Genomic DNA, 56,637 nt, shown 5'->3' with positions numbered 1-56,637 from the left:
ATCTACGGGAGAATGATAGCTGATGTAGATGCATCAACATATTCGTCAACAAAACCATGTCAAGTTATACTGTGGAAAAAATTGAATGCAAGAACCACATACCTACTACGTAATTTTTGCAGAAAAATGCGTGGAATTACCACTGGAACAAAATTTCAACTCGCGCATAGAAAAACGCTGAATAATGAAAAAATTTTGTCAATGAGGAGGTACATACTCGTAGATAAATCTATACCACACCATGAACAACCATAGACAAACATGATAATAAAATCTTCCTACTCTTTCCTTTCTGAGGCCCTCAAGTTATAATTTCAGATGCTTGCATGGCACTATATATTTTTTTACACGTACAACGTCAGTCAGTAATTTAAAAGTGTAAAATTTCTTGAAAAGTTGAAAGCCCTAAGTAGTAAGTACATACTACATACATATAAGGTCTATTGTTTTAAACAATATCTGTAAAGTTGAACTTGGTACCTACTGTAGTTGATGAGTACGCAATGTTGAGGTGAATAAAACTATTTTTGTACCTCTTTATGACTTTTATAACAACCTAACTTCAACATAAATAAATAAACTCAGTTCAACGAATCACTTGATATAACGAATATTCACTTGTTCCCTTCCGATTTGTTGTATCGAGGTTTCACTGTATTTGATAAAAATCAAATGGAAAATACTTAAATATAAGTTTTAGAGAATACGTAAAAAAGAGAAAAACAAAATATTTTTTTCACGTGTACAGGATATAATCCATAATGTTTAACAAAATAAAAGTCACATAAATAACCTTAAAATTGACAGTTAAACATTGGTATATGTATCAGCAGCAGCAGATTGTCCACAACATAAAAATGATTTGACTGAGTTTATTTTTGATTTTTCGTGCAGATATCTTATTTTTGTCTACGAGCACTAACATGCCAACGTAATTTTCTCGACTTTTGACATTTAAAATAGGCATAATTGTCGTTGTCGTTTCTAGCGGACGAGATAATTTGTCTTCAATAGATTAACGGAATTGCGATGGCCGTTAATTTTTATAATTATTTAATTTCATTATATGAAGAGCGAGAGGCGCGCAAAATCCAGCGCAGACGAATTAGGGATGTGTGTGATCCATTTGATTTAGGCGATAGAGAGTTTCAATTGCTTTGGCGGATTGGCGGATCTCCAAACCGATGGCACTCTATATTGTTGAAAAACTTTCAGAGGATTTGAACCCTCAAACCAGTGACGGCCTGCCTGTTCATCTCAAGGTAAGTGAAGATGCCTACCTACCGCTCGGAATTGTGTCTAAGAAGTACTTACTGAAAAAATACTAATTTTTTTCAATAAACATTGGAGCCTCTTTGACTCGATGTCCAAGGAAAATGTTACTTATCGAGGTAATTAATGTTTGACTTATCGAAGACTTTGGGACAAGGGGTTTTTAATTATCCTATTTAAACAAAAAAAGCAAATCGATGTTTTATGTAGACAACACGAGATAAGTCTAAATATATAAAAGTCAAGACTGATCTATCAATGCACAGCTCAAACTACTGGACGGATCAGACTGAAATTTGGCATGCAGGTAGCTATTATGACATAGGCATCTGCTAAGAAAGGATTTTTGAAAATTCAACCCCTAAGGGGGGGGTGAAATAGGGGTTTGAAATTTGTTTAGTCCACGCGGACGAAGTCCCGAGCAAGATAAGATAATTTTGTACCTAAGCAGATGTAAACAAAAATGTATATAATAGTAGTTGTTGTTATTGAGAACTTCTGCAAAAAAAACGCCCTGTGAGCTAAATGATTTCTTGGACATTGTTATTGATATTCAAATTTCATTACTTCCTGTTTATAAATTAATAACTGTGTCTTAGAGAGGATTTCGAGTTAAAGAGGTCTCACTGTACTGATACTAATGAATAATGCAGGCAGAGAAGCCATAAAACAATATTGTTGTAACTGCATTGTGGGTCGACGGACAGTAGGTTGCTGTGCCCATGTCATGACAATAATTTGGTTTATGAGCTGGGCAAGGTATCAAGAGTCAATAAATCCACCTGCCCAGTTCCTAGATAATATTCTATTAACATACGAATCAGAATAAATAAAATAAAATAAATGGATTTTTAATTTGAAACCCCTTCTCATAAACCTCCGTAAAAAAAATTAGGAACACCTGAACACAAAACTTTATTATTTTTCTAATTTCTACTTGTTAGTGCTTTTATCTTACAATGTAATTATTATTCTCAATGACTGTCCACTTCAAGCCAAAACCCCCATACAAAGTGGACAGTCGCCTTTAAATGCATATCATCCATTGTCGAAATGTATGAGAAGATTTTAAAAATGGCATTTGAATCAAAAGTGAGTGGAAGCAGTCGAATGGACACAGATAAACAAAACACTGATTTATTGTCTGAAGCCCAAAACAGCATAACAGTAGGCAATCACATAGCCTCGGCTGCACTTACCAAGGCCTCAGAGGAACTGCTGGCGCCTCGGTCACGCTTACGGCCTCAGCCGGAATAGACGCTGCCTCGCCCGCGCTTTCCAAGGGCTCAGTCGGAACTGCCGTCCGTCGGCCACCAATGCCGCTGCTTCAGCCTTGCTTGCTGCCAGCTCAGGTATCGTCGCTGTGACTGCCCCTACCGACAAACCAAGTCATCAGAAAAAACTGCCGCCGTCACGGTCATGCCTGTCATCGCCTCGACCAGTGCCGCGCTGCTGTGGCTGCCCGTGCCGCCTCACCTCAGCCGAAACTGCAGCCGCTTTAGCCATGCCCAACCAGTGTTGCCGCTGTGGTTGCCCGTGTCACCACTTTGGCCACTCATGATGCCTCTTTGACCGCACCTGCCACCAACTGAGCCACCTTTGCGAAAACCGTGGCGCCGGTTCTGCCGAAACTGCCGCCGTCGCGGCCATGCCTGTCTCTGCCTCGACCACCAGTAATGCTGACGGCTGCCCGTGCCGCCACATCAGCTGAAACTGCCACCGTCACGGCTCTGCGTGTCCACGTGAACCCCACAAGAAAAGGTACATTCGAGTGAATAGCTAAAATGGAACAAGACCTTCTGAATTTCAAGAAGAAATATTTCTGAATGGGAGTATGGTGTCCAATACGGTAAGGGAAAATCCGGGTCAGTCTACTCGCCAACAAGTGAACCCCACAAGGAAAGGGCCATAACAAAGTTGTATTTGTTAACACTTAAAGTGAGTATAAACTATTACACCAATTAAGTACCAATGAAGAGTATAAGAAAAAAATTACACAGTATTTACATATTAAGATGTAAATGCCAGCCTTATCATATGGTGATCGCTTCAAGGCAACCTATAGTTTTAAGTTTATTTTTAATTTTATAGTTTCTTACATTTTTATATTTTTGGTGTTGCGTTACCCTTTATTTATTTCCTTAATTGATTGGGATAATTACAATTATTTTTGAGAAAGACCACCTACTCAAAAGACAACAAAAATTGGACATTCACAAAGCATGGTGACTCCATCCATAGTGTTTTTTATTTCCAAACTGCATTGCATTGCATTGCTATGCAACCAATGCATCCATTATGAGTACATTTTGTCCTATAAATAACAGAAAATTAAACCAAATCTTCATTTACACTTTTTTAGAGGTTTTTGTTGTGTGTGTTTTGTGTGTGTGTTTGTTTAAATTTTAATGTACTTATTTTATCATTAAAGTAATCTTAGGAACTGATCTTGATCCAAAAGGAACCCTCTATTTATCTAGAATTTATATTGTTTAAGACCTGGAGCTGGGATCGATGATATTAAAGCTGTAGCAGGTGCCACCTGCTACTGCTACTGCATGGACAAGAGTAGCTGCTGATAGAGAGAAATGGCATCAGTTGGAGGAGGCCTGTGTCAAATAGTGACATACAGACAGGGAGTTGATCACACTAATATTATAAAAGCGAAAGTTTGTATGTGTGTGTGTGTGTTGTATGTTTGTTACTCCTTCACGCTAAAACCACTGGACGGATTTGGCTGAAATTCGGAATGGAGATAGATAGTATCCTGGATTAGCACATAGGCTACTTTTTATCCCGGAAAATCAAAGAGTTCCCACGGGATTTCGAAAAACCTAAATCCACGCAGACGAAGTCGCGGGCGTCAGCTAGCGCATAATGAATGAACAATGAATAAGTTAGGAACAGTGTAATTTTTTATGTTAAATTAGAAAAAAAAATCACATGACATAAAGGGGTGTCTAAACGGGCTATATTTTACGACAATTTGTGGTTGCAATTATTGGCAAACATTGCCCAGCCATCAAAAAAACATTTTAGTGCATTTTATGGCTGAGCAATCAATTGCAGGTAACATGTTGCAATATGGCTACAATAAAAAAAATAGATGGCCTTTGATTCAGAACCCTTTAATGAGCCACACAATCCAGCAACAATGGCCGACGAAATGACGCTCATCGCAGCCGCTTACATTGTTTTGGCAGAAAAACGAAAAAAAAGGACACGAATGTGGATTCGACCCTACCTAAGTAGGCGTGACACTTTGGATTCCGTAGACAAGGAATTAATGCTGGATAAATACTTATTTAAAAATTTTACAAGAATGTCTAAGAGCGACTTGGAATTTCTTGTGAACAGAATTGGACCAAACATACAAAAGCAAGATACAAACATGAGGAATGCAATACCTGTGACTACAAGATTAGCAATAACTCTACGGTATTTAGCGACTGAAGACTCTTTCAAGAGTACAACATACCTTTTCAGAGTGTCCGCTTATTCAATTTCAACTATTGTCTCAGAGAAAGTGATACGCAAAGTACTTCACGTCGCAGGGAGAAAGGGACGCGCATATACAGTAAAACAGAACAACAATACAGATGGCCCAGATATATTGCAGTATTTTCGATTGCGAGGCGATCGTTCGGCCACACGCCGGCTACACATAAAAACATTTTGACATACCAATAAATATGTGGCTATAATGCCGGGCCATCCTTAAAATATTGCATAGTGTGGCTGGTATTGCTAGCAATGTTGCCGGCCACAGTATTGCAGCCACAAATTGTCGTAAAATATATCCCGTTTAGACGCCCCTTAACTGAAATAATGTCTGAATAAAGGCTATTATTAGAGTAATCACTGGAGAGTGATTTTAATTAAGTACCTACTTTTATCTTGGGAAACCTCTCAGGATTTTTAAAACCTAAATCAATACAAAGAGGTGGGCATCACCTATGTAGTTCAACGATATATATTATAAGTAAAGGTGTTTTTAATTTAAAAAAATGCTCACACTCATCTGATATCTCGGTAGAAGGTGACCAAAATTCCATCATCATAATTATAACAATATAAAAGATATTACCATTATTAAGATATAGATAATTGTTTTAGTAAGTTTATAATATTCATTAAATTAGGCCTGAGGTGTTTCCAAAATGCGTTGAATTGCTTCGTTGTCTAGAAAAACGAGCACAGAGTTGGGCCTTTTTCGATAGAAAAATACAAATATTTGAGGCTAAGTAATTTGAAAACTACATATTTTCGGAGAAATCTAGAACACCACAGAGGCACAGGTATTATTAGTATCTAGAATATGTCTGTTAAATTTCATAGTCTCCATTTTTCATTTCACAATGTTGAATGTTTGGTACATTTTTATACTTCTTACTAACTCTATACTCTTGTTCAACATGCTAACAAGCCAAAAAACCATGACTTTGTTCAACAGATATGACAAAGATGGCAAACAAGACTAGCGAATGCAACACTTTCTGTCACTCCACTTTATTAACCCCCGACCAAAAAAGAGGGGTGTTATAAGTTTGACGTGTGTATGTGTGTATCTGTCTGTGGCATCGTAGCTCCTAAACTAATGAACCGATTTTAATTTAGTTTTTTTTGTTTGAAAGGTGGCTTAATCAAGAGTGTTCTTAGCTATCATCCAAGGAAATCGGTTCAGCCGTTTGAAAGTTATCAGCTCTTTTCTAGTTATTACTGTAACCTTCACTTGTCGGGGGTGTTATAAATTTTTAATTTACACTTGTGCATTATATGAATAAATGTGACATCAGATCATACAGCCTTACAAAAACTAGTACAATATTTTTCCTGTACATGACAGAAAATTGTACCAAACCTTCAACTTTTTCTTAGATTTTTGACAAGGTTGAACGTTTGGTACATTTTGGACTTCATTATGAATGTCATACTAACTCTATGTTCTTCACTCAGCTGTTAAACCATGAAGGCAGAACTTCATTCAACAGATATGATATGACAAAGGTGACTTCAACTCTTGACCATGGGTAATGTAGATAACAGGGTACATCCCATCAATTATTTAACAGGGCTCTCTCCGTCACTCGCTTCATACAATCGTAGTTCCAATTTCATTTGAATATTAAGCAACCAAAGTCAATGAAATTTTGCAGACATTCTAGAAACTAATATCTGTATCTGTGGTTTTTTAGATTTTTCTAAAAATATGTAGTTTCAAAATTACAGTGGCTCAAAGATCTGTATGTGAATTTTAAAGACCGCGTAACTTTGAAACCGAATATTTTAACAGAAATCTGGAAAACCACAGACATAGATATTAGTTTCTATAATGTCTGCAAAATTTCATGGACTTTGGTTGCTTAATATTCAAATGAAATTGGAACTACGTTTGTTATGAGCCGAGTGACGGAGAGACCACTCTAAATGATTTTGACTTGTGATATTTCATGCAACCCAGTCCTGTCATTACCACAATTTATGCAACTGAACCGAAATATTGACAATGAACATGTTTGAAAACACAAAAATTGTACCAAGGTTTTCTAACATTCAACTCGAATGTTGAACCTTGGTACATTTTTGGACATCATTAGGAATTTCATACTCTTTACCTTCACTCAGAGCTGGCAAGCCATGAAAGCATGAGTTCATTCGACCAATATGATAAAGATAGCAAACAAGACAAGAGATTTCAAACACGACCATGGTTTTTCTTTTCTCCACTTTATTTATTTTCTTGAATAGGTAAATGTGTCATTGGATCAGATGATTTGTCCAGCCTATTTAAAAAAAAAAGAATACTAGTCAAGTTTATCATGATGACTAATATTCTCCATTCCCTCCAACTGAGCCTATGTAAGCTAGGAGCAGACGGACGGACAGACGGATTTCAGTCCACTCCTTTAACCGTTGAGCTACAGAGGCATTTGACCTGGCTTGCTGTACTGACTCAGGGCTTAAGAGCATGATCATACAAAACTCATTTTGAAATCATCTCATACCCAACACTAGCATAATAACAGAGAAAGGCAATGACATTAATAGAACTTGAACAAAAAACAGAATGAAACAAACCACCACAACCAAAATGGTGTAAACCAAAAACATAATTTGCAATAATTCACTGAAACAGACAAATCTCATCATTACATCGATTTCGGGGACGTAATGCCTGCTTCAAAAAAAAAGTTTTCAAGTGTTAATGAGCTTGATCAAGGGAAAATTTCTTTTTATACATCAAAAATCCTGATGTATGCTAATATCAGCCAAAAAAAAATGCTGTTATGAAAAATTGTAATTTTATATGCCAATTATGGAACAGGCCGATTCAGCATATCCTTCCTTTACTTCCTCACCACCAGAAGGCAACCCTGACAAAATATAAACGACAAGATAATAGTCAGGCTAGAAATAGGAGCAATGCATGCCGCCATAGTGACTGTATGAGATGATAATATTTCTTAATTACTCTAAAGACGAGAATGACGAGTTTTAACTTAAAAATAATCAATAAAAAATCAGCACCAAGACGAAATTAATCCATCACAAACCCTGCCAGAAGTTTCTGTTTCGGTCTGAACCACTATTTTAGTGCTACAATATTAGCACATTGGGTTTATTACACATATTCATTAAAAACAGAAGTCGGCACAACTTACAAGGTTATAAAAATTTGACATTGGTATTCAGCCATTTTATTTTTGGTTCCATCTCGTCGCTACGCAATTCACTCACAGGAATCATTTATCACACAAACAGGAATGTAAAATGTGAGGATTGTGATACGATTGAAAATATTCAACCCACCACTCCCAACATGCCTTACAAATGGAATTTTTTCGTTGAACTCCATTGCGTGCGTCGTGTACAAGTTTGACTAAATACTAAAACCTCTAAAAAAGAAAATAAATCCAGGACTTATAAAGAAATAAGAACGTTGAAAATTGAAATTAATACCGCGGGTCGATCGCGTAAAACATATATCAATCATTAAAGAACAGCATCAATGTCAAAACATGGTTTTGGCTCCACGTATCATTGAGACTGTCCGTAAAGGACCGTCGAGGACTAAAAAATTTCTGACATTGATGCAGTACACTATCGATAAAATTTTTGTATGAACACGACTGAAAATTGGTTCCACGTAAGACTTTTGAAGTAAGATATCCGTAAAGGACTGCGACAAATGTTACGTCAAACTAGGCTTTCATTGATACAAGGCATGAGGTGTTATTTACGGTGACATATGTGGTATCCAAAGTCGTTTTACTACTCATATTTTTGTTAAAATATTTTAAAAAGCTTTTTTAAAATAATTTATCAAATTAACAAAGCAATTAGGATTATTATATGAAGTAAGATGATGTTAAAATCATTAAAGAATAATTTTTAGATTTAAAGTTACCTTTTGACACTTTCGTATGTTTGCACTTTGCCGCCAAAGGTTTGGTGTATTCAAGTTCAACTGCGAATTTTGTAGTAAAAACTTGGTAAAAACACCAAACTATTGTAGTTTTTGGATTAATTAGCTGCATAGGGTATATGTATTACATAAGATTTGTGTACCTACCTACTCAATAATAATTTGCGACTGGGTAAATTCTGTTTATGATAATGGTGATAAGCATGTGGGAATATAGTACATATCTACTATTTTAGGTAGTTTAGTTTTCATAACTAAGTATTGTGTGTTTATGTGTAAGAAGTACCTACATACATAAATATTGCCTATACCAATTATTTGCAGATATTATAATAAAATTATGGCATCAAGGGCAATTATGTACGCTGAACTCAAGAGAAAAAAGCGTGCCCTTATACAGATCAGAAGATAAAATAGAGAAAACTTGTATAGAGGATGCCCGCGACTTGGTCCGCGTGGATTTGGGTATTTAAATATCCCGTAGGAACTATACCGGGATAAAAAGTTGCCTGTGTCAATTTTATAGGGACGCAAGCTACCTCAGTACCAAATTTCATACAAATCGGTTAAGCGGATGGGTCTTTAGGAATTCCGTGGGAACGCTTTGATTTTCCGGGTCAAAAAGTAGCCTATGTCCATCATCCATCCCCCAGATATAAGCTAACTGTACCAAATTTCGTCAAAATCGGTTAAACTTTTGGGTCGTGAAAAGGTAGCAGACGGACAGTCTGACCCTTTCGCATTTATAATATTATAGTATGTAAGTATGGATTATTATTCTGTATTACTAAATAAGTTTTTTTTAGATCCTAGCAGAAAAAAGGAAAACAAATAAAACACCAGTCAAAAACTAAAATATTATTTATTTATTTGAAATATATTATGTACATAGCATTAATGTAATTCAATTCAGTTAATAAAGGCTTATCTTAATATCTTGTTATTAATGGAATTTAAAAAAAATGTTAGTTGTTAGGTGAACAATGGCTATGAAAAGGTTTCAAATATATTTGGATAAGTTTATTACTTCTTAAAGGCTGACGGTGTTGTGTGCTGGTTGGTGTGCTAACTTCTGGTATCTCAGTATCAACATGATAGACAGACTGAGAAACTTCTAATGCTAGTGAAATATGTAGCGGTTATGTGTAGCTTCTATTTGTGAAGGCTCCTCTGTTTGTTGTATAGTTGTCACTAAGCTGCTCATCAATAATGATTTCTCATATTGGTGATGTACAGTAGATGTACTTGGTTGAGTAGGCAGGTCAGGAATCTACAAATAAAATAAAAGTATTTTATACATAAATTCATAATACCTACTATTAAATATTTCTTTGAAAATTTAATATGCCTTTGTGTAACAGTAACCATTTAAAATTCACAGCTCTTGCAGTATAATTATAAAACTTACAGTGGAATTTTAAAATAACTGTGATATACAGACTCAGACTGAACAAAAGTAAGTGTAATTGCCATAATACCTATGATTCATTTATTGGAATCTGGATTTTGGGTTCTCCCTCTACTGCCACGTTCCCAATTATACTTATATTGTTCTTCGATAGGGGTCAAAAAAGTGTTGAAATTTGGTTCACCTCCAGTGCCAGTGGCTGCTCGTCGCAAGTCTCCAGCCTTGCCTTTTGTGGGGCTCTTAAGCAGTATCCGATACTTCAAAAAGTAATAAACATACTTATTTTCTTAATGGTTATAATACAATATATGACAATAGAATAGAACCTACTGCTATTATTCATAGTTTTATAGTGGCAGTTTATACTATAAATTATTATCATAATTGCAACATACTAGAGTCCCGGTAAAGTAAACTATGAGATTGAATCAAAATTTCTTCAAGAGTTCTTTGAATCAAAATTAGACGGTCAACATGCAGCTAAAACTAAAAAATCTGCCACAAAGCGCAATAGAGCTTGTGGCCGATATGTTTTGAATACTTACTCGCTTCCACTCCACGAAGGTTTAATACACCCTGCCCCCACAGAATTGAGCTTTCTGGAAAGCTCTTCCCATTATTAAGAGCTACCTGGCGGCCGAGAGGTCCTCCACCGAGCCCACCGAGTGCAATATTTGAGTTGCTTTCAGCAACTTCTAACAGAATCTCAAGCTGCCTCACAGAGGCGGCCGTAGGGTGCCAGTTTCCTTTTTAGTTTCGACTTTTAAATTACTTTATTAGGTTTCGTCACAAAGTCAACTCAACGTAAAAGTGTAAATAAACAATACTCTATGAACCTAGAAGAACCACAAATTCACATATTCCGCGGCACGGGGCACAGACTCGTAATACTTTATTTCAATAGCTACAACGTAGTCAAGTTTGGAAGACTACTATGGCCGTATAAATTGCTAGGTTACCATAGATATTCAAATTAGTCGGGTTATAAGTATGACCCACCACTAAAGTATCGATAGTCACGTGATTGCGACCTATTGCTACCAGCGTTGCCAGAATGTTACTTTTGTAACATTTTACGTTACTTTTGACCCCCTCATGTTTCCTCCATGTTACACGACTCAAAATGTTACTTTATGTTACTTTTAGGACTTCATAAAAATATTCAAATTTTTCCCAGCAAACCAAAAATAATCGTGAAACGGAACGCATCCAAGAAGATGCTGACGCAAAGCTGAGCGCAGAGGGCGCTAGAAGCGCGATGGCCGCTGTCATTTTGTAATTGCTTTGTTTACATCAGTTTGCAAATCGATTTTTTGCTGTTTTTTGTGGTTAAAACCTATCGATCAACGCAATACTTGATATGTATTCTACCTGGAAGCTCAAAGAATTGAAAGACGAATTAAAAAAACGAGGAGGGAGGATAACTGGAAAGAAATCGGAACTTGTAGAAAGGTAGTCCTAATATATATTATTAATTTTTTTTAGTGGTCTTTTATATAATTAGCACCTTTTTTTTGGATTTGAATGTTTTTATTCTTAAATAATTCATGTTAAAAAATTAAGTATAGTCCTGAGATCGTTACTTTAGTACATAATATATGTTTTTAATTTTTAGGTTAGAAGCCTACGATCGAAATTTTAATTTTGGTCACCAAACCCTGCAAGCTTCTCAAAGCCAAGCAATTGACGTACCTGCTGTAGAACTTTACAAAGACGTTAATAGCTCCACCATATTGCCGAAGATTACCAAACATCATATTCAAAGTTACTTTGATAGGTAGGTACCTAGTGCTTATAATAACAAATAATATAATATAATTCTTTCAAAAGACATTTAATATAATAATACTGTTCCTTTATTTATCATGTAATACCCTAAGCCTCATTCAGTCCTCATGCATTGGTATTTATTTCAGATTCAATAAAAATATCTGCGATGCTGTTAAATTGTATGAATCGAGATACCTTCTTGTTTTACGATCAGCAACATCTGGCCAAGATACTTACCTAAAAGGTAGGCTTATTTCCACTTATACTAGACTAGCTATTTAATTTTAACTAGCTGATGCCTTGGAAATTGTGTGGAATAAGTTTTTTGATTAAGTACTACTGAAACTCCTCACACAATATTCCAGGATAAAAAGTAGCCACTCTTCAGGTTCTTAACTATACCCATACAAAAAATCACATTCCATTGCTCTGTTGTGGCGTGATTGAAGGACAAATGAATAAACCAACAAACAAACATACTTTTGCATTTTTAATATTAGTAGGATATAAGAAAATAAAAGGCGATGACTGAAATAATATGCAACTACTATTGATTGTGGTATGACAGTGTGGTTTTAGATTTTGTTTGTGTACTTGCCTTAATTTGATAATTAAAATTTATTATACCTATACTTCCAGGTTATTGCAAGGCATCCATGAAACAACTTCAATACGAGATTAACATCAAATTAAATAACGATGGAATGCCTGAAGAGGCAAACTGTGAATGTGCAGCAGGTGAAGGCAATGAAGCCCACTGTAAACACATTGCTGTGGTGCTTCTTGCAGCAGAAAACATTGTCCAGCAAAAAATAATAATACTTCATGAAGTTTCTACGTCACAACTACAGACATTCCATAAGCCATCAAGGAAATATTATGCTACTCCATTACGAGCTTCCAGATTCCCATCAAAAAGGGATATAAATAATACTGTCTTCTCGCCATACTTGAAGCAAAACCCTGATTTTGACAAGAAGGCATTTCAATGCAGATTCCAGTCCATGATTCTAAATTATCCACAGTCATCAATGCCTATAAAACAGATATATCCTGTAGCCAGCCAACGAAGCATATGTTTGGACCATGAGTACTTGGAAAAAAGTGCTATAGATTGTTTTTTAGAATCTATGGTATTGCAAAATGTATCAGAACAAAAGATTCTGGAAATAGAAAGGGAGACTCGAGGACAAAGCAATAACCCAAAATGGCATAGTTACAGAAAAACCCATATAACAGCCAGCATTTTTCATACTGTGTGCCATTTAAAAACTGAAAGTTTATTGAAATATTCCAGTCAAATCTTACATAAAACTACAATAAAAACCAAAGCAATGGCACATGGTAATATAAATGAAAAAATTGCAATGAAAAAATATATGGACACTTTTAATCTTGAAATTACAGAATGTGGGTTATTTTTGAGTAAGGAACGTCCTTACCTAGGAGCATCCCCTGATGGCTTACTGGGATCAGAAACAATAATAGAAGTAAAATGTCCATATAGTTCGCGGAACAAAGAAGTTTGTCCACTAAATGTGCCATATCTACAATATGAAAATGGGAAACTCTCTTTGAAAAAGAACAACATATATTACTATCAAATACAAGGGCAATTGTATGTCACAAAAAGGAAATTTTGCAACTTATTGGTTTATACCTTCAAAAGTTTAGAAGTCATATTCATTGATTATGATGAAGAATTCATTAAGTACATGTTAGAAAAACTTGATTATTTTTATCACAACTTCTTTAAAGCTGCTGTGATTAAAAAACTCCTATATAAAGAATAATAATGTCTAATAAAAAATTTATATAAGATTAAACAGCTTTTATTTCATAATATTTTCTCTAAAATTACATACAAAAGCACAAATGAATAAAATTCTTGATGATAAGGCTACGTGGTATGGGCTTAATTCACTTTTTAAAATCTTGTAAGTTTTGGCTAGCCCAATAATACGTTCTATGTGCACTCGTTTGCTTGCTAGTTTTCGATCCTGGACTATTCTAATACCAGGTATTTGTGTCTTTCCTTTCAAATATGTTGGAATATTAATAGTAACGTCTTTTGTAGCAAATATATCCTGCACATTGAAACCTCTATCAGCCATAATAGAGTCGCCACTGTCACAACGATTAACCAGCTCAGATCTTTCTATGATCTGTCTATCACTGACAGAACCACCATAACATTCTGAGATATATGATATTAGACCACCAGGTGTTGCCCCAATCATAGCCTTCACAGTATTTTTGTGGTTATAATTGCTGAATGTCACTTGCTGTGCTATAGGATTACCAGGCTTTGTAATGGGTATTTCCGTTGTGTCCACAATAATTCTTGTACTCGGAAAACCTCTTTTAAATGCCTCCGGCATAAAGTATTCAACTAATTCTTTAGTGGGCCAAATATCAATTAAATTCCATATTTCATACATAAAATTGATCCATGTTATAAAAATGTTTGCAACATTAGTTTCTGAAATACCAAACAAAAATGCCAACTCAAAATCTGGTAAATACCTTCTAAGTTTCATCATTGTTATTAACATTTGGTCACGAACACAAACATTCATAACTGTACTTCTCAAATAGTTTAAATTATAGCACATAGGAGTTAATGTGTCTAAGAGCAGCATGAATTTGTCATAGTTTTCAAGACCGGTATAAAAATGAATAGTTTTATTATTGCCTCTCATAGCTTCTAGTGATAATATTCCTAAAGTACTACCACACTGAGTGCTAACAGATATTGCTTTTGGAGTAATGTCTTCTGTTGAGGACTCTATTATTGTAGATATTTCTATTTCAGTACTCGTAGAGGGTTCTGGAATACTTTCATCCACAGTTGGTTGACCGAAGTCAATTTGGCGTCTGCTTCTTGCCAAATATCGACGGGCTCTTGATGTAGGCGTTGTTGACACATGGGTGGACCAAGGAAATATGCTTGGTATGGTCCCCTTTTTTAAATACCTGCATATTTGAGGATATCCTGAAAAATAAAAATAAATTGAACAAGTCAGCAATATTATTTGTCTAAACTAGTATTGTAACATAACTAGTAAGATAAAAAATAAGAGCTTTTTAGACCAGGCCTAAAACTATAGGTGGATAAAGGGTGACAGGATACATAGTGATACATTAGTGATGCATGGTTTGTTTATTCTTTAAAAGAAACTAGGGAAATATTCAAACCAAATTATGTGTGTTGGAAATCAGCTTTCAAACACAGTAAAATATTTATAGTTCCATGAACACACTGGTACAAATGATAACTGCGATTCTGTTACACTAATGACTGAAATTAGATACTTTTTAACTCACCTGTGTAAGCTGACTCTCCTACATAATCAGACTCTTGGAAATGATTCCGACATAACCTGCTATGCAAAGTCGCCACAAAATTTTTGCGACGTATAACCTTCTCCCACTGTTTTTTTAACTTTGGATCTTTCGGAAATAAATGGACACCGGAGTTAGTACATCCTGGCACAGCACAAAGAGGCATATTTTGAGAAAATTAAAAAATTACTTTGTGAAAGGTTATTAAACGTATGAATATGACAGTTTTCAATGGCCATGGCGACGATGCGCCATCTGGCGTGATAAAATGGCAGTCAGCATCCCCATTGGCCCATTTGTTAGTTTATTTCACTTTCTCTAAGTTATTGGTCTAAGTTCACTTTGTTTTGTAATTACTCTGTGATTAAAAAAGTGTTTTGTTTGTTTTTCTCTGTGACTCAACTTTGTTTTGGCCAAGTTTTGGCTAATAAAGTTATTCGTGGACTTCGTCTGTGGTGGCGTTTGCTGGCGCGCGTGTTGTGACTTTTTGGAGTGTTTTTTTGTTAGAAGTGGCCGGTTTTTGTGTTCTGCTAGTGTTTATTGGTGGTGGAACTGACCAAGGAACTGACTGGGAAGCACTCTAAAGGGGCGCCGCGTGTATGTCGGCGGGCGCCGGTACAGACGAAGTCCATTCTTATACATATAGTTTTCCTAACTTGTAAATAACTACAAACTTGACATTGGCTAATCAGTATAAAGCCAGTCGAGAGGAAAAAAAAAAGTTATTCGTTGCGGGGTAGTGATATTGTAGGTAGTTAGGTATCTAAGTACAAAAAAAAATTGTATCTTTATTTCGTCAAAATTCGAAAGTGATTGGTTTGTTCGTTATCCTTATCGACTGTGTATATGTGTTGCTAACACTACTTGCTTGGTAAGTAAATGTTGTATACAATGTAGTTTTAAGTAAATAAGTAAGTAGTTAACTAATTAGGGAATCAGTAATGCAAAAACAAAGTCATAGTATTTGCAACTGAAAGCAGTTCGTTTTTGTATTGACTGTCATCTTATTATTAAGTCACATTAGTTTCCAGAAGTTCATTTAGCTATTTACTACTTAGTTAGTTATTGTTGTAGGTAACTTCGGTTTTCTTTACAGGAATGAGAGCGAGCTGAGTAGATACCGGCCGGCGTAACCTAAAATGTGAGTTTTGCTATCGAATCTATCGATCTCTTTGCTGAGACCAAGGTAAGTAGTTAGGTACCTGCCTAGTATTGTTCAGTTAACAAAACGAATTTGAAATTCCCGCGTAATTTTCTTCACTGCGTACCTACCTAGTGCGTTTTTTTTTTATTCTCTCGTCTGGCTTTACAAAGATTAGCCAATGTCAAGTTTGTAGATATTTTTAAGTAAGGGAAACTATATAAGTAAGGACATCGTCTGTGCCGGCGCTCGCCGACATACGCATGGCGCCCCTTTAGAGCGCTTCCCAGTTAGTTCCAGCATGGTTATAGCACCAAAAACGCCAGTGAAACACAAAAACCAGCCACTTTTAACAAAAAAAAAACGCTCCAAAAAGGCACCACACGCGCGCCATCAAACGCTACACAGACAAAGTCCACCTAGTGCGTAGCCTCTCAAACTCAAACAGTCCTGTGTTGCCAGATCGCCCGATATAAGACGATTTTAATCTTTTTAACCCCCGATCCAAAAAGAGGGGTGTTATAAGTTTGACGTGTGTATCTGTGTATGGCATCGTAGCTCTCAAACTAATGAACCGATTTTAATTTAGTTTTTTTGTTTGAAAGGTGGCTTGATGGAGAGTGTTCTTAGCTATTTTCAAAGAAAATAGGTTCAGCCGTTTGAAAGTTATCAGCTCTTTTCTAGTTAATGTAACCTTCACTTGTTGGGGTGATATAAATTTTTAATTTACACTTGTATTATAAATTGATTAACAAAATAAGTTATAGCTATTCAAAGACATTTCTAAATCCGTTGGTATATTATTATTTTACATATTGATTTGTTTTTCTTTTTCAGGATCAGCAGTCAATTTATTCAATCAACAATTATTATTACGATTCTTTTTAAGCTTAACTAATGGGACAAGAAAACTGTTTAAATTTTTGTATAATAAAGTGCCATATTAACCTGTGTACCTTATTACTTTTATTTTCCACGAAAAATAAGGAAATGTTACTTTTCTCGTGAAAATGTTACATTTTGAGATGTCTCGTGTTACAATTGACTATCTGCCACTGGCAACACTGATTGCTACATGATTGCGACCGATTGATACAATCCTGAAAAAGCTTACGCGGTACCGGTTATAAGGACTGTAACGATAACGATCCTTAAGGATATTTTTGGATGTGAGATTGAGACAATTTTTACGCGATCGACCTACCGATTCACAATCACATTCTGCTTTGGATTCATTTGCTTTCAAAGCAACATGAAAGTTCGAAGCACAGATTGTAATTTATGCAACGGACAACCATAGATACATATTATATACATAGAGTATAGAATCACAGAGTAACTCTACTGTGCCCACGTCGGTAGCATGTCGGTGACAAGTTGGCTGTTGGATTGGGTCGTCTAGATGATACACTTTTTATTATGGATGCGCCCCATGCTTGTGGCAAACTACAAACACAGGTAAAATGGGCAAGCATGTGGATGAGTGATGGTTTGCATAGGGTTGAAATGTTCCATTGGCAGGCAAGCCATCAGCGGTGCAGTGTTTGCCGATGCTCGCTGTGTTTTGCCCAGACAAGCGAGAATCTGACTCGCAATGGACTCGCACTTGTTCGGTTTTCATTCTATATTATTTACGACTAGAACCCAGAGCCGTGAAGAAAGTAGACTATCCCGCGGAGGCCGACGTCCATGGTTGAAACTTGAAAGGCTCAAAGAGCTAGAACCCAGAGCCTTAAAACCAGTTAAAATTAAAAATCGGCCAAGTGCGAACTTCAGACTCACGCACTGAGGGTTCTGTACTTGGGTATTTTTTCCGACATTTTGCACGATAAATCAAACACTATTATGCTTAAAAATACATGAAAATCTGTTTTAGAATGTACAAGTAAAGCCCATCCATATGATACTCCACTCGGTATAGGTTTTCTTGACAGACACGACAGACGGACAGATAGACAGACAGACAACAAAGTGATCCTATAAGGGTTCTGTTTTCCTTTACATATACGGAACCCTATAAAAGCCCGTGCTGGCCGTGACACAACTTCCACAAGCGGCGCCACGACCTCGTCTGTGTTGGTGTTAGCTGGCGGGCGCGCTCTGCCTTTTTGGAGTGTTTTTTTTTTGTTAAAACTGACTGGAAAGCACTCTAAGGGGGTGCCGTGCGTATTTCGGCGAGCGCCGGCACAAACGGGGTCCATACTTGTATAGTTAACTAATTTGTTACAAATAACTACAAACTTGACATTGGCTAATCTTTGTACAGCCAGACGAGAGAGAAAAAAAAAGCGGCGCCACTATCCATTGGTATTTTGGTCTGTACTCTGTGTCCTGTGGTGGTCCTGTGGGCGCCATCTTGCACGATATCGAAAAGAAAAGAAACGGTATTGAACAATTGAACTTGAAGAATTGATCTTCCATCCATTTTAAATTACAAAAATTTTGGTATGGTTGAACTGTTGCTTTCTTTGTATTTTGTGTTAATCTTACTTGTGACTTGTGGTTCTTGTTTTGTCCGCTCGCTTGATAAGTCGATTTTGGATAGGATCAAAAGTAAATCATAAATGGCGTCCCGCCTCAAGCGAAGAAGCCTTTGGCGGTTTTGCCGGTGTACATGTTGATTTCACTTTGAAAGAATTTTCCATATCTCTTGAGAAGTCTTGTGTCGAGATTCAATTTGTTAAGTTTGTTATTTCTCAGTGAATCAGGGAAATTCTCTAACTATATCTAAAACCAGGGCATGAAATGGTGACGTGAAAAATAACACGCAGATTTACCTTGTTGAGTTTTTTAATGAAGGCAAAAGATTATGGTCTAGGGTTGTTTGCTTCAGCCCATGTAAGTTGTTTTAATTTTGCAAAACTAAAGCCATGTGGCTGCCTAAAGAAAAGTGAAATATTTTTAACTTTTAAATCTTAAAATTCTGCAGTATAATAAGCAAGTTGCTTGTTTTTAGTGTTGGATGAAATGACAAGTCTTGGTAGGGAAAGGATTCCAAACCAGTGGTAGTTTGATGGTCCAAAAGTCTTGCAAAAGTTTATTTGATTAAAAAGAAGCCTATTATATTCTATTCTAATGCAAGTGCAATAGAATAGAAAAGGCTTTCATGACGCAACTTCAAAATGAGTTTTTAGAAAAAACTATGAATAAACATGATAAAGCATTAAAAATAAACAATTGTACAACAATACATTTACACTCAATTACCATAGAAAAATAGGTTTCCCTCCTCAACAACAAAGTCGCACTTCTCCCACCCTCCATTGGGCCTTTTCACCTCCCATTTGCTGGTTCCTGCAATTGTCAACTTCTCCTTTTCATTAAGAAGTTCGTCTTTTAATTTCTTCAATGCATATTGGAGTTGAGTAGGCTCGCTAGTGAAGTTTAAGGCGCTCTTCCCTGTCGTAATATAGGTTAGGAATTCTTGTGTAAAAGTCCTTTTTCGGAAGCCTGTAAAAGATGGTCTGCCTATGGACATAGAATCGACGTTCCCTAATGATTTAGTCATCAGAGCCTTGATGATGATTTTGAATGATTTTGTTGAGTCTTGGTAGGAAAGACATTCTGGAGTGGTGGTAGATGTATTTGACGATTCAAAAGTCTTTTAAAAGTTTATTTGATTAAAAAGAAGCCTATTCTATTCTATTCTAATGCAAGTGCAATAGAATTAGGCTTTTATGACACAACTTCAAAATGAGTTTTGTTGAGTCTTGGTAGGAAAGGCATTCCGGACTGATGGTAGATGTATTTGACGATTAAAAAGTCTTTTAAAAGTTTATTTGATTAAAAAAAAGCCTATTCTATTCTATTCTAATGCAAGTGCAATAGAATTAGGCTTTAATGACACAACTTCAAAATGAGTTTTGTTGAGTCTTGGTAGGAAAGGCATCCCGGACTGATGGTAGATGTATTTGACGATTAAAAAGTCTTTTAAAAGTTTATTTGATTAAAAAGAAGCCTATTCTATTATATTCTAATGCAATAGAATAGAATAGGCTTTTATGACACAACTTCAAAATGAGTTTTGTTGGGTCTTGGTAGGAAAGTCATTCTGGACTGGTGGTAGATGTATTTGATGATTCAAAAGTCTTTTAAAAGTTTATTCGTTTAAAAATAAGCCTATTCTATTCTATTCTAATGCAAGTGCAATAGAATAGGCTTTTATGACACAACTTCAAAATGAGTTTTGTTGGGTCTTGGTAGGAAGGGCATTCTGGACTGGTGGTAGATGTATTTGATGATTCAAAAGTCTTTTAAAAGTTTATTTGATCAAAAAGAAGCCTATTCTATTCTGTTCTAATTCAAGTGCAATAGAATAGGCTTTTATGACACAACTTCAAAATGAGTTTTGTTGAGTCTTGGTAGGAAAGGCATTCCGGACTGGTGGTAGATGTATTTGACGATTCAAAAGTCTTTTAAAAGTGTATTTGATTAAAAATAAGCCTATTCTATTCTAATGCAAGTGCAATAGAATAGGCTTTTATGACACGACTTCAAATGTGTTTTGTTGAGGTATTTGATGATTCAAAAGTCTTGTAGAATAGAATAGATTTTAGTTCAGGGATAAGAGAAGAGTGAGGATGTAGAATATAGAGTGAAAGAAAGGAGACATCAAGGGCTCTCACCGCAACAGCATTGAGCTGATGAGAGTGAGGTGGAAGGGAAATAGAAGAGTATGCAAGGGAGCACCTAACAAGGATAGCACTACCTGCATATCCGTCATCCCTGTCATCCCTCAGGCAGGCAAAGCCTGACAGCCTGAGAGTCCGGCAGGAGCCATGTCTCAGAGATGGCAGCGATAGCGGGCTTATGTTCATTAAGAAGATGAGTGAGTTCATGTTTTTTGCGTCGTATACTTTGGCTATTCCATTGGAGTATCTCCAGAGAGGCCATTGTTTAAGAAAGAAGCGATTTTGATAATAATTTTAGCAACGTTGGACGGTGGAGGGTTTTGATTTAAGGGATTTGGTGAGGAGAGATATATTATTATTGTTGGGTGATAAAGCATAGGAGTGATCATGTTCTGTATTCAGAGCACAACCATTGGGTGTGGTATATCATATCTCTCTATATATGTATATAAGTGGGTTTCCTCTTGATGTTTTGTGAGCCACGGACCTCCAAGTGCCTGGAGTTAAATGGTCTGGACATTCTCGGGGTGATTTCCCCAAGTACAAAAGAGGCAGAGCTTGGTGAAAATTCGCGCGGCTTGGCTATTGGCATATGTTGTACTTGTCTGTTGAATAATAGTTTGTTATTGATGACGATCCCCAGGAATTTGAACTCTCTGACGAAAGGGGAGGTTTGACCCATCCATCACGTTCCGGCCGGCTTCTGTGTGTTAGCGATTTAACCTTTGCATAGAGTTGAATTTAAAAAAAAAAAAAGAAAGACATTAGAGGGAGATGGGAAAATGGCGGCAAGAAAAGCAGTTGATATTGATCCGAAGCAGAAAAGATTGGAATTTATTAATATGTTTTCAAGAAGTTAGTAGTTTAGAATAAGTTATAGTTTATCATGCATTGTATAGCGATGGAATAAAGTCAGTTCTTATGAGTTGAGGATATTTTTATTATGTGTTTTTGTTGAACGCCACGAGTTTTGTTTCCGAGGGTCCAGAGAAAGCTTAACTGTCCTCTCCCAGTCCAGGATACTCTTTGTGTTTTTATTTTGTAGCATCAATACTTTTTTTAAATACATTGTCAAAACAAGTGTAAATTAAAAATTTTCAACACCCCCGACAAATCATTTTCAAATAAATAATTATGTATATCTAGGCAACGTCCATCTTAACAGCTTGACATTTGTCAATTGACACTTGAATATTATGAACCTAAGTGTTATCTAACCTTCTTTTCAACAAGAAAACTAGAAAAGAGCTGATAACTTTTAAACGGCTGAGCCAATTTTTTTGGATTATAGCTAAGAACACTCTCGATCACGCCACCTTTCAAAGAAAAAAAAGCAAATTAAAATCGGTTCATTCGTTTAGGCGCTACGATGCCACAGACAGATACACAGATACACAGATACACACGTCAAACTTATAACACCCTTCTTTTTGGGTCGGGGGTTAATGAAGACTTATTTATTAATGTACAGCCAAATTGGTCATTATAATTAAATTCTAGAAGTTTCAAAGTACAAGAAGTTGCAAATAACATTTGGATTTGTATCATATACTTTTTCGAAACCTCGTCCCTTATACATATATTGGGTATTTGCTAAAGTTTTTAATATTTTTATTGGTCCATAAATCACTAAGTAGATCTACTTGGTAGTTTTTGATCAAAATATTTTTTTCCTTTATTTTCAACCATCTTTGCCCATCTTTCGGGCAACAAAGAAATACCGCGATGAGGAAGTTCTCTTCTTTGGAAGCAATGAATTTGTCCACTGCTTTTCTCACTTCTTCAACATTTTTAGATAACAATTCCATTGAGGTTCATCACATCGATTAATTCTCGTCCCGCAGCCCCCGATGAAAGAAAAAACAATATAATTCTTCACAGAGTTATGGAACTTGAAAGAAGTCCTGTCGAACTTCTGGACCTGGTTTTAAATGTGTTTAATGAAGCTAGCAAAATGGGTGGCATAGACAATTAAGCTTATCGTTATGACTATTTTAGTTTATGACCTTAAAACGGAAACAAAGATCCAGTTTTTATATAAATTTGCCCTTGTACCCTATAAGTGAAAAATCCTGGAGAGAGTGTACTCAAGTTTGAATTTATGGATGCCCATTGCAAATACTGAATTATACTGTCGTATATTATTGGATAGAATCAGGCGTTACTTTGCGGAAGTTCATGTTTAGCAAGAAACAGTTAAAAATTATTTAGCTATAATCCGCCAACAGAAAAATCTGTATGGTCAAACATGCAGTTACAAGCTAAGCACCGCTTACCTCCCCAACCAAGCAATAAAGCCAAGTTCCCAAGCAAGCACTGCCACCACCACTCACATGCAACACCACACAAGACTTTTCCACTACTCTCGACGCACGTTTCGCCCCGACACCGGAGCATCCTCAGGAGATTTCGACTTTACAATGCTGTATTGTCTAGTAAATACTGAAATAAATACTGAAATATACTGTGGTAGGGTAACATGGTCAACAGTGGATCACTTTTTTTTCACGCATTATTTTACAAAAACTAATCGTCAGAATTATACGGAAACTTGCCAGGGGGTTATGAAGTTATTAAAGTTTATAATATTATTGCCCATTTTAACATTCAGTGTACAATAAATAAAATAGATATTTTATTTTTTTAAGTGGGTTTTGATTCACTGTGTACTCCCCCTGGTTTACAGTGGATCGCACCCTGGTTAACAGTGGATCGAAGAAAATCTGAACGGAAAATAATAAAAATCTATGCATATAATCAACTGGATGTTTATTTAAAGACTAATCACAACTAGTGACAACAAAACATTTTTTTCTTAGAAATTTAAAGGAACTTAGTATTTTTTCAGTCTTTATTCAATAAAGCACAATAACGTTAGCTATAACATTTAAGTAACTAGTTTGAATAATTAAAAAGATTAGAAAATAAAAAATATAATCATTTTATACCTACTCATTACTTAGATATTAAGATTTGAAAAATAAAAACAATTCTATCTTTATATGGCATTTTGGTCTCAGTCTTAAACATTCTCTTTCGTAATTAATAAAATAACTATCTTAATTAAAGAATAATAAAAAATAGAAATTTAAAAAGATTAACGGATGTTAATTTGACTTAAATCTACAGGGAATACATAGTAAGATTGTTGTCTACTAGTACTTCCACTAACGGTGGGCTTGGGCAAAATAAATCTAACGTCTTCATCTTTCACATATGATAAATCTGGGACATTAGGCATAACAAACTTGCCCTTTTTGTACCTTAAGAAAGACACATATAAGTCTGAAGAACTGATATTTCGTTCTTCGAGAACTTTGCCAACGAAATATACGAGTATTTTTTGGTTTTTCGAACAAAATTGCACCAATATATATTCTCCTTCGTTTGGTAATCGTACAAGTGGTCTTTTCAATAAATCATCTGTTATATTATGTTCTTCCTCAGTTTCTATCCAGTCTCCTTCATCATCTGTTTCGTCGTTCAAAACTATGTCCATTTCATCTTCCGAGTCACTTTGCAGAACTTGACGTATTGCTTTTTTCCCTTTACATTTGATTTCTTTCTTCCTTTTGGCTGCTTTTTGTTTCGCAATAGCGTTTTTTTCTGGTGTGTCTGTGGCTATAAGACTTTTCCCTAATTTTCGTGGCTTCCTTTTTCCATTTCTTGCAGGTGCTTTAAGTGGCTTCCGAAACTGATCTGGCGTAATGAGAGACTTGATTCTAGGTGGAACACTTAAGTTAATTTCAGTAATATTATTGGTAGTTGGTATAACAGTAGGTTGACTTGTAGAACCATCAAGAGGGAGAAGCGAAAGATCAGATGGAACATTTAAAACAGATTTCTCTGGAGTGGTAAAAACTGGTACTGGAGGTTTTTCTGAATACTCAGTGCCACTGAAATTCTCTAGCAAAGATGGACTCATTGTATCTCTCGATATTTCTTCAGCAGTGCTAGTGGAGGGTCTTGGAGAGTCGGTTATTCGACGATGCAATGGGTTATCTTCTAGCTGTAAAATCTGTTGTTGGTCTGTGGTTGCGAGTTCAACGCTAGAATTATTTTCAGGTTGTGCATTTTCTGGTCTGTCAGTAACACTGCTAGGCGCGAAGTCCTCTTCACTAAAAACATGACGATCGAAAGGAAAAATTCCAGTTTTTTTAAAAGCATGTGTTATGTTTAATGGTGTCATAGATTTTGCGAAAGCTTGGCCAATTAATGCTCCCACATCGTAAATAGTTATAGGGCATCCAGGATTTCGTAACATCCAAGAACTCATGGCGGAATAATAAAACGTTTTGAATGGTCCATGGATACCAACATCTAGTGGTTGTAAACGCGCTGATGTATGTGGGTGCAATGTAAGTACAATTACACCCGACTCTTTGGCGAGATCCAGGGCTTCAATAGAGACTCATGATTGTCCATTAACAAAATTGATGGGTATTCTTTCGAAGTTCCCGTTCTTCGTATGAAATGCTTCATTACATCGAGGAACAGTTCACTGTTCATCCATCCAGATGGGTTTGCTAGAATCAGTGAACCAGGTGGAGTACCAACAGCCATGCGAGGGTTCGTATTTTTTCTTGGGAAGACAATGACTGGTGGAACTGCCTGTCCTCCAGCGCTTATAATGTTGCAGGTAGTGACAAGTGTTCCCTTCTCGCCGCTTGTCACTTTACAAAGATTTCTTCTGCCCTTTGGCGCAATAATTCGTTGAGTTTTTTGCACAGTGGTGGTACCAGTTTCGTCTAAGTTATAAATTCTAGTCCCATCAGCAAATGCAGGATGGCGCTGGATTACTCTCTCTAAATTATCGTAAAAGTGATTTACTGTTTCCCGGTTAAAAGCCGATGCTCGTGCTAAGCTGCATGCTTCTGGTTTACGTAGTGTCAAATCCGGATGTCTTTGGCGGAAACCCCTCAGCCAATCTATACCAGCCAATCGGTTCTCTGTCCAGGTCTTTGGCATTTTGATACCATTTATTTTGGCCATTTCGTAGGCTACTTGTCTACAATCATTAACAGACAGACCATAGAAAAGATTTGCGCATTTAATGTAATAATCTTTTAATATTACTTCTTGGTCTCTGGAAAAAACTTGATTTACCGCGTAGTTTGGTGTCAATCGTAGAAGCTGATTCTGAGTTTCTTTTTCTTTTGTTTTGTATCTTTGTAGCGTTGTGAATGGAATATTATGGTCAGTAGCAGCTTGCCTTATACTTTTCCCATCTTTTACTGCTTGTAAGGCTTCCTGCATTTGCTCATGCGAATGAGCTCCTACCTTCCTTTTTTCTACTTTATTCCTCGGCATTTCTGAAAAGTTATAATTCCGTTAAGTTACGAAGTTAAAAGTCGTTTAGGTGGTACACACTGGATCGTGATCCATTGTGTACACAGTGAATCAATCCACTGTTAACCATGTTACCACTATACAAGTCGAAATCAAATTAAAAAAAAAACATAAATATTTTCGCAAATTCCTTATCATTCAATCACTCTATATTAATCTTCACACACGATTAGAATAAAATATATCAGATGAGAGCGTTACTTTGAGATTTGTAAACAAAATTCAATTTACCTGATTGGTCGTTTTTATTCCGGATAAACAAAATGTCGCGCTCCCGCGTCTACTACTAAGCGCGTCCGCGCAGCGACTGCGGGAGTGGAAGGGGGTTCACAAGCGAGACACGTTTGTAATATTGTTTTACTCTTACATGAATAAATGGTTCAACTGTGTGCGTGATCAACTGTGTACCACTGATCCACTGTCGACCATGTGACCCTATATTAGCCTTAAAATGATTAGCATCAGACGTATTGCCTTTGTATAAATCTAATAATATATCTGGAATTGGCTTTAATGCTCTATCTGGGTCCATTTATACCTTCCCATTATGACAACAATTTTTAAAATGATTTTTAATTTTTTTCACCTAAAAAATGAAGTGCTTGACATTGAACACATTCATAAATCATAGAACCAACTGAATGTACTGATACTTGAATGGTGTTATTTGAAAGTGCTAAATATACATAGTCCTGGGGGCTGATGTTCTGTACTAAACCTGCTTGAACATTTACGTTTCTTCGGGGGTCTGCCAGCCATTTTGTGTTTTCTTTCTCCTCTTCTTCTAAAGAAATAGAATCATTGCTGACTGACAGCATTGATTCTTGTTTTTTCTCGTTGTCCGAAGAAACATCTTGCATGCCACTGGAAGTAAATAAGTACTTATTTTATTTGAATGCAGAAAGTCTTACAATCCACACTTTAAGAAGAAAACAGAACAAATTCACTTAAAAATACAACCTGCCTACATACCTACTAAAATACTACTCACCATCTTTACGAAGAGCCCTTCGCTGCATCCACTTTCCACAATTGTGACAATGTTTACCAAATGCAAGGAGATTCGGCTGTTAACGAAATGATATAGGTATCATCAAACAAAAGACCAAACAATGACAGACACGACCGATAGATGTTGCGGTCCCAAGGTGCGAGAATGGCAGCGGAAAACACAGCATTGGAAGACCACCACCAAACGAGTTGCAGGGAGCTGCTGGATTCAGGCGGCACGAGACCGTGGAGTGTGGAAGTCTCTACAAGAGACTTATGTCCCGCTATACATACACGTTATCGGTTGATGATTACGATAACGAAGTCCAAAGCTGAGATCTATACGCCCGTAGCTCACCTCCGCTGCGAAACCATAACAGCGGAACCGCATTAATTTCGCTGTGTTTTGTCCGTATGTAGGAGAAGCGGAACTGCCACGGAACTGCCTGTTCTAACGCATAGATTTAACTATATTCTATCTCTTTCCCCGCGCGGTTTCGTCGATAATACTCCGACGCCAGCCACACTACCGCGCTCCGGCCGCCATTTTGTTGCGGTGCCGCGTTGTTTTCGCACGTGTTTGTGGAAATCGACAAAAATTAAAAGCGAAACTACATTTATTTCATAAAATGGACGTCGATTTCACAGAAAAATTAATTCAAGAGGTCAGAAATAGACCTATTCTTTATTTATTAAATCATCCGGATTATAAAAATAATATGAAAAAACTGCAGGCATGGAGAGAAATCCAGAGGGAATTAAATGAGGAAGGTATGTAGTCTTTTTATAATAATAATAGACTGTATTTGTAATGTATTTGTTTATTTTGCTTATAAGATAATATTATGTATTATATGTATAATTATTTATTTGTACTTATTATAGATAATATTATGATAACGTTAAGTTCTCTGCGTTTGTGTAAAATATTGAACGAATTTATCTCTGACCTCAAACGCTGCCGACGATGCTCTCTGTCGGTTGCCAGGTCTATTTTGTGGTAGAAAGGCACCTAGCTGTTCTATTTCAAAGCTGGAACTGGTATGTACGGCTGACTCTTTCGTCTGTATAAAGTTGAGCAAACAACAAGCTGCTTTTACAATTTTTATTGTGTTTGTCAAATCTGTTTCGAAAGGTCTTAGGAAAATCCTAAACTTCTGTGCCATTATTCCAAAAGCACATTCCACAACTACACGTGCTCGACTGAGCGCCTGATTAAATCTCTTTTTATCTCTATCTTGCATAGCCGCTTCTCTTACAAAAGGTCTCATCAAAAACGTTTCCAGCTTAAAGGCACCATCCCCTATTAAAACATAAGGCAAAGGATCTGTGCCTTGTTGTAATGGTTGGGCATTTGGTACATTAAGTTGACCAGTTCGCAATAGTTGTAAAAAAGGTGTTTTTTCAAATATAGTACTATCAGAATCTTTTCCAAACGATCCAATGTCAACATAATCGCACCTTTAAAGTAAAACCGTTACTAAACGAAAATTTTCATGAATTGAGTTATCAATGCCATCTAGGTCAAATTAACGTAAATTACAACATAAACTTGTCATTTTTGTAAAATATTGTATTTTACGCCATCTAGCGGTAAATTAAAGCGTTACTAAACCGAGTTATGATCGGCTCGCGAAATACAATATTGTGTCTATACCAGTAAGAACATGTTCGTAGAAGAGTGATAACGGAAGTTTAAAGTAACAGTGTAATTATTTGGATAAACACGGCTGTATGTCACAGAAAAGGTAAGTTGTTAATTGGTTTTAAAAGGAAAAGTGTTTCAATTTGTTTAAACACAGTTTTTGTGTTATGAAATTACGCAATTCATAATAAAATTTCATTGATAAAATGTTACTATTTGTATAGTCACAGTTTGCCTTTTATTTTTTTAGGTATTAATCCAATAACGTTCATCTATAAAGAGTAACCATTTGTTTAGTTACAGTTTTACAATAAGTAAAGAGTAAATTAAATCAAATCCTTATTTACAATAGTGGGACATTTATGTTAGTCACAGTTTATTTCTTTACGCAACGTACATTTGCATAAATATTTTAGAAGTAAAATATTACATTTTGTTTAAATTCCGTCTAGTATTAAAATTTACTTCATAATTTATGAAACAGTTAATAATAACGTTACACATTTCTTTTAGTATCACTTTACTACTAATATATATAAAAGCTGTACTTAAAGTAACTAAATTTATTTAAGTTAAAATGTCAATTATAGTAAATATTCGATAATAATATTAAAACCACTTGCTTCAGGTCATGGCGCATTTACGGAACCCACGTTTGTCACGCATTTTGGAGGCTATGGAATCTAAGAAAGATTCCGTAAGTACTGAAAACCCCAAACTAATATCCATGGACGACCTGGATTATAATTTTTCACGCGATGCAAATCCGATTATTGTCGATACTTGTAGATCTCCTTCTTTATTGCAAGAACAAGCACTATCACAGTCCGTTAGTGATACTATGGAAGCTGATGTTCAACCAGTTGATGACGGAATACCAAATCCATATTTGAGCGGTACTGGTTTTCCAGAATTAACTCCAGAAGAAGACCTTACCAGACCAGGTCCTAGCAGTAGAGCAAGATCCAATTCAACTAGCTCAAAATCATCTTCAAGTTCATCATCAACAAGTTCATCTTCATCATCTTCATCTAGTGCGTCTGAATTAGGTAAGGATTTTTCCCCTGATGAGGCAGATTGCGATCCTGATTATGTACCAGCAACCCCACCTAGGCGTGTATTATTTAGCCCAACTCCTCAAAATAGTATTTCTGTACAACTAGTTGAAGAAAATAATTTGGGTCCTCCAGAAGATAACAGAACTCCGAACAAACGAAGACGTAAAGGATTTCCAAAAGCATCCGTGAGGCAAGATGCTAAAAGACTTCGTAATAGTGGGCAACAATATACTTCTGTGTCCCAGTTTAAAAAAGTCATGCCAAAGAAGCAGATAGGACCCCCATGTGGGGAAAAATGTAGACTAAAGTGCAGCGAATTGATCAAACAAGAAGACAGAGAAATTATTTTTGACAATTATTGGAAAATGGGAGATTTATCTAGACAAAGAGATTATATTGCAAAGTGTATTAATGTTATTACACCTAAGTATCAATATAAAGTTCATAATAGCAATAGAGGACCCAAGCATTCATTTTCATTCGAGATTAACAATATTAAGCATCGTATCTGTAAAACATTCTTCAAGAACACGTTGGCCATTAATAATCGACCTATTGCAACTGTGATAGCAAAAAAGAACCAAGCGGGAACGATTGAAGAAGAAAAAAGGGGTAAACATGGAAAACAGTACAAAATAAGCTCAGATATAATTAAAGGAATAAAAAACCACATAGACTCAATCCCCAGAATTGAATCTCATTACCTAAGACAACAAATAACTCGTGAATTTATTGATGGGGGTAAAAACCTTACAGATCTTTATACCGACTACCAAACACAATGCTTGAGTGATGGTGTTGAAGCTGCTAAAATTCATACATATAGAAAAGTGTTTAATGAAGATTACAACATTGGCTTTCACACACCTAAAAAAGACCAGTGCGAACTATGCATTAGCTTTAAAAACGCTGTTGATAAAACAATAGAATTACAGAACAGACACGACCAACACCAGCTTGAAAAAGAATTATGTCGCCAGGAAAAGTCATATGACAAAACAATGGTTCAGGAAAACTACATTGTTGCCTGTTATGACCTCCAGGCAGTGTTGCCTCTTCCAAAAGGAGATGTTTCTACTTTATATTACAAGTGTAAGCTCAATGTTTGTAATTTTACTATAAGTGAATTAGCGAAAGACTATTGTGATTGTTTTGTCTGGAGCGAGGTCGAGGCATTAAGAGGAGCTAATGAAATAGCAACGTGTGTTTGGAAGTATTTGACAAAGAGGGCATCAGAAGTAAATGACAATAATTTACGAATCACATTTTATTCTGATAATTGCTGTGGTCAGCAAAAGAATAAGTTTATGTTTTCTATGTATTTATATGCCTTATCTGTTCTGAAAATTAAGTCTATTACGCACAAATATTTAATTAGTGGGCACACACAAAATGAAAACGATTCCGTTCACTCTGTGATAGAAAAAGCCGTTAAAAAGTGCTTACGTTCTGGTCCTGTGTACACACCAGATCAATACGTGGCCATTATCAGAACTGCACGAAAGAAAGGCAATCCTTACAATGTTACCGAAATGTGCTATTCAGACTTTGTTGATATAAAAAATCTTACAGAGATATGCGGTGCTCAATTTTCAAAAAATACTGAAGGCGAAACAGTTAGAATGAGTGACATTAAAATAATGAAATTTGAAAAACATCAAGATTCCAACCACATTGGCATTTATTATAAAACTTCCTACTCAGATACAGATTTCAAAGAAATACAATTCCGTAACAATCGTTCGTCTCGAACACGTACTAGCACTGATCTTCAAGATTTCCAGTTGAAGCCTTTATATCAGTCCAGATTAAAATTGAGTGATAGAAAAAACAGCGACCTAAAGAGTTTAATTAACAGTAATATAATACCACAGAGTTACGCATTGTCATATTACAACAGCATCTTGTTTTAGCAATACTAAAACGGGATGTTATTGTAATAAGACAACTTATTATTGATGATTATTGATTTAGAAAAACAATGAGTACTTAACATTATTTTTAAGTTTTTTACGAGATTTTTTATATAACATTATATATGGCAATAGGTTTGCCTCATTATTCTAATTAAGTGATACAAGTCAACATAACTTTGATTAGCCCTGAGCAGCTTTCGTGGATAGGGAAATAATGCTGTGATTGTAACTTTGTTAAATTAAGAAAAATGCTATTTCCAATTGGTTTGTTCCTCGTCAAACTGATTGTTAATGAATAAATAATTAAAAAGATACATAACAAGTAGTTAATATAGTAAGATACTTACATGCTGTGATTTAAATGTACAAATTTCTCAAGACTGATTAATAAATAACTATGCCAAATGATTGTATGGATCTCTCTTTAAATTATAATAAAACACTATTAATTTTGGAATGTTTTTTTATTTGGTTATATTATAACACCACAACAAATGCCAACTTTATGATTTTTAATTTAAATGTTAAATAATATTATTGTATTTATGAAATTTTAATAGTTTTCTATTTAGTAACATCAGTTGCACTGTAATTTCATAGTAATATAACATAATGAACAAATTATTAATGGTAAAGTGTTACTATAATAATATAAATCAAAATAAATAATACTGTAAATAAAAAAAAATTACTTTCGTAAATCACGTGTCATAATGTAAACAGAGATCTATAATAAGACCTCATTAAATGTCTTAAAGAACCCTGCACTCAGATTTTATTGACATAAAACTGTGACTTTTTTCTAATATTGGCTCTCCTGTAAAATTTTATAATTTCGTTTAGTAACGGTTTTACTTTAAAGGTGCGTAATATATGAATTTGTAATTAGCGTCTACAACAGCCAATAACACAATAGAAAATTTACTTTTGTAACAGTAAAACATTGAGCCGCTATCTGGAGGGCATTTAATGGTAATATGCTTTCCATCCACGCTACCCAGGCAATGAGGAAATCCCCATTTCCCAAAAAAGTCTTCTGCGATATTGAGCCACATTTCTTGTGTAGGTTGTGGAATGGCTAATGGTTGTAAAACATTCCATATTTCCTGACATACTTCGGTCACTATTTTTGAAACTGTTGAATTTCCTATACGATATGAAAACGATAATGTCTTATAGCAATCTCCAGTAGTTAGGAATCTGCAATGAAAATAATATTAATTTTGAAATAATATTAATTTTGTCTTATTTTGTTATTTTTCAGTCGTAACTTTGAAAGCGAAGTGGAAGAATTTAAAAGACTCCTACAAAAAGTACAAATTATCTAAAAAGAGTACAAGTGGCCAAGCTGCAAAAAAGCTTCAAAATTGGACTTGGGCAGATCAAATGAATTTCATTGATCCAGCAATTACATTGAATGAGACTCAAGGTAGTATGGCATCTCTGAATGTTGAAAAAGTTAATTCTACTGACTCTCAATCTACGGGAGACGTAACTACACAAGACGTTGCACAAGATACCCGCCCGCAAGAAACTCAAAACGCCCAACAAATTTATAGAAGGCATAGGAGAAGTAATCCGGATCCGGATCCAACAGATAGAATGATCCAGTACTTACAAAATAGAAGAGATCGCAACAGAAGTGAAGATAAAGTTGATGTAAAATGTGATGGAGTAGATTTATTATTTTTGGGATACGCTGATACTTTCAAAAAACTATCAAAGCGAACACAAATAAAAGCAAAATTTGATATCGCCCGAATTTTGATGGAGGCTGAATTAAGTGATCTGGAGGCTGTAACTTCTAACAGCAACTCTACTGCAACGGGTAGTTTCAACTACTCTGTTCTAAGTGATACCACGCATTCTCCGGCTACTCCAGGAAATTACTCCATGATCAGTGACGCAACAGTTACTGACAATGCTAATTATTATATTCTTCCACAAGAGGGCAATACGGCTATACCTACTGATTTAACAACCTCAAATCAAAATGATCATGAACAAATCAACATGTTTCACTTATCGTAGAGTTAGTAACATGCCGAATATTTTTTTTTGTATTAATGATTAATAAATAAATAAATAATTTACTTACCTCAAAGTTAAGGCTAATCTTTCTCTGCTAAAAATAGCTTCCCTAAACCTTGTATTTTGTTTAGTAATATGTGGCTTCAAAAGATTATGTAGATCTTCAAAACTCCCTGGGCTCATTCTAAAATATGTATAAAAACGATCTTCATGTGACTCTAGTTCTTTACATAATAGGTTTTCTCCTAATTTCTTCCTTTTTTCATTAATCTCGTGCACCCAAATTCTACGAGATTTACGCCTTTTCAAAGTTAAAGTCCACAATAATATTTCCTCCTCCTCTGACTCTGATAACGACGACATTTCGCTCCGATGGCTGACTGATGACTAGCAGGTTCCGACGCCCGTTCCGCAACTACACAACTACACTTATCGCAGCGGAATTCCTACAGCGGTTTCGCAACTGAAGTTTCGCAGCGGAGGTGTGAGAGGAGCAATAGAGTGCACATTGACTTCGCTCAGAGTTAATGTTTATGACGTCACATCTGTGAATTTCATACAAGCTCCCGCACTAAGCGAGCGTTTTGACGTTTGATAAAAAGTCACTAATTTGACGAGAAGTTGGAAGTTTATAAGACTTAAATTTCTACTAAATTAATAGTCTAGAAATATTTAAAATAAACAAAATGAAATAAATGTCAAACAAAATTACGAGCCAATTACATAACGTCCAGGAAATAGATATTTCAATAGAAAAATAGAACAAAGTCACAAAATATTATACTATGGTATTGGTATTGTCCTCGAAGAACTCATTCACCGTGTAATAGCACCTTTTTAACAAGAGTTTTAATAGTTTTGATCTTCTTTTTTTTTTGTTGGCGCTGGGGAATGCTTTTACGCATCCCCCCCGGAAGCTAGCCAGCCAGCCGTGAGGCAGCCAGCCAGCTGAGGGAGGGTATATGGGACTCGCCGGCCGAGAGGCGACCGGAATACCCACTAAACCCTCCACCCGGGACCTACTCGGTCCCCACCACCACACCTCCGGGACGCACCAACGAAGTGCGTCCCCCGACCCCGGGACGCGCACGTCGCCCGCATACATCCTTCGCTTCGTCCACTGTGCCCTCTGTGTTACCGGGGCGCACCGGCCCGAACACTGCTCTTCCCCTCGGATGCCTCCAATAGGGACCAGCAGCATCCAGGCACACTGGGAGGTTACCTGGCTGGCGCTCCATAGTTTTGATCTAAAAATTGCTTATATTAAATTTTTAAAAGCTTTCTGGCAACTTATTGTAGACTCGTATGATAATAATTTTATTAAACTTATACATACATTGATTACATACACAGCAAGATTGAGATGCCACGTTTTTTGGTATAGATTTATTCTTTGTCTAGGTACAAGTTTATTTTGAGTATTAGTGATTAAGATATTTGTGATTATAACAGCTTTCTTCACGTGCATTCTGAGGTCGAAGTATGGGTGTGAAGAGATATGTTTCCAGTCGGTAGCCTGAATCTCTTAAGAGTCGCCTCTCAAACTCTCCTCGCTCAACGCGCTCTTTAATCGCTCGTTCACACAGACTGCGTAAGCGTAGACGTAGCGCGTACCATGGACGCGTAATTTATGGAACTGTATGAAACATGGCACACCGCTTGTGTAAAGCATGGACGTATGCGTAACCCGGTGTGTTAGGGGTTTACGCGCTTGTCACGTGCACGCAATTGGTGTGAATCGGCCTTAAGGGTCGAATCATTGAATATGCGGGAGTCATGGGTACTACCTCGCTATCTGACAACAATATCTCTTATGCGAAGTCTAGCATCACAAGTTACTTGAAAAAGTATGTTTGTATATTTAATACAAAAAAAGTGGAGGACCCGGGGCCATAGAGTGTTAGTGCTAAAATAGACGAATCAGCCTGGCTGTCCAGCACAGAGATGTATCTAGCGTTAGGTTTTGTCTACGGCGTGTCTAGGTCCAACAGGGTATAAGTCATATCTAATTCCACTTTCTCATTTGTAACTTCGTGAGAAGCTGCTCCTACCTTGAAGAACCAGCAAGAAACTCGGTCTTCAAGGATGTGTTATTTGTTGTTTAAATTTTGCATATTTTGGTAAAATATATTTAGTTCAGTTTTGAAATGTCTTATCAAAAGTTTTTGAATTATTTTGCTCCGGTTTGGTACTGAGGTTGTTTGTAGCTATCATCGCTTCGGATTGGTTCATGCTGTTTAGTGTATTGTTTATTCCAGCACTTTTTTTTTAAATTTATTATCAAAACAAAATACAAATAAAAGCTTAAACTAAAAACACCGAAAAAACCACAGAGGTTTGTCCTCGGTGCCTAGCTGCAACGATACCTATTAACTAATTGCTTAAAGAAACTTAATATTCTCCCGTCTACAATGAGTTTATTTCCGCGTACAATAGCGTGTTTCCCATTTTTACTAGCGATATCTAAACTTTCCCTCATCATATTTCTCTCGCGTAGGCTATTTCCAGTCAGATACTCCGAGATAGCATAGCCTGAATTTTTAAAGTAACGACCGTTGTTTCAAAACTCCTATACATAGTTCAACTGTATTGCGAGCAGTCACATGCATCAAATAAAAACTGTGCTGTGGTGTTTTTTTTTTTAAATCTTTATTTTAAGGAGTTTTTTCCTTTCGGAATATGTCGCTCCGTAAGGCATCTACGTTTTTAAACCAAATCCTTCTTGTATAACCGTAACAGAGCCCTAGCTTCATCCTAGAGAGGTTAGGATAAGGCTCCGTTACAGCCGCCAATCTACATCTCCGCCTCGTTACGAACACATTCCACTAATAAGTGGTGTACGTCCTCAGGTATGCTGTGGTGTTTCCTACATGGTATTGAGTATTGCTGTGATTATTGTTTTCCTCAGAGGATAGCCACTGTCACCTGAAAACCCAACCAATATTAACTCATGACGGTTCTGGGCTATAAGGATTAAATACCTTTCATAAGTAGATTCCATGCAACTCCTTACTCCTCCATACAGCTATGTGATCCGAAGTGCTAAGTACTTTGGGCTTACGCCAGTTATTGCCTAAGGAAAGCGGAGAGAGACCTTTATCAACTGCATCTACATCCCTATGTATTCCCACATAGTGTAAGAGGTTAAGTTTTACAGAGAAAGTAGGTAATCTCTGAGATTGCATACTTCACGATTATGAAGGTTCTTGGCATTTAACCACGCCCTCCACACTTGCGTGGGATATACAATCTCATAACAGATGAACGTGGATCATCATACGATATGCAGTCAACAATTTTCGGATATAAAATAAAATTATTATTATTATAGTACCTAATAAAAGTCCTTGGTCCCCATTTGCTGTAAACTTGTGAATATGTGTATGGCTTCATGATTTTCTGTTAAAAATGTCTTTCGGCAGTCTGGACAACCATTACTTTTCATTCTTTTGAAAATGAAACCACACACATATCCACAAGCTTGACTTTCGCGGGTCGCCTGTTCATCAGTAGTAATAGCTCAATTTCTGTAATTTAATCCTAAAAATGTCAAACCATCAGTTACTGATAGGAGACATAGAAATTAAAACTTTGCCAAATTATTTGACCAATTGGCAGTGTCATCTTCACAATTTTTTCTTTGCTCAGCGTGCTGTTTTGTTATAACAGCCGTTTTAACCCCTCCGTTTTAACCCCTAACACAAATTGTTGAATTGTGGGGTTATTTTCTGAACCACAACTATATCGGATGCAACCAAAGCAATTTTCCTAAGGGTCGCGTGTATATTTTTACTATCGAAAGAGGACAACTTATCAGGGTAATGTGCAGGAATACTCTGGGCATTTATATGAATAGCATTGAAGTTTTTCAGTGTATTTGAGAAATGTGAATCAAGAGTCTCACTTAGAGAGGGGATGCTGTGGAAACTGTCATTACTGCTCAATCCATCTGAATCAGAGATGGAAAAGAAACTGTCGTCCAAGTTGTTATCATCAGAATTCATCCAAATTAAATATAATATATACAAACAGTAAGTTAAATAAAATGATTGACGAACCCACCCTCCAGTTGCAAGGAGAAATTCACTTCTTATAACAATATACAATAAGTAGGTAAATATAATATTATATACTAATGACATCAATAATAAAATGAAAATGAGAAGACAAAAAAAAAACAACTTACTACGTCTAAATTATGTGCATTATTTGAGCATCGGTTGAGCATCAGCTGAATTTTGTCATGTAAGTATGCGTAAAAAGTTAATGCCTCCAGATGTGCCAGAGAAACAAGAAGTTGAAGAGACGGTTGAATCCCTTTTTTTTACATTTTTTATTCGCAAGTGTTACATTAATAATTTTTCATTTCCAAATTGTCTTTTATTCCTAAGATAATTTTCAATAAACTACATTTTGTGTAAACGGGTGGGCTAGGATCTGCCATTCTCCTTTGGTCCACCTTCAGTGCCAGTGGGTACTAATTGCAAGTCTCCAGTCTTGCCTTTTGTGCGGCTCTTAAGCAGTGTCCAATACTTTAAAAAGTAATAAACATATGTATTTTTAACCCCCGACCCAAAAAGAGGGGTGTTATAAGTTTTACGTGTGTATCTGTGTATCTGTGTGTCTGTGTATCTGTGTATCTGTCTGTGGCATCGTAGCGCCTAAACGAATGAACCGATTTTAATTTAGTTTTTTTTGTTTGAAAGGTGGCTTGATCGAGAGTGTTCTTAGCTATAATCCAAAAAATTGGTTCAGCCGTTTAAAAGTTATCAGCTATTTTTCTAGTTTTCTTGTAGAAAAGAAGGTTAGATAACCCTTAGGTTCATAATATTTAAGTGTCAATTGACAAATGTCAAGTTGTCAAGATGGACGTTGCCTAGATATACATAATTATTTATATGAAAATGATTTGTCGGGGGTGTTGAAAATTTTTAATTTACACTTGTCACGGTTATTTTTATCTCTCGTCCCATCTTCCATTACAGTAAACCGTTTCACGTCAAAATCATTAATATCTTTGACAATGGAACTTCGTACTGCTTGAACCATTGCTTGAATTATTTGATTTTGAACTTCAGGTGAACGATATGTTACGTTTTGTGGTATAGTGAGAACCTCATTCTAATTTGGATCTTTCATACATATGTATTCAAATAATTGACGCAAATGTTTGTTAATTTTTTTTATAAAAACAGTCTTTTTCTAAGTGATTATTTTTATGACAAAATGTGCAAGATTTAAACTTTCTATTGTTATTGTTTTTATTATAGGCTTTAAATGCAAAATTTTCAGTATTATTCATGTTTCTTCAGCTAGTATTCTTGAAATTAAATTATTAATAATTTTGACGGAGGTTATAGTTGATTCCCATGCTGTTATGAAACTGTTGTACTGCTCAGGTACTTCCGTGTACAGAATTTTTTAAATGAGCATGTTTTCATTTATTTGTTCACCAAGGCAATTTAGTTGGTATTATTTTTTTTTATTTTTTTATGGAGACACAGTATTAACAATAAACAAAAGGTAACACAAATACAAAGCACACACACCACAACAGTCTCCAACGAAAAGTTATCACAGATATTGGCGTCACTCAGAAAAGCAGGTATTATTTAAATATTTTTATCGAATTATTGGAATGTCCTCTCCAAAACCAACACAAAAAAAACACAAGTTTAATGTGCACGGTTATCCGAGAGTTTTAATCTAAACAAACTAATGCCAACATAAATAATTTAATTAGAGCGTGATTGCTATCACAACATCTAATTATCCAGCTCACAACCCAAATACCGAAAATATGCGATATCGCTCCGAATCTCAGAAGGAGACTGAACTAAAACCTTCAAAACACCCGTATTTATGCAAGTTCAATCTTGTTGGCCTCCTAATAACAGATTGTATGACATCGAATGAGCCAAATATCGATTTTACCAAACTACCTTCATCAGCTAAATTAATAATTTTATATTATTTTTGACAACTTAAATCAACTTTTTAAAAATAACCTTACAGTTCGGCCGTCCTGAATTTAACACGCCCTCGTGTTTCTAAATAATCTTGTCATGTCAGTCGCGGGCTTCCTTGCCCTAAGTCAAATCCAAATCATGGGCTATCCTGCCCTCCGTCAAATCATTAAAATCTACCCCTGAACTGCCGAACTCTCAGTTTAATATCAAGTCAACAATAAATCCAAACGACTAACTTCTCATTCGATGTATACAAAATCTGAACCACTCATTGCAAATTACTTTCCAATTCACAAAAGACTAAATTATTAAAAAAAAAACTAAAAATTTTAATCAAATGTGGGTTGTTTACAAAAAGATACCAAAGCGAAATTAAGGCAACGTGAGACACATCCCACTTCTGAATTATTGGCGTCACTCAGAAAAGCAGGTATTATTTAAATATTTTTATCGAATTATTGGAATGTCCTCTCCAAAACCAACACAAAAAAAAACACAAGTTTAATGTGCACGGTTATCCGAGAGTTTTAATCTAAACAAACTAATGCCAACATAAATAATTTAATTAGAGCGTGATTGCTATCACAACATCTAATTATCCAGTTCACAACCCAAATACCGAAAATATGCGATATCGCTCCGAATCTCAGAAGGAGACTGAACTAAAACCTTCAAAACACCCGTATTTATGCAAGTTCAATCTTGTTGGCCTCCTAGTAACAGATTGTATGACATCGAATGAGCCAAATATCGATTTTACCAAACTACCTTCATCAGCTAAATTAATAATTTTATATTATTTTTGACAACTCAAATCAACTTTTTAAAAATAACCTTACACAGAATTAAAACACAATAGCCGGGTATAAGAAGGTACATAGGAAAAGAACAGAAAATAGGTAAATTACATAAATAATAAAGTAAAAACAAAAACTTACTACTAGCTACTAGTTAGTAACTAGCTTCACTAGTCAGTTTTGGATATAATGTCCCTAATTGCAGATTTATATTTGTGAAGAGAGAGATGAAAAATATCGTTATTTGAAAATTGCTGATTAAACTGGTTGCAACTTCTAATAAATGTGTTGGTAGCATGTTTTGTCTTGCTTGGTGCTATGTAGAACAATTTCGGATGCCTAGAGTTAATCCGTGGACATCTTAAGGAAATTTTAGAGATTAAGTATGGAGAGTCAACGCCGTTGTTCAGGATCTTATATAAAAGGGTTTGATCTCTTTGAATAGGTATTGGTATGCTATGTTTTCAAGCGAGATAATATGGAAGGTCATATCATGTTGTTTGTCATTAGAATATTGGAAGAATTCTTGTAAAGTATTACATTTTTGTCCGTCACTTTTCTTTTCGAAGATAAAGCATAAAATGCATGATAGTACCTAATAATGGCAGGTGTTTGCGGTCAACTGTTCTGGTGATTATTTTTTGGGCTTGGGCGTCTTTCTTTATTTCTTCTTTCTCTATTAAAAGTAGAGACATTTTTCAAATATTTTTATTTACTATAATGAAATATCTAAGCAAGTTTGATTATTGCCGACTCTTCGATGTACGACTTCAGGCAATACACAATTTTTATATTTCACTAGTTTTGGTATCATGTTACCAATAAAAACTTCATCGCGTTCTATTTCCAAAATAGTGATGTCTCGTAAGTTGGAGAAATATATCCAACAAAGTAACATTTGTTCATTTTTGTAACCCGCAGCTGACCCTGGATCTGAAATAAAAAATATTATTACTATTTTTTACCTATGAAAATAAAAACATTTCTTACATATAGTTTGCTTGAATGTAGTATGTAGCTTAAATCTTCTACGGATAATTTTTTTCGCATATTGCAGGATTTTTCTTTTTGGGCAAAATATGTATTTTTTGAAAGTTTGCCCTTCTTCGTGTCTTTTCCAAGCACTTGTATGCCAATTTTGGCAGCAGAGTGAATGAAAGCCCTGTAATGAGTTACAGAAGGTCGCAAGTGGAGGACACAAAGAAAACTCCGGATACTTAAAATTAAAGAACAATGGGTAATTTTGTATGGAACCCGTACCCACCGTGTAGCATTTTAGACTAGGTGTCATTTAGAAGAGGCATAACTGACTGACAGAAAAATGAATGAACGAATGAATGAATGAATGGGAGACCGAAGTTATGATAACTTCTTTTTTGCATTTTTAATTGCCAAGTATTATAACAATAGCATATTTTTCTGTTCTATAAACCAAATGAACAACCAGACATTCTTCCATTCTAAAAAGAGACCATCAGCTTAAAAGCTAAGACGTTCTCTCTTCCTTACCTCCATACCGTTCGTTTTTGCTACGGGCAAAATATTAAATAAAAAACCATCAATCTTAAAAAGCACAGTTTTATTACAGAACAAAGAAGCATCATTTTTATATGGTATTGCTACTTTCAATTATTACATCGTCCCAGGCATTTGCCGGACCAACGAAGTTATCTAGGTGCCTACCCACACCTAAGTACCATATTATGCTAACAGTGTGGGCACAGGCGCCTAGAGTTCTCATACCTGTCATGCAGGAACAATAATATGCTGCGATAGCTTCTCTGCCCTGGATGTTCTCTTTAAGCAAAATATATGTGTAATATATTTTATTCGAGACGTGCCTCGATAATATGCGGCCTCTAATTAATGAGCAGTTTTCTGTCACCAGCCCATGCTCCGCCATACTAGGGCTAGGGCTAGAAGATACCTCTATATTATATAAACCATCTCCACCTCGCAAATGCTCGGCAACGTACGATCTAGCGAGTTTTAAATGGTATGTTCCCAAACTGAATAAAATGACGTCTTCTTCTGTCAATTGTGGAAATGGTATTAATGTAGCCGTCATTGTAGTGAACACCGCCCGTTGTCGATTTATATTTTCTGTGACTACATAATTGCCCAGTATATTGTGTTCGTTTATTCTTTGAGCTATTATTCCGATAAAGGCTTGGGCATGCTCATTGTCCGTCAGAGGTTGCCTAAATGCATTTATAAGTGCTCCTGCAATGCGAAAGTCTGTAAACACGTGAGGGAGTGTTTTATTAATAAGTGTATGCCTGAATATCTTGTAGTCTCTTTTGAACCATCCATTTATGACTTCAATGACCCATCGCACTATTGTGATTTGTCGAGATTTATTTGCTTGTATGTCTGTGAGCTGTGTGGCATGTCTGTCTTTGCTCGGCGGCATATGGGCAACATAACCTGCACTTTCTATTTCTGGTATAGAGTCTCTGAACCCTCGATCTAAGATAAAAACGTCATCTGTTTGTAATACTATATGCACTGGGGACGTGGTATCATTCATAATATCACTCATGATTTGGGCATCCGTTTTGGTTGCAGCGTATGGTCCACATATATCTATAATATAGCCGTCTGGGCATGTAATTAAAAAGGGTTTTAACAGGTTTTTGTACTTGTGTAAGCTGTAGGTTTTTTTTTGAAACAAAAAGTTTTTACTTTTCTGGACGTATATATATGAACCATCACATAGAACTATCGCCACTGGATTTAAAGGGTTGGAGTATAAATATGATGGCACTGCAAGGCTGTGAGCTATGATATCATTACGGCTTATATGATTAAAACCTAAATGGCGAACAACAAAGTCCTGCGTCAAGCAGTTTCGTGCAGTTTTAAGTAAAACGCCAATCGTTTTTCGAGATACACCTATTTGTGAGGCTATACGAGTATTTGGTTCACCAGACCTAAGTTTTAATAAATAGACACCCAGTGCAGTTTTTGGTCTTTTACATTGAGCTAAAAGAGACGGTGTTTCACTTAAAATGGTTGAGAATTGTTGGTGTGTTAAGCCAGTTAGGTAAAATAGATCCTCAGGTGAAATGTTGTTTACATTGTCAAAATCTATATTTGTCTTATGTTTATATGCAGCTCGTAACGTGTCGATCATGTCTTTTAGCTGATCTGGCGTGAATATCGTCTCCCCATTTTCATACAGGGAGCTCCAATCATTTGAGTTGATGTGATGTGCACAAATGCGTGCATTTTCAGGAACGTATACGCTATAATCAACTAACAAAAGTACTTTTATAAAGCTGGACACTCTATGAAGTTCTTGGTTGATGCACCCGCGGAATAAGCAGTGACGCGCCGTATTTGCAACCCGCCTATAAGTTGGAACCGACGTTGGTTGCATGGTTGGTTGCTCTGGATTTCCGAGTTCTTGGTTTTGTTCTTGTTCGAACCTGGCTTGCTGTCTTCTTCCAGCTACCCAACAACGATGACACATATATTGGACTTGATTGAGGGCCATCTAAAAGAAAAAAACCTCAAGTTATCTTCATGTTATTTTTTATTTGAGGGCATACTTTGACGTTACGTATTAGGTATGAGTAAACACAAAGACACTGCAAGAGCAAATACTACTAAGTCATATGTATGATAAATGAAAACAGTTAAGTTTTTACTAACCTCATTTATGTTAATCCGTTCCATCACGTACTCTGTGAAGCCTGGATTGTCTTCCAAATAGTCTCGCGTCAGATGATGCCGGTTTCGGTCACGTAGTACTGATCTTGTACACGTAATACACACTACACGGCGTTCACCTTCCATTTCGTCAAATCCAGTCGTTAAGCAATACACTAAAGTCCGTTGTGAAGGCTGAGGTTGTAGGTAAAACAATGATAAAAAAACTAAGATGACAAAAATGCGCGCGCTCAAAGATAGTTCCAAACAGGTACTACCCGTACAGATAAAGAATGGGATTAGAAATGGCGGCAAAGTAGGCCGGTTTTGTCAGCATAAACGGGATGTATAGCGACAATCCGCTAAGTGCGAGTGAGAGGTTAGAAAGCGACGCCATTTTCAATACCATTCTTTATGTGTACGGGTAGTACTAACTAGTAACTTGGCGAGAACAAAAGATCGAGGCGGCGCGGCGGAGGTACTGACGCCACACTATCTATCTCACTTGCACTTATGCACATTTATATCGCGAACATGTTGAATGCGCTTGAGGGAAATTCGATGATTTTCGGCATTTTTAACGCCGAATATCTTTTTTCCCCCATGAGCTACAAAGTTGGTGTCATACAACAAGTTTAAATATTTTCAAAGACCTTTCTAATGGTACCGGTTTCAATTTGCTACAAGGGTGGGTACGTTTTGTTCCATGTTCTTTATTCTCTAAAATTACAAAATTAAATCTGACTAACTAACGAGTGGATTTTTCCGAAGTTAGGAATATATTGTCTCATGGGAACGCTCGTATATTATATCGCGTTCACGGGCAGGTAACATTACCCGAAAGCTTACGCAGCGCTAACGCGGACGAAGCACGTAGGGCTGGCGCTACAGGGCTGTGCTATAACTAATGAATAAATATTATTTTATACACTTAAACACAACATTTTTTCAAAATTTGTATCATAATAGAATTATTAAATAATCAATTGCATACCTGCAACATATACTCTACGTTGATAAGAACCACCCTTGTGTAAAAACCTTTTTCCGAAAATGAATTTGCTCAAAAAAAAATTCCACCACATTTGTTGTATCATTCGATAGCCGATGGCATTTCGCCATGACTTTTGATATTTTGTACATAAGGTGATGAGAAGTAAAACTGATTTATGTACTTATGAGCTATTTTATTATAATATTATAAACTAGCTGATGCTTGAGACTTCGTTTGCGTGGATGTAGGTTTTTTTAAATTCCCGTGGGAACTTTGATTTTCCGGGATAAAAAGTAGCCTATGTGCTAATCCAGAGTATAATCTATCTCCATTCTAAATTTCAGCCCAATCCGTCCAGTAGTTTTTGCGTGAAGGAGTAACAAACATACACACACACACACACATACAAACTTTCGCCTTTATAATATTGGTGTGATTATAAATAATCTAGATACAAGGTCCGTGGTACAGGTAGGGTTGCCAGATGTGTTGAAAAAAAAAACCGGACCAGTTTTTAATTTTAATATTATTAACATAAAATTAACTTACCTAAAAAGGTAACTTTCTATCTTAACTAAATTTACATTGAATAAGAAAAAAAAACGATCAAAAGAGAAGAGAAAATCATTATTTCCAATAACAGTAGGTAAATCTACTTAAACTTTTTTAATATATTTTGTATTAGATGCCACTGCTTTCAATAAAGATGTATTGTCTGAGATGGCATCTTTGAATTCAGTGCAACTAGCAGATATATTAAAGAAAACGCACAATTCACTCTTCACAGTATTAACGGCGAGACGATTTCTTTCGTCTGTCCATACATTTCCCATGACGCTAAAGATTCGTTCCACAAAAGCATTAGATATGGGAATACTACACACATACTGCACTATTTTCAATAAATTAGGCGCTGCTTCGTTGGTAAAAAACTTGCACCACATATTAATAGAGTTTCCTTCAAGTGAAGAGAAAACACTTTGAAGTGCAGCCAGTTCTTCATAAATGTTTTCAGGGGGATTTTGCTGCTTCCATGGAGACAATGACCATAACTCAATCAATTGATCCAGCGTAGGAAATCTTCCGCATTCGAGATCTAAACAACTAAATGCCTTATAATTGTTATTTTCAAAAGAATACCACTGTTCTATATATGCTAGTGCTCTTTGGTAAACTATTAGAGCGTTTTTAGTAAATTCTCTTGATTGATTTTCTGAAAGATAGCCTTGTCTTAATGCCATATGAACTTTCATTCCGAAATGTTTGTCACTCATTTTCTTTGCAATACTGTCCCGGAATTTCACCATTATATTGTGCAAATGAAATGCTGCTGTGGTACGTTTTTCTAACAAAAGTAAAATTTCTTGAAAAGAAGCCATAAAATTATGAGTGAAATATAAATATAATTCATTGTAAGTAGGAGTGGTTTCACTTGCAATTTCGTCTACTTGATCAGACAAGATAGCCCAAAGAGCCCTAGGACAATTATCAGAACCTTGTTCTAAGAAGTACCTTTTCAATGGTCCCCACGACAAAAGCATCCTATCAAGAGCTTTAAACAAACTAAGCCATCTTGTAGGAACATGACGTATAACTTCTCTGTATTCGCTCTCAAAGAAATCAAAGCACGCCTTCAACTCTTCTCGTTTCTTCGCGGAACAAGAAAACTCTGCAAATACTTTCATCACTATATTTTCGACATCAACAGGCATTACTTTCAAAGCGTTTTTTGCGCAGTTGTGAAATATGTGGTCATTACAGTGAGCAGCTATAATTTCATTATTTTCTTCAGATTTTAGCTTTTGAAAAACGGAATTATTAACTCCAAAATTTACAGAGGCATTATCTGCTCCATATGCTGTTACTCTACTCCACGACAGTTGTGAATTATTCATGACTTGACATAATTGTTCCTTAATAGATCTTGAATCTTCGAATGAGTCTTCATAAAAGTCCAAAATTTTATGACAAATACCGTTTCTTGGTGAGAAATATTGAATCGCAACTGGAAAGAACTTTCTGTTTCCTTTATTAGAAGCATCGGTAGCAATGGAAAACGGAACTTCATTCTTTAAATCCTCCTGCACAAGTTCCATCGAATATGGATATAAAACTTGGTTTGCGATAGCAGTACATTTAGTGCGTCCTCCTGTCATTTGCTTTACGATATCTGAATCTATAATTATTTTTTTTAAAACTTTAAATGAGCAATCTTGAGCAAGATACGAAATATGGTGCTTGATACCATGATAAACTTCAGTCAATTCGGCAATACTAACTTTTTCACTTTGTGCGCTGCCTTTTCGTGTAAAGAAAGAACTCATTCGCTGAGACATGGCTGCAGCACTTTCTGAATCTTTGTGCTTCTTTGACGCAGCGTGATGCGTTAATGCTTTCAAGCCATCATAAGCCACCGTGAACTTATTTTTACACAATTTGCAGTAGCCTTTTGTGTTGTCTTCGTCACATTTATTTAACCACGAAAATCGAGATTCCCAGTCAACATTATAGTGGCAAACCCTTCTTACTTTTTTAGGTGGAGTTTCTTTACTTGTTGATGCTTCCTCGTCTTCCATTTTGATTGACAAAGCCACACACAAACAAGATAACGATGAAACACAGCACAGGAAACAAAATATAATAACAATAATAACACGCTGCAAGCGTCGCTAAAAATACTTTAGGGCGCGACTACTCTCACTTGTAACTATTAAGCGACTGAAGTGAAACAAGTGCGTGGGAGCGGGTCGGGGGTGGCGGGCGGCGCGTCGAACGAAGCGTTCGAGAGTGGTTTAAGCGCCAGGTGAATGAACTACTCGTAATTTTTACTAAAACCGGACAATCTTTTGTCCGGTTTACCAAGATTTTCTTGACTGGACAAGCATAAAGAAAAACGGACTGTCCGGTCGAAAACCGGACATCTGGCAACCCTAGGTACAGGTCGAGTTCCACACAAGAGAAAAAGGAAGTTGAGACGGGCCAGTGTTGCCATAGACAAAACAGGGAGGCCATAAATAAAAACTAATTGACTATTATTGTTACATTTTTTTAACAACTTTTGCAGCACATATGAGGGCCCACACTGTGTGTAGCAGCCATGCAGCGTATGATAACTAATCACACTAATATTATAAAGGAGAAAGTTTGTATGTGTGTGTGTGTGTGTGTGTGTGTGTGTGTATGTTTGTTACTCTTTCACGCAAAAATTACTTGACGGATTGGGCTGAAATTTAAAATGGAGATAGATTATACCCTGGATTAGCACATAGGCTACTTTTTATCCCGGAAAATCAAAGAGTTCCCACGGGAATTTTAAAAACCTACATCCACGCGAACGAAGTCGCGGGCATCAGCTAGTAGAGACATAATAATATGTTGCTTTTTTATGTCCCTATGTAGAAAGTTTGTATTGTATTCAATTTCAGATTCTAGCAAATACAAAATTGCCCGTATATGGCAGAATAATACTGAAAACTAAGTTACAAAAACTTACCACAGTGGCCACTTTTGTATTTGCTAGAATCTGAAATTGAATACAATACAAACTTTCTACATAGGGACATAAAAAAGCAACATATTATTATGTCTCTACTAGCTGATGCCCGCGACTTCGTTCGCGTGAATGTAGGTTTTTTAAAATTCCCGTGGCAAATTTGAAATTTCACTACAGTCGGATTGAAGACATTGGTACTAAATCACCTCAGCTTCAAAAATATGACAGAGAGGCAGAAACAGCAGAAAGCGTCCATTACACAGTACAATGAATAACAATTCCCGCGGGAATTAAAAAACCTTAATCCACGCGAACACGAAGTCTCGGGCATCAGCTAGTAGGTGTCTAATATGGTATACGGTAAAGTCATTGTCAAATAACAAAAACCGATTAACATAGTTCCTAAATAGCGCTTGTAAATAAATAAAAAAATATGTAAATAATTTCAAAATGTTTATTAAATAAAATGAATAAAAAATAAAATAAAAAAAAATACAAATTAAAATTTAAAAATAATATTTGAGTGACTTTGTTGCCACTTAACTTATTCCTTCGGTCAGTAGATTGTATTATTGCATACCGAAAGGTAGAATTTGGAGCACCTAACAATAATAGTTTTAAGATCTGTAAACTAACCCAAATTCGCAATAAAGATTATTGAATTGAATTGAGTAAGGACCTGGCCCGCTTTGCTGAAAGTGCGCTCGGAAGGAACAGAAGTGGCAACAATGCACAGCCTCTTTAAAAATAATTTGTAAAGCCTAGGATAGGCATCTTTTTTTGCAAGCCACCACTTAGCAGGATCTTGGGACCTTGGTAGAAGGGGTTCCTCGAGGTATTTGTCTACTTCGATGATACCCCCTGCCGTCGGATTAGTGTTTTTTATTATCTTATCCACTTTCTCGTCAAATTCGTCCCATATGCCTTTTTTGCGCTTAGGTGGCGGTGACGAAGGTTGTGGTTCTATTAAACATGAACTTTGTATTTGTAGTCGCCCGGCCACGGCTTTAAATTAGTACATGCTCTCTCATAAGCGTATTCACTATCGAAACTGTTGTTAAAGAATGCAACCCTATGTCTGTATTTTATTATCTGTATGAAATGTCAAACGTCAATGTCTATTATAGCATCTATGTTTCCGCCCCTTTTGGTTAAAAATTACGTGTCCAATTAATTTGTCTCCGAAACAATCTTTGTACAAAATTAGTCAAATTAGTCTCAATAATATAGTTCAGTTTGTGAAGTTAATGTGTTTTATTACTACAACCACGACCACGTTAAAATCTTTCAAAAACCATATTTTTTAAATCGGGGATCTAATATCGTGCTCTCAACAAAAATGTTATTATCCTCGATACCTTGAAACCTAGAGTTCATTTCACTTAATAGCACTTGAGTCATTCTTACAACACAGTCTGGATGTGGCAAAGATAAATAATTTTGGCATTTCTTTTTCAGGGCGTTTGATATAAGTATAACCTAAAATTAATAAAAAACCTGTTACGAAAATAGTAAGTTAAATTTAAAAATATAAAATTAAATGAGATTACGCTTTACCTCTGATATTGTAACAGTTTTTTCAGCATCTCCTCAGTTACGTCTTTAAAATAAGTTAATATTTCTATCGCCGAATCCAAAATGTCAATATCTTCGAGAGTCATATTTATTGTATCGGGGTAATCTATTGCTATTGTGTACATAACACTATTTTTTATTTTAAATATTTTAAAGCTCCCTATCCCGAGCTTTCCGCATCCAGTCCGGTCCTACTTTGTGTGCAAAAACATCTCGCCATCTTTTTCTTTGTCGTCCTCTTTTCCTTTTTCTGTTTCTTAGAATCCACTCAGTCACCTTTTTTGTCCATCTCATCTTATCCAACCTACAAACATGTCCAGCCCATTTCCATTTTAATTTTATAATAATTTTTCTTATATCTGTCAGTTTGGTCATATTCCGAATCGTTTTGTTACTTACTCTATCTTTCATCCTTAGTCCCAACATACTTCTCTCCATCTTCCTTTGACAGATTGCTAGTTTCTCTTCCTCCTCCTTTCTTAGAGCCCACGTTTGACATCCATATGTCAAACATGGCAATATCGCGACCTCAAAGAGTTTCTTTTTTATATAAACGACCCAGATAAGGAAAGGAAGGAGATAAGGAAGTGGTTGGGGGCCAAGCTTTCTTGCTCGTCTGGATCTAGCGAGAGGTCTGTTATTGGTCTTGAGTTTATGAGATGTTCTGCTTCCAACAGCAGCGTATGTAGTATTTCTTCTTTTGGGTGTCGAGTATTCCGAGTGGCAGTCAATGCAGTCTTTACCGATCGTACTAGTCTTTCCCATGCTCCGCCCATGTGGGGGGCTCCAGGAGGTATGAATTTCCATTGGATTCCTTTTTCTTCTGTTTTTTCTATCATTTTGTTGAATTCGGATCTAAGTTCTTTATCGGCTCCAATGAAGTTGGTTCCGTTATCACTGTATGTGACCCTTGGCGTCCCTCGGCGTGCTATCATGCGTCTCAGAGTGAGTATCATGTTGTCGGTTGATAATGATGTTGCGATTTCCAGGTGCACGGCGCGCTTCGTTAGGCATGTGTATAGTGCCACCCATCGTTTATCGGTCTTTCTTCCGATGGTAATGGTTATTGGACCGAAGTAGTCTACAGCTGCACACGTGAACGGATGCTGTTTCTGTTTCAGTCTTTCTATTGGTAAGTCTCCAATTGGTGCTGCAGCAGGGATAGCTTTGTGAGTTTTGCACCATTGGCATTCTCTTGCTATTAGTTTCACGGTGTTTCGCAGAGATGTCACATAGAACTTTTGGCGTATCTCATTCATCACGGTGTAGTGGTTACCATGGTTGTACTGCTGGTGGTAGTGTTTCACTATTAGTCGAGCGATTGGGTGCTTCCCGTCGAGTACAATAGGTTTCTTGTAAGAGATCGCTATGTCTTCAGCGGCAGAAAGACGAGTTTGCAGATGCAATATGTCGTTTTCTATGACGGTAGTGAGTCTTCCAAGGCGTGATGTTTTATGTAGGCGTTTATTTTCTCGCAGAGCTTTGAGTTCAGTCTTGAAACTTTCGTCTTGGATTGCTCGGATTATCAGGTTCTCGGCCTTTTCGATGTAATCATGTGTTAGTTTTATTCTATGCGGGGTTGCCGGTTTGTTTTGAGTTTGATTGGTTGGCGGATTTTGTTGCCTTGTTTTATTTTTATAGGGTTTCCAGCTTTTGTCTTTCGTGATGTGCTTCGTAGCGGCGGTGCTCTCGGTTTTCTTGGTAAGTGCTTTAAAACAGTCGACGCTTTGTAAGAAGCGGGCTGTGGCTCGTAGGTATCGTGTCCATGATGAAAACCTTTTTACTTCGGAGAGCAGGCTGAGCGTAGGCTCTCTCTTTCTGTCTGCTCTAAACTCTTGCCATCTGAATCTGACCAGCGTATTCATTTTGTCGATTATTTTGTCAGCTATTTCAGTGGCATATACTATAGGCATATAAGCATTATATAAAATACATAGGTACCTCTTTTTGGTCAGTAACATTATTTTTGCTTGCAATCTCTATCTCTAACTAAAAATAAAAATAGAAAGTTAGAAAAAATACTTTAAGTTGTAATAAATAAATACTTATATTTGAAATAGCTGATGCCCGCAGCTTCGGCCGCGTGGCCGAAATCAAAAGTTCCCACGGGATTTCAGACCCTAAATGGTCTGAAATCCCGTGGGAACTTTTGATTTCCCAGGACAAAAGTAGCCTATCCGTAATAGCGAAAACAGGAATTTGTCCTATTAATGAAAATGTTAGTTCACCGCAAGCGCTAAGGCCTTCCACTCTAACAGACAGCTCAACCTGAAAACCCAATAATTGCAGTAACTTCATCCTTTAGGTGTGCAAGTAGGTACTCCGTCGATACAAGAAACACCACTGTTTACGTTGTACGTTTTATTATGCACACACAGTTATTACATGTTATAAAAATATCGGATTGCGAGGAGGTTATACAAACAAAACATTGAACTGCTAGCTTGCGCGTTTTACGCCGTCTGACGGACTGGCTATGCATTTTGATTAGAACATTTTTCTAATGTGCGCCGGCGCAGACACGAGCGCATCGCATGATTCACTACAATAAAATCGTATGCGATGCGGTCGTTTGTGTGTTGACAATTTAATATATTATAAAATTTAGAATTTAAGTTATTTAGGTTAAGTATTATGTATTTATAATATAATTTACAAAAATATTAGGAAATTAAAATTAAATTAAAAATAGTTTCACTACAATCCAATCAAAATACTGAAATAGGTGCAATTCTCCAAACACCTAAATCATAGTGGCATAGCCTTCGAAGCTTATTCGCTGCGCAAGTGCTTTCACCATGTATTCGTTGGAATACGTAACAGGTGCGACAACAATAAAAACTAAAGCATAATTTATTTATTTATTGAAATGCGCCTTGCGGCTTTTCCGAGCCTTGAATTCACGCAAGATAGTATTAACGTCTAACGTTTTTAACATATCGGACTCTATGTACAATATCGATAAATTATCGAGCCTTTCTTGTATCATCTGTTGTGTTTGTCACTTTTTCTAAATTAAAGATTAGTTATTTTATGTAAAAAGATTTATTTTATATTCAATGTATGACATGTTACTTTAGTACAAATTACCAACAGAGCCAAGTGGGAAAACCCACAGACAATGACATTACCACAGATTAAACACTATAACATCTCACTCTTTGTGCTTTTTTCATTCAATCTTTGTACTTTTTTCATTTTTTATTATTTTTATTTTGAAAAAAGACCGTTCTGCTGAGCAATTTGTAATCATAAAGCGAATACGCAGGGCTGTTTCCACATTAGGGAAAGCTGATTCAATCATATCACCATGTATTATTTTATACAATTGTGCGTGAGTTTGATGTAAACTTGTGCGAGCCGAATCAGTGGGTCTGGAACTTAAGTATTTTTAACCGACTTCAAAAAAGGAGGAGGTTCTCAATTCGTCGGAATCTTTTTTTTTTAATGTATGTTCACCGATTACTCAAAGACGCCTGGAAGGATTTGGAATTTTTTTTGTTTGAAAGGGTATACTTTGCAGATGGTCCCATATAAATTTTGTGAAGATCTGATGAATATCTTCGGAGATGGAGAACAGAACTCCTCAACGGATAAGAGCAAATTGCTCGAGATCAGTGAAATAGCTTAGTAAACAGTAGGGTTTTAACTGGGCATAGCATATTATAGTACAGTGGGGCCAATAAAAATTGTAAAATGTTTATATGAAGTCGGTTAAAAATTACCTTTCGTTAGGAATGAGATTTCGTTGCATTTCTGCTAATGCTCGTTCATCGTGGGGTTTACTTAACAGTTTAGAGGGTTCTAAATCAGATAGAGCTATTCCTTCTAAGGTCTTGACTCTGCTGAGAGCTACGTATACTTGTCCCTTCGCATTCTTTCTGCCTAAATCTATCGCAGCTCTATCGAGTGTCGTACCCTGTTACTGCCCAGCATAAAACAAGAGGAAGCATTTCGACGCTCAACGTCACCATAGCCTCTAGTTGATTGGAATGTGTGGTCAGGTTCTTTGAAATGAAAACACATAATAGGGTTCCACGAGAAAACTAACCTAACCTAACCTAACCTAACCTAACTTAACTTAACCTAAAAATATCCGAATATAAAAGGAAATGCCCGGGTACATACGCGGGACGCGCACATGCTGTCAAAATTTTATTTTAAAAAATATAGATCGAGAACCCCTATTTATTTTTATTAGAATCTGTAGATCTTAACTAGTTGTACATACATTTTAAATTTCAAAATTTTCGGCTTAATAGTTTTTTAGATATTAAATTTTTAAAAATTCGGGGTTCTCACGACACTCCCAAAAAACGGTGCAATAACTCTGCAATACACCGTTAAAATTAGTTTTTAGCAAGATTAAGCCATACAAAATTGTACCAAAAATTTAGCGACACTGCAAGTATTTTAAAATTGTAATTATCTAAAAAATAGGCGGTTTTTCAACCCCTAAAAATCGGGGGTTGATTTTTAAACTAGTTAAATAACATAGCCCAAATTCGGGCTGTTTTGACCAAACAGCGACGAAGTTAGAGTTTCGGTTCAAAGTGGCGGCCATATTGGCGGCCATCTTGAAAAATTTTTAACTTCGATAACTTTGTTTAGGAAAGTAGTGCAGGGTCGTGGTTTTTTGTGTGCATATTGTCGTGGCGGGACCTACCGCGTGCATAGGCCTTAGATGACGGTTAGTGTCGTCCCCACAGCATCAAAATTGAGACCGGGAGCACATGTGCCTCGAAAAGACGAGTAAAACGAGCCGTCGCACAGTTTTCTGCGCCCAGTAGTTCCCGAGTTATAAATTTTATAAAATCGGTCTAGACATAGGCTGAAACTTAGACCGCCATCTTGAAAATATTCAAGTGGCGATATCTCGGGAACTACTGATCGCAGCGAGCTGCGGTTTTCAACACTGACCAGCTCGTGGCGAGGCCCACATTTCGGACCTGGTGGGGCGACTCTACCTTGAGTCGAGGTAGAGTCGCGGTCATATTTTTAAATTTAGCTAGTTCTTAGTACTTTTATTAAATTGTTTTGACTTTTGGGCCTTTTACACCCAAAAATACGCTTGACAACACATTTTAACTTTAGGATTAGGCTAATTAATAGTATATTTCATTGACATCGGAGGCTTTTTACACCTTCCAGAATATAGATTAACCTTTTATTGACTTGGGAGGCCTTATACACCTCCCAAATAGTTAGGTTAAGATTTTTGATTATACATTGTTAATTGTTGTAAAGTTGACCCTGTTTTCTGTTGACTATTGGGAGGCTTGTCACAACTCCCATTTATTATCGTGATTACCATCTTGCAACAGACTGTCCTCAGTAGGTTAGGCTAAACAAACAATTGACAACCAATTATTAATTTTATACATTTATATACATTGACTGGGGTACCTTTACACTACCCCGTTGACGTTGCACTAGTGGATATTATACCAGTTGTAAAGATGTTGGGAATACGCACCCCGACTAAGAACGCGTCAATGACAAAATCACCCGAAAGAAACCCGCCGAAGCCACTGGAGGAGGCTGGATCTTCTTCGCAATCCAGTATAAGGAAAAGCGTAGGCGAATGGGAAGCGAGACTGGAAGACCAACACAAGTCCATCTCTTCGCTCAAGAAAACAGATAATGAGCCGAAACAGAAAACCAGCCCACTCGCCCAAAAAAGGCCAATTGCTTTCAAGATTGACAACCCTCCGGCCCCCAAAAACATCGTACGGAACCCAAGAGTGGTCGAGGCTAGAACATGCCTCGTGAAAGTTAAGAACGCCATGGCTCTTTCTAAAAACATAAAAAGAGAAATCAAAGAAGACGTTATAAGCCAAGTGGACAGACTTTACCGTCTGGTCAAAGAGGCAGAAGCGGACCACGAGACAACTCCACCCATTAGTACGGCTAAACCAACTATAGAGGCAAATGACCCAGTGACTCCTCCTTCATCGTTCTCCCGCTCTGAGCGGGAGAGGGAGGTGGGGAGAGTCATTGAGTCTGAAACTGCAGCCCTTAAGAAGATGTTGGAAGAGCATGGCAAGAAACTTGCCGAAAATACTGAAAAAATGGACAGGCTGAAAGAGGCACTGTGGACTAGCCAAGAAAATATGGAGAAGATCTCATATGCTAGTGCAGTGGCAAGACAGTCTATGGTCAGCGCTCCCAGA

The 56,637-nt window shown here is 36.4% G+C and overlaps 5 protein-coding genes and 1 long non-coding RNA gene across 6 annotated transcripts; 3 read left to right on the top strand and 3 right to left on the bottom strand.

The window, feature by feature from the left end:
• Window positions 1–9,544: 9,544 nt before the first annotated feature.
• On the bottom strand, window positions 9,545–11,006 carry LOC123878729. Its single transcript, XR_006798854.1, has 3 exons — window positions 10,652–11,006; window positions 10,177–10,363; window positions 9,545–9,968 (listed from the first exon to the last, which is right to left on the bottom strand). It is a non-coding gene; the product is annotated as an uncharacterized LOC123878729 (long non-coding RNA).
• A 325-nt stretch (window positions 11,007–11,331) lies between these two features.
• LOC123878616 lies at window positions 11,332–13,669 on the top strand. Its single transcript, XM_045925918.1, has 4 exons — window positions 11,332–11,558; window positions 11,722–11,883; window positions 12,023–12,120; window positions 12,516–13,669. Exons 1-4 carry the CDS (start codon window positions 11,467–11,469, stop codon window positions 13,667–13,669), a joined length of 1,506 nt encoding a protein of 501 aa, XP_045781874.1. The 5' UTR covers window positions 11,332–11,466.
• Window positions 13,670–13,708: 39 nt separating this feature from the next.
• On the bottom strand, window positions 13,709–15,504 carry LOC123878621. The gene is made up of 2 exons (XM_045925923.1): window positions 15,204–15,504; window positions 13,709–14,871 (listed from the first exon to the last, which is right to left on the bottom strand). The coding sequence occupies exons 1-2, from the start codon at window positions 15,385–15,387 to the stop codon at window positions 13,709–13,711; spliced, it is 1,347 nt and encodes a 448-aa protein (XP_045781879.1). The 5' UTR covers window positions 15,388–15,504.
• A 13,277-nt stretch (window positions 15,505–28,781) lies between these two features.
• Window positions 28,782–31,661, top strand: LOC123878300. Its single transcript, XM_045925445.1, has 3 exons — window positions 28,782–29,080; window positions 29,606–31,039; window positions 31,608–31,661. Exons 2-3 carry the CDS (start codon window positions 29,609–29,611, stop codon window positions 31,659–31,661), a joined length of 1,485 nt encoding a protein of 494 aa, XP_045781401.1. The 5' UTR covers window positions 28,782–29,080; window positions 29,606–29,608.
• Window positions 31,662–33,182: 1,521 nt separating this feature from the next.
• On the top strand, window positions 33,183–34,060 carry LOC123878723. Its single transcript, XM_045926040.1, has one exon. The coding sequence runs from the start codon at window positions 33,338–33,340 to the stop codon at window positions 33,980–33,982; it is 645 nt and encodes a 214-aa protein (XP_045781996.1). The 5' UTR covers window positions 33,183–33,337; the 3' UTR covers window positions 33,983–34,060.
• An 8,099-nt stretch (window positions 34,061–42,159) lies between these two features.
• Window positions 42,160–45,494, bottom strand: LOC123878598. The gene is made up of 2 exons (XM_045925890.1): window positions 44,406–45,494; window positions 42,160–44,247 (listed from the first exon to the last, which is right to left on the bottom strand). Exons 1-2 carry the CDS (start codon window positions 44,547–44,549, stop codon window positions 42,355–42,357), a joined length of 2,037 nt encoding a protein of 678 aa, XP_045781846.1. The 5' UTR covers window positions 44,550–45,494; the 3' UTR covers window positions 42,160–42,354.
• Between the last annotated feature and the right edge of the window lie 11,143 nt (window positions 45,495–56,637).

The sequence above is a fragment of the Maniola jurtina genome, chromosome 26 (genome assembly GCF_905333055.1).
Source record: "Maniola jurtina chromosome 26, ilManJurt1.1, whole genome shotgun sequence".
In the NCBI taxonomy this organism is placed as follows: Eukaryota; Metazoa; Arthropoda; class Insecta; order Lepidoptera; family Nymphalidae; genus Maniola; species Maniola jurtina.
The sequence above is the reverse complement of the archived record's forward strand: the minus strand, read 5'-3'. Positions and strand labels throughout refer to the sequence as shown.

Bases quoted from the DNA above. Each gene is read 5' to 3' on its own strand.
- LOC123878598 (XM_045925890.1), bottom strand. From the start codon at position 44,549: ATGGAAGGTGAACGCCGTGTAGTGTGTATTACGTGTACAAGATCAGTA. The intron at 44,248-44,405 runs GTTAGTAAAAAC...TTTTTCTTTTAG, and splicing joins AACGGATTAACATAAATGAG to ATGGCCCTCAATCAAGTCCA.
- LOC123878621 (XM_045925923.1), bottom strand. From the start codon at position 15,387: ATGCCTCTTTGTGCTGTGCCAGGATGTACTAACTCCGGTGTCCATTTA. The intron at 14,872-15,203 runs GTGAGTTAAAAA...TTTATTTTTCAG, and splicing joins AGGAGAGTCAGCTTACACAG to GATATCCTCAAATATGCAGG.
- LOC123878616 (XM_045925918.1), top strand. From the start codon at position 11,467: ATGTATTCTACCTGGAAGCTCAAAGAATTGAAAGACGAATTAAAAAAA. The intron at 11,559-11,721 runs GTAGTCCTAATA...TTTAATTTTTAG, and splicing joins AAATCGGAACTTGTAGAAAG to GTTAGAAGCCTACGATCGAA. The intron at 12,121-12,515 runs GTAGGCTTATTT...CTATACTTCCAG, and splicing joins CCAAGATACTTACCTAAAAG to GTTATTGCAAGGCATCCATG.
- LOC123878723 (XM_045926040.1), top strand. From the start codon at position 33,338: ATGAATTTCATTGATCCAGCAATTACATTGAATGAGACTCAAGGTAGT.
- LOC123878300 (XM_045925445.1), top strand. From the start codon at position 29,609: ATGGCGCATTTACGGAACCCACGTTTGTCACGCATTTTGGAGGCTATG. The intron at 31,040-31,607 runs GTTCAGGAAAAC...AAAATCTTACAG, and splicing joins AGTCATATGACAAAACAATG to AGATATGCGGTGCTCAATTT.